At 40.7% G+C, this 72,089-nt stretch overlaps 2 protein-coding genes, 1 long non-coding RNA gene and 3 gene segments (V, D, J or C); 5 read left to right on the plus strand and 1 right to left on the minus strand.

The window, feature by feature from the left end:
* Positions 1 to 13,520: 13,520 nt before the first annotated feature.
* LOC137134005 (immunoglobulin kappa variable 6D-21-like) lies at positions 13,521 to 14,702 on the plus strand. The segment is given in 2 exon segments: positions 13,521 to 13,779; positions 13,996 to 14,702. Coding segments are annotated over 2 exon segments (357 nt in total).
* A 4,194-nt stretch (positions 14,703 to 18,896) lies between these two features.
* Positions 18,897 to 19,620, plus strand: LOC137133873 (immunoglobulin kappa variable 2-29-like). The segment is given in 2 exon segments: positions 18,897 to 18,984; positions 19,201 to 19,620. Coding segments are annotated over 2 exon segments (357 nt in total).
* A 736-nt stretch (positions 19,621 to 20,356) lies between these two features.
* Positions 20,357 to 25,013, minus strand: LOC137101400 (Ig kappa-b4 chain C region-like). The segment is given in 4 exon segments: positions 20,357 to 20,811; positions 21,866 to 22,047; positions 23,987 to 24,050; positions 24,989 to 25,013. Coding segments are annotated over 4 exon segments (600 nt in total).
* On the plus strand, positions 22,477 to 28,711 carry LOC137132969 (uncharacterized). Its single transcript, XM_067516049.1, has 2 exons — positions 22,477 to 22,852; positions 24,641 to 28,711. Exon 2 carries the CDS (start codon positions 27,266 to 27,268, stop codon positions 27,950 to 27,952), a length of 687 nt encoding a protein of 228 aa, XP_067372150.1. The 5' UTR covers positions 22,477 to 22,852; positions 24,641 to 27,265; the 3' UTR covers positions 27,953 to 28,711.
* A 5,081-nt stretch (positions 28,712 to 33,792) lies between these two features.
* Positions 33,793 to 45,525, plus strand: LOC137132266 (C-type lectin domain family 12 member B-like). Its single transcript, XM_067514623.1, has 8 exons — positions 33,793 to 34,083; positions 34,823 to 34,939; positions 40,431 to 40,529; positions 40,674 to 40,751; positions 40,855 to 40,917; positions 41,216 to 41,358; positions 42,814 to 42,917; positions 43,746 to 45,525. Exons 1-8 carry the CDS (start codon positions 33,939 to 33,941, stop codon positions 43,876 to 43,878), a joined length of 882 nt encoding a protein of 293 aa, XP_067370724.1. The 5' UTR covers positions 33,793 to 33,938; the 3' UTR covers positions 43,879 to 45,525.
* Positions 45,526 to 55,403: 9,878 nt separating this feature from the next.
* Positions 55,404 to 58,226, plus strand: LOC137134443 (uncharacterized). The gene is made up of 3 exons (XR_010915436.1): positions 55,404 to 55,511; positions 55,615 to 56,049; positions 58,048 to 58,226. It is a non-coding gene; the product is annotated as an uncharacterized lncRNA (long non-coding RNA).
* The last annotated feature ends 13,863 nt before the right edge of the window (positions 58,227 to 72,089 follow it).

Raw genomic sequence — 72,089 nt, forward strand, 5'->3', positions numbered from 1 at the left:
TATTATTAGTCCATTATTGAGAGTTATTGTTTTCTTTGTTAAACCAGGTATCCTAAACCCCATAATTCATTTTTAACTTTCGGACTAAGTTGACTTTAGTTGGACTGGAGCAAATGGATCTACTAACAAAAAAAGTCTATTTTGAATATAAAAGAAATACAAAAATACATTTACAGAAAATGTTTTTTATTGTATTTTAAAAACCAACAAATGCTATTAATGAAACCTGATAGACAAAAACAGAGCAGAGAGAAAGCAGTAGCAGAGCAAAACCCTGGCACAGATCAGGACTGGGAACACTGGTCTTTTGTCAGTGTCTCTGAGACCGGAGTCTGGGAGCCCTGGGTGGCCTCACAGGTGACAGCATGCACCTTCTCCCACTGGTCTGCAGGGAGAGTCAGGGTGCTGCTCCAGCTGTAGAAGCCGTCCTTCTCCAGCACTGCAAGGCTCCTGCTGTCCTCCCAGTTGACTCTGTTGCATCCATCCATCATCCAGGACAGAGTCCAGTCTGAGGGGAAGCCCTTGTTGGCCAGACAAATTACTGTGACATTCCCCTGCTGCAGACCCTTGCTGGAGGGGGGCAGCACTGTCAGGGTGGGAAAGACATCACCTGCAGTAGGAGAGACCAGTCAGCTTAGAGGACAGCAGCAGACAGTTGGACACCTTTACTGTGTGAGGGTGGATTTGTCCTTGAAGGAGTTTCTGTCAGATGGTTGTTCTGCTCCACCAGTCACTGACTCACACATTGTTTCACTTCCCTTTAAGACACCTCTCATGCAGATCAGGACAGAAAGAGTCCTCATATGACCTGAGACATGTCAAACTACTATAGCATATAAAGGACAAAATAAAATGATGTTTAAAATCAGTCAGGGCCAAAAATAACAGTGTCTGTGTAAAAACTCAGTGAGGTCCTTCATTTGAAATCACTTAGACACTGTTCTGGCTTAAAGGACAAAGAGACGTCTGAAATGTTTCACATCTGACAGCAATAAAAATAATATATTTCTTTAGAGTCACTGAATTATTTTAAAACAGATACAACTGCAAAGCTAAAGGTTTAAGAAAAAAACTGTATGATTGTTAAATATTCTGATGTTGACATTTAACAAATGAAGTGAAAGTTTCAATAAAAGGTCACTTTGAATGTCACATGTTTAAAGTTAAAAAATGAGCATAAAAACTGACATTTTAAAAATAATTTAGCTCAGCCCAATAAAACATTATCAAAAATGTTTAGACACAAGAACTGTAACCTTAAGTAATAAATTACATGTAATACTTAAACTTACGTCCAAATTCCAGTTTGGTTCCTCCACCAAACGTGAACCACAGTGATACAAAGTCATTGTGTCATCGTACAAAAACTGCTGTTCCAAAATCAGAGAGCCATGTCTCGCTACAGTCACACGGAAAAAGTCACATTGTGAAAAATATATAAACATTTAAATACGTGTCACAGAACACGACAAATTTGTTGCATATGTGAATTTTTTTCAAAATAAATCTATTTTAAAATAAAACACAGCAGCGCTGCAGATGGAAAATCAACATTTATTAAAAAGACCTATTGAATGATAAATCTACAAAGTTTGATCTATGACACATTTTCTAAAGGTTTTCTCCAAATTGACAAATCCCTGGAAAAACTGATTGATCCACTGATAATCAGCCTGATCAGAATGATCCAAGTCCCTGTTGGAGTCAGTGTGATCATTTCCATAGAGCCACTTTGCATCAGCAGCACCATGCTCCAGTGCTCTGGGAGAGTTTATAGTCCTGAGAGTTGAACACTGGATGACTGACAGCTGTCCTTCATGACAACAGAAGACACAGAAATCCTCCTCATCAAAAACATGACTCTGATCTCCGTCCTCATCTGGACTCTCCTCTGCTGCTGCTTCACAGGTAAAGTCCAGAGAATCCAACTCCTCTCCTCTATCAACATCCGTCCCTCTGAAATGAAGCCCACAAAACCATGATGCTGCTTTCTGTTTTTGTCTCTGTGTCCTCAGAGTCCAGAGGTCAGGTCACAGTGACTCAGCCTGGAGCAGTGAGCTCTGCTCTGGGAGGAACCACAACCATCAACTGTAAAACCAGTCAGAATGTTTATAATGGGAACAATTTAGCCTGGTACCAACAGAAAGATGGAGAACGTCCCAAACTGCTCTTTTATTATGTTAACAGCCGAGTGCCAGGGACTCCAAGTCGTTTTACAGATGGTGGATCAAACTCTGACTTCACTCTGACCATCAGTGGAGTCCACACTGAAGATGCAGCAGTTTACTACTGTCAGAGTTATCACTACATCAACAGTCAACGTGTGTTCACACAGTGAAAAAGCATCGTACAAAAACCTCCCTCAGTCAGACTGAACAGAAACTGAACTGATGCTGCAGCTGGAAGCTACTGCAGAGACTGATACAGTTCACTGAATGTACACAAACACCAGTTGATGGTTAAAATCGAGATCATTCACTGTATCTGTTATGCTGAACATCAGTGTGTAACATCTTTACAAAGGCAACAATTCCAATTTTTTATATTTGATACATAAATACACTTCCAAAAGTGAAAACAACAATAGGGTAAAAAAGATGCAAACAAATTTAAGCTGAAATCAGACCTCAGAGGGAAGACAAATGATATCAAATTATTCATATTTATTTAATAACACTTACTTTTACCATGAAGATTGACGTCACTTCCGTAGTTTCCAAATGGTGGTCTGTTAAAACTGTGTACCCTTTTTCACGCAGGAAACCATCAAACTTTTGGAAAACGAACTAAGCAAAAAAAAAAGAACTTATCTTGGGATTTTCCAACGTTGCCACCACACAAGCGAAGCACCTCGCAGCTCTTAATACCTCGAGCTACATGGAACAAACTGTTTCTATCCACCAGGCTGTTTGTTCAGTGACCCAGGACCCCGATGTCACGCTGCCGTGGTCTGGTCCTGTTGCTTCCGCTGGAAATGCGATGCCAACCCGCGGCCTTCTGGCCCTGTCGGACGACTAATGGCCTGTCCCGACACGGGCCTGCTCCTCCTGACAGAGGAGGCCTGGATCCCGGCTAAAAGGAGACATCGGACGACACCTGCTGCAGCTAATCTTGTCAACTAATCCATTTGACCACCTTCCCCGGTCCAGATGGAGAACCATTTCACTGTTCTTGAAGAGCCTCCTCGGCGCACCTCTCCACCGCACCGTCCTCCCGGTCCGACCATGCTAATTATTGGCGACTAGATTGTTGGCGATTAGAAAAGTCAGCTTAAAATCAGCTAAAACGTTTTGCTTTCCTGGAGCCACAGTCACTGACATAGCGGAGAAAATTCCAAACCTGATAGAAAAACCTCCTACAGCAACAAAAGTAGTGATACACGTTGGCACAAATGACACCAAACGCCAACAGTCTGAGTTGCTGAAACGTGACTTCATGTCATTTTTCAACTCACTTTCCACGACAGACGGTTCTTCATTTCCGGCCCAATTCCCACGCTGGGTCGCGGTGTTGGCTGGTTCTCCAGACTCCTCAGCCTGCACACATGGCTTCAACCACAAGTCTCCGCACACGGACTCTTTTACGTGGACAATCTTTTCTGGGATCGTCCTCAGTACTTCAAGCAAGATGGACTGCACCCGAACTTTCTGGGATCACGGATGTTGACTGAGAACATTGTCCACAGCGTCTCAGTCTCCGGAGACTGACCGACCATTGAAAACACCTGTGGCTCTGATGTGCTCACCTCTCCTGCATCATCCGCTCCAACCTCCAACAACATCCACAGGTATAAACAATCAGAGATATTTATAGAATCTGACGTTACCAACAGACAAAATGCAGCTCTTATGGATTCTAATTTTTCACACAGGGAATATTATTATTTTGTTGAATGTTATGATCTTAACCACACTGTTCTTTGCCCCATAGAGACTATGTCTGCTCCACGACCACCTAAACTTTTTAAACCAAAAATGAAAACAAGGGGAGTTAATCATAAAAATCTAATACAAGTTAAGACTACTGCTCATACTGAACCAAAACCCAAAACTATTAAATGTGGATTATTAAATATCAGATCTCTCTCTTCTAAATCTCTGTTAGTAAATTACTTGATAAATGATCATCAAATTGATTTATTTTCTCTCACTAAAACTTGGTTACAGCAGGAAGAATATGTCAGTTTAAATGAGTCATATTAATGATCATGTTCCTAGAAGCACAGGCCGAAGTGGAGGAGTTGCAGCAATCTTCCATTCTAGCTTATCAATAATTCCTAGACCTAAACATAGTTATAACTCATTTAAGAGTCTTACTCTTAACCTTTCACACGCAAACTGGAAAACTCAAAAACCACTATTATTTGTTATCGTGTACCGTCCTCCAGTCCCTTTTTCAGAATTTTCTGATTTTCTATCTGATTTAGTGCTTAGTACAGATAAAGTCATTATAGTGGGTGACTTTAACATTCATGTAGATGCTGACAGTAACTGTCTGAGCACTGTGTTTAATTCATTATTAGATTCAATTGGCTTTTCCCAAAATGTAAATAAACCCACTCACTGTTTTAGTCACACGTTAGACCTTGTCCTTACAAAATCTTATGTCAGACAGATTCCAACTTGTTCATGTTATTGATGACTCTTCTTTATGCACCAAAGTTAGTTATGTGGTTTCACAGGGCTCTGTGTTAGGACCAATACTTTTCAATCTGTATATGTCACCTTTAGGCAAAATTATTAGGAAACATTCCATAAACTTCCACTGCTATGCAGATGATACCCAGCTCTATTTATCTGTGAAACCAGAAGATACTAACCAATTAGTCAAACTTGAAGCATGTCTAAAAGACATGAAGACCTGAATGTCCTACAATTTCCTACTTCTAAATTCAGACAAAATTAAAATTATTCTCTTTGGGGCTAAATATGCTGTCTAACAATATAATTACTTTAGATGACATAACTTTGGCCTCCAGTACTGCGGTGAGGAACCTTGGAGTTATTTTTTAACCAGGATTTGACGTTTACATTACATATAAGACAAATTTCTAGAACAGCCCTTGTTGTTAGAAGCATCCTGTCTCAAAGTGATGCCGAAAAACTGGTCCATGCATTTGTTACTTCTAGTTTGGACTACTGTAATTCCCTACTTCTGGGGTGTCCTAATAACTCTCTAAAAAGCCTTCAATTAATCCAAAATGCTGCAGCAAGAGTGCTGACTGGAATTGGCAACAGAGATCATATTTCACCTTCACTAGCTTCTCTCCATTTGCTTCCCATAAAATCTAGAATAGAGTTCAAAACCTGCTTCTTACATACAAAGCTCTTAATGGTCAAGCTCCATCATATTTAAAAGATCTCATAGTTCTGTATCACCCGATTAGACCACTTCGATCCCAGAATACAGGCCTACTTGTAGTTCCCAGAGTTTGCAAAAGTAGAATGGGAGGCAGAGCCTTTAGCTATCAAGCTCTTCTCCTGTGGAACCAGCTTCCAATCCAAATTCGGGGGGCAGACACCCTCTCTACTTTTAAGACTTGGCTTAAAACCTTCCTTTTTGATAAAGCTTATAGTTAAAACTGCTCACTCAACCTGAACTAGCTCCTACTTAAGATGCTGTAGGTTTAGAGTGTTGGGGAACTCCTGCAAGTGCAATGAGCTCCCCTCCTCTTTTTCCCTATACATGTATTTGTCAGCACTGTATGCTATTAATTTTCTGTCCTACCAACCTGTATAATGTTTTGTTGTTGCTTTTTGTTGTTCTTTTCTTTTCTCGCTTCACTTTCCACTCACCCCAAACGGTCAAGGCAGATGGTCGCCCACCCTCCCGTTAAAGGGAGTTTTTCCTCTCCACTGTTGCCCTGGGCTTGCTCAAGGGGGAATTGTTGGGTTGCTTCCACATACTTGTGTAGTCCGGACTTTATTATGTAAAGTGCCTTGAGATGACTTTGTTGTAAATTGGCGCTATATAAATAAAGTTGAATTGAATTGAAATAACTTCACTGTTTAAGATAAAGTCATTGTGAATATGATTATAAATGTTTGTCTGTCTGTGTTGGCCCTGAAATAGACTGGAGACATATCCAGGGTGGACTTGCCTCTCACCCTGTGACAGCTGGGATAGGCTCCAAACCCCCAAGACTCTGAACACTGCTCAGAGTCCCTCGAAAAGCCTTTGGCAGGGTGCTAAGAAAAAAGTCTTGGACTGGTTGTCTGTCCTAGCCATTAAACAGTGGAACAACTCTTTACTTTTGAGAAGGGGGGCTATTGTGGGAGTATTGGGTACAGGAGCCATTATTACAGGCCATGCAGTCCTTGTATAACCGAACTGAGAAGTTTCCGTATTTTCAGTAAGAAGTGAAACTTGTTCCCATGTGGTTTTGCCCCTTGTCACTGATCCTGTGATTGTCATGGACACAACAACCTGTTATCTAGGTGTTCTACTGCTTATCGCCCCCAGGTTGGAGGTGTGTGTGATGCCATCACATTCATGCTGCAGCGGGGGCTCTCTCACCTGGACAAAGTGAGCAGCACTGTGAGGATCATGTTCTTTGATTTCTTCAGTGCCTTTAATAAAATCCAGCCTGTACTGCTGAGAGACAAGCTGCTGAAGATGCAGGTTGACCGCTCCATCACCTCATGGCTTGCTAACTACTTGACCGACAGACCACAGTTTGTGCGGCTGTGTGGTTGTGTGTGTGTGTCTGTGACAAAGAAAGGTACAAGAGGTCATTCCTGCAAACGGCCACAAGACTGTACGATGACTCTCTACAGCAGACATGCCCAAAGTCCAGCCCCCGGGCCAAATGCGGCCGCTTTTATATTTCCACTGGCCCGAAACCTCTGTCATAAAATCAATAATATATGTCCCGCCAGTAATGTTGTCCACAGTATAAAATCTTCGCGAAAAAAAGCTATTTTATATTTCACCACAAGATGGCAGTAAACTTGTGTCCGAACTCTCGCGACCCCGTTTTGCGCCTGATCTGTTATTTGCCCATTTCTAAAATGGCAACTGGAAGGAAGAAAAGGAAAGTTGACAGCGAGTGCCGCCGTTTCCAGGACAAGTGGAAATCGGAATATTTTTTTTTACTGATTTGCGAAACAACTGTCTTTGCCTAATTTGCCAAGAGACTGTGGCTGTGTTCAAGGAGTTAATATAAAGAGGCGCTACCAGAGAAACATGCTAATTACGACAAGCTAACTGGGAACAACGCGGTGAAAAATTGAAGCAACTTGAAGCTGGTTTAACGGCACAGCAGCTTTTTCACAAGAGCCATTGAGTCGAATGAAAATGCCACAAAGGCAACGCTGATTACCAAGAGCTGCAAACCTTTTACTGAGGGTGAATTTATTAAAGACTGTGATGAAATTGATAGAGAACATTTGTCCTGAGAAAAAGCAACAGTTCTCCAATGTTTTCCTGGCTCGTAGCACTGCGTCACGGAGGATTGAAGAAGTTTCATCTGATATTAAGAGACAGTTGGAGGCAAAAGGAGTGGAGTTTGAATTTTCTTCGTTAGCCTGCGACGAAAGCACTGATGCATCCGACACCGCTCAGTTACCGATTTTTTTGAGAGGAGTGGACAGTGAAATGAACGTGAGTGAAGAGCTACTTGACCTCCAGAGACTGAAGGACCAAACAAGAGGGACAGATTTATTTGATTCTGTTTGTTCCGCCGTAGATGACATAAAAGTACAGTGGAATAAAATCACGGGGATTATTACGGATGGATTATCAACTCTGGTGTCAGCGAAGAAGGAGGTAAAGCTATAAAACTCCATTGTATTATTCACCAACAAGTTCTATGTGGCAAACATCTGAAATATGATCACGTTATGAAACCGGTAATAAAAGCTATTAATTACATTCGCTCCAAAGCCCTGTGCCACCGCCAGTTTCAATAGTTTCTACTGGACATTTACGCTGAATACGGAGATGTTGTGTATCACACTGATGTAAAATGGCTCAGTCGGGGGTCTGCACTGCATCGTTTCTACACTCTTACAGAGGAAATTGGACAATTCTTTTAAAAAAAAGGGACAACCGATGCCAGAACTAACCGATCCTGTTTGGCTGACTGATTTTGGATTTTTAGTCGACATAACCCGACATCTGAACGCGCTGAACACGAACCTTCAGGGGCAAAATGCAGTGATAAGCCAACTGTAGTCACATATCAAAGCCTTTCGGACCAAGCTGCTACTTTTCCAAAGCCACTTGTCACAAACGCAGCCCAATAACACACATTTCCAATTTCTGCAAGAAATAATGAACCGTTTTCCAGCGAACAGTATGAATGCGTAAATGAGGAGGTAAATGAGGAGGTAAATGAGAGATTCAGGGATTTTGCAACTATTGAAGAGGAGATCACGCTTTTTTCCTCTCCTTTTTCCGTGGATCCCAGTGACGTTCCAGCCCACCTGCAGTTGGAGCTCAGTGAGCAACAGTCTGACACGTGTCGCAGCTGGCACCAACAAGTCCCTCTTGTCAACTTTTACCAGCAGCTGCATAAAGACAGGTTCCAAGAGATTCGAACATTTGTTAAGAAAATGTTGAGCTTATTTGGCTCTAGTGATGTGTCATGAGCAAAAGATGCGGCTCTGAGAACCGATGCTTTGTAGTGAATCAGAAGTGCCGGCTCGCATCGAGCGAGAGCCGGCTCCCATTTTTTTTCCTTTCGCTGCTTACCTCAGTGCTCAGCCTGAGCTCTGCTTAAGGCAGAACTTTGTTTTGATTGGTCAGCAATGGCATCGCAGCCAATCAGATGTGAGGATATGGGATCATACCATTATGTAAAAACAGAGAGTCGGGTGCCAGCTAGCACACCATCTACAGATCCTGGTGTGTCTCATCCCAAAAAAACAGCAAGTGCAGCAGCATCTACAGGCTTCCCCACACATGCAAGTATAACCTCTCCTACTGTAACTCAAAGCAAAATAAGCCAGTTTATACCCAAAGTGATGATCCCATCCAAACAGCACAGTATTGGTGAAGAGTTGGCTAAAATGATAGCTACTGATTTCCAACCCTTTTCCATTGTGGAGGACAGAGGTTTTAAAAGTTTTGTCAAAACTTTAAATCCCACATACAATCTATCCAGTAGAAGAACATTGTCCCAAACAACAATACCTAAACTATATGACACAGAACGTGCATTATGGCAAGAAAGGGTGAAAAATGCTTCATCAGTTTGCCTGACAACTGACTGCTGGACCTCCAGAACCACATGCCCTTTCATGGCTGTCACTTGCCATTTCATTCAAAATTACAAGATGACATCTTGCCTTCTGGACTGCTTTGAGTTCACAGACAGAGACTGCAGAAAACCTGGCAGAGGAGCTAGTAAGAGTGTCAAATAGAGGACAAAGTGGTGCTGTGTGAGAAACTGTGCTCTGTGGATTTATTTGCTGTTTTGTTGTTAATTTGTGCAATAAAATGTTTGATTAAAATATTAAACAAAAGAATTCTTTTGTAACAGAATAAATGCACAAAATTAGGCAATTATAAGGATTCTCATAAAAACACTGCACATGAAAAGGTTTTCACAAACAAACCACGAGTTTTTGCAAAGTTATGGTAAAATAAAGGCCTATAAAAATCCTAAATTAAGAGCCGTTCAGGAGTCGAAAGAGCCGGCTCTCTGAAAAGAGCCGAACTTCCCATCACTATTTGGCTCGACATACTTGTGCGAGAAGACATTCTTAGTTATGAACATGAATAAGAACCGTGTGAGAACAAGACTAAGCGACTCCCACCTCCCACCTGCTTTTTGCACCTTTAGCACACTTGACTGTACTGTTTAATCGAAGTCTACAATAGGTTTACTGGTCGGCACTGTCTTAGGTTTTGTGTCCTGTCCTGTGTTATCTTGTGTTTTCTGTCTGTACTGTTTTTCGTCTGCACTGTTTGCACTAGGTTGCACTCGATGCACTTTACATAGCTTGTGTTGTTTCGTAGCACGTTGGTTCTGGAGGAATGTTATCTTGTTTCCACTGTGTACAACTGTGTATAGTAGAAATGACAATAAAAGCCACTTGACTGGACTTGACAGTGGTTCTTGTGTCAATTAGCCATAATTATCCAGTGCTCAGATCCGTCCCACCAAGGTGTGAAAGGTTCTTCACACTGTACAGCAACGCAATTTTAAAAAATGTAAGACTCCCTCTGTCCTTAGCACATCCAGCAGAATTTTATTCTATTTGATTGTGTTGCGTTAACTTCAATCAAAAACAATAAGTAAAGGGGTTTGTTCACCCTGCACTTAATTCTAACTTGATGAAAACTAGTAAGAAGTGCATATTGTTGATAACTGAGTAAAATTGACTAAAAATGTAAAATAGAAGAATAGATGTTATAATAACTTGACACTGACAAGCTGAGAATTATCTTGATTCAAAATTGTGATGCAAAAAAAATCCTCATAGATTTAAAAAGGTGCATAACAGTTTGTGTAAATTTCTAAAACCACTAGTTTTTCCACCATTGTCACAATTTGTTAAGAGACACAACTTAAAATTTCCTTAAAACTTTTAACGATATTTCTCACCAAAACAAATGTATTAGTGTACTGATGCAGGTTTTTATTACAGGTTCAATTATTTATAGATTAATTTGTCGTGTCCAGAAGGACCCTAATAAAAATGTAATTATTGTTATAGTTATAGAGTTTACTAGACTCTAACATGAACTCCTATTTTATTTAGTACATAATTTCAAAGCCATCAAGTTGATTTCAAGTATGACTGAACATAATGGAACTATTAAGGTTGAAATATTATTTACAACAGCCATAAAAAGAACTAATTTAAATATGTTTCATTGAACTGAAACAATAAAAACATAAAATGTTATTATGTTGATAAATGCAATTTAATAGTAAAGGACAGATAAACACAGAGAGACAGCAAAGTGAAAGCAGTAGCAGAGTCCTAGTAAGTCAGGTCAGAACTGGAAACACTGGTCTCTCCTCAGTGTCTCTGACTTGTGAGGTCAGACAGGGCTCCCAGACTCTGGTTTCAGAGTCCACCTTCCCCCACTGGTCTGCAGGGAGCCTCAGGGTGCTGCTCCATCTGCAGAGGCCGTCCATCTCCAGCACCACTGTGCTCCTGCTCTCCTCCCAGCTGATGCTGCTCTTCACTGGCCCAGTCAGGGTGGGAAGGACTCGACCCACTGCACAGAAAGAGAACAAAGTGTAGAAACACTGCAGGTTTAGATGAAAATGGTCTGAAGATTTTCACTTCCTCTTTAACCTTAGTAACCATAGCAACAGATTGGCATCACTGATGAACCATGAAAACAGACGCTTTCAGGACTAAAGATAAAACGTCAAAACTGTCATTTTATTCCACAGATGTGTCACCATTTAATCCATCAAATTACTTATTGTTAGCTTTAAAAAAGAAGAAAAAACATCAAATCACTGGGTCTAACTAATGGATTGATGCAGCACAATGTGCGATAAATAAAAATCTATAGGAAAAATGAAGATATTAAAAAAACTAAATGTCACACACATTTGTTGGAGGGAACTTATTTTGGGAAACATACTTGATTTGTTGAAATTAAAATTTTAGTGTAACAAAAGCTTTAAGAAAATTGTAAAATGTTACAATGTTATAAATTAAACAATCACTGCAACAATAAATAATAAACAATATTAGCTTAAATGTTGCAGTAATGTACAATAATTAAATAAAATAAAATACAGTTTATGTAGAACTGACTCCAAAGTAAACTTAATGTATCAGTGAGAAAATGTCAGTCATGATTTTAAAACATCTGAATGTAGAGAGACATGACTGACTATGAATCAAATAAACAACAATCAACAACAAAAAAAGTGTAAAAGAAAAATCAGTTGCTGTAAAAGTGGCCATAAACATAATGTCACTAATTTCCTGAATGTTTATATTTTACCTTTAAAAATACAGTATATTAATTTCCAAACTAATTCCTGTTTATATATTTGAAGACAAAAGAAAAGATTTTGAAATGAATGTTTAGAAAAAAGTTACAAACAAACTGAACCACTGATAATCAGCCTGATCAGATTGATCCAAGTCCCTGTTGGAGTCAGTGTGATCATTTCCATAGAGCCACTTTGCATCAGCAGCACCATGCTCCAGTGCTCTGGGAGAGTTTATAGTCCTGAGAGTTGAACACTGGATGACTGACAGCTGTCCTTCATGACAACAGAAGACACAGAAATCCTCCTCATCAAAAACATGACTCTGATCTCCGTCCTCATCTGGACTCTGCTCTGCTGCTGCTTCACAGGTAAAGTCCAGAGAATCCAACTCCTCTCCTCTATCAACATCCGTCCCTCTGACATGAAGCCCACAAAACCATGATGCTGCTTTCTGTTTTTGTCTCTGTGTCCTCAGAGTCCAGAGGTCAGGTCACAGTGACTCAGCCTGGAGCAGTGAGCTCTGCTCTGGGAGGAACCGTCAACATCAACTGTAAAACCAGTCAGAATGTGTAGCCTGTAGGGCCTGTAGCCTGGTACCAACAGAAAGATGGAGAACGTCCTAAGCTCCTTATTTACTATGCCACCACTCGAGCATCAGGGATTCCAGATCGTTTTTCAGGCAGTGGATCAAACTCTGACTTCACTCTGACCATCAGTGGAGTCCAGACTGAAGATGCAGCAGTTTACTACTGTCAGAGTGCTCACTACATCAACAGTGAAGATGTGTTCACACAGTGAAAAAGCATCGTACAAAAACCTCCCTCAGTCAAACTGAACAGAAACTGAACTGATGCTGCAGCTGGAAGCTACTGCAGAGACTGATACAGTTCACTGAGGACAAACACACACACACACACACACAATTTTGCAAAACACTAAATAATTTCTCCATCTCAGCTTCTAATCCTCTATTCAAACAAACAAAAAAAAAATCTTAATTGTTCCATATTCTCAAAAAGCCAAAATGGCTGTTTAAGTGACTCAGCTTTAAACGTTTTCAGGTAAATATAACTGAACAAAACCATGAAGACAAAGATCAGCATCAGAACCCTTGATGAGTGAAGACAGTCCAAAGATAAACATCACATCCCTGAAATCCTACAAAACTTCATCTTTGTTAACATATGAACTAAATTCAGAATCAGTTTGAATCATAAAAAGTCAAAGATCAGTGACTTTATTTGTTAATATAAATAACTAAAAATCACCGTAACAAACTGTACAATCACACATTTTCTCTAATATTTGACTGGAAAACTAAAATATAAACAGATTCAAAGATCATTTGAAACAGCTGTAAACAAAACTATGTGTCCACATTGTCCATCTCCTTGTTGTGGAGTGTGACGTCCTCTGACCTCTGTGCTTTAACTTGTTTGCTCTTCTTTCACAGTTACATGTAACTGGTGGTGTTTGTCTCAAAGGCAAAGAAAGTAAAAGACACTGAAAACACACTTGAAGAATTTCTAGAGTGTGAAATAAGAGACGTGTGTAAGTCAGTTAAAAACTCCTAAAGGATCCACATTAAAGGCCTGGAGAGAGTCTTACAGAAAGGACTGAGGTGGAAACTTCTCTTTTGGTTGAAAGCACTGCTGCACTGATGGGAAACCCCCTGATCCACTGAGGACAGTTCCAGCTGAGTGACTGTGTGTGTTTGCATATGTGTCCTGCCTCTGTCTCCCAGCTGTTAAGAGACCAGTGTTGATCAGGGTCTGTCCAGGCCTTTCAGAGCCACTGACACGCCGGCAGCACAATGATGATGTCTCTGAGTCTACTGCTGTCCACCCTGGGGCTCCTTGTTCAGGGTGAGACTCTCTTGTGAAAACTTTGCTTCAGGATGAAACCAGGTTCAGCACAATGATGTTCTGCTCTGATGGAGAAACACTGAAACCAGCAGCATTGACCTTCTTCCATCTATTGTCCATGTTAAACAAATGATCCTCTTCTGTTTGGATGCTGATCATCTTTGTCCAAGCTGGATTTGTCTCAATAACCCTTCTCCTCTTTTTCATGGTTTCCAGGTTCATCAGGACAAATCACCCTGACTCAGTCTCCTGGATCTCAGTCTGTGTTTCCAGGACAGTCTGTGTCCATCACATGTAAATCCAGTCAGAGTATTAGTAACTACCTGCACTGGTACCTTCAGAAACCTGGAGAAGCTCCAAGACTTCTTGTGAGATATGCTACAACTCGTCACTCTGGAGTTTCTGATCGTTTCACTGGAAGTTATTCTGGAACTGACTTCACTCTGTCCATCAGTGGAGTTCAGACTGAAGATGCAGGAGTTTATTACTGTCAGCAGAGTTACAGCTCGTTCACACAGTGAAACAACGTCGTACAAAAACCTCCCTGAGCTGAAAAGGAACTGATCTGACAACAACTGTAATGAAACTAAAACACTAAAGGTTTGTACAGTAACACAGAACATAACAAGTCAAAGCACAAAATCACAGAAACACATAATTTATTAAAGTACTTCAAATAAAAACTGAGTTTTACCTGCTGTTAAACAGTCACTTGTACTGACTGTTTTCTGTAACAGTGATACGAAAAAATGTTGATTGAAATAATGACAGATCTGTTTTAATGTCTAATAAGTCAAATATCATAGTACATATTTAAATAAAAGTTCCTTTTAACTCCACGCATAACATTTTTTTTAAATAAAAGTTTTTTCCTTTGAGGTTTTGTTTATCATTTAGATTCAATGCACTTAAATGAACATATTAAAAAATAGAAATCATGATCTTGTTTAGTCTTTGTTCCCATCAACTGTGACCTTCTTCTCTATTTATACACATATATACAGCACAATACTAATAACTGAGCACTATATCCACACACACACACAGACACACACCGACACACACTGACACACACACACACATCTTCATGAAAAATTGTATTGGAATTGTCACATGTGTGTGTCAGACACAGGTTTATAGGTTTACAGTTACGTTTGCATCCCCCTACATCCCCCATGTAAGGAGACACAATCTGAACCTAAACCTACAGTAACATAGTAATAATGTACATTCAGCTGCTACTTTTTCCATCAGACGCAACAAAAATGGTCAAGAAGTTTATTTTAAAAAGTATTTTTTTAAATGACACTATGTCACTAAAAATGTCCATTCTTCATAAATTATTTAAAAATGAGCTTTAATTATTTCTGATTAAGGAACATTTGTACCAGCTGAATGTGCCGTAAATGAACTGCTGATGAAAAAAATGACTCGTTTTTCAATCTCACAATATTAAAATGCAAACTTTTGCATCCAACTGTAGGACTTATTAATTGTCACGCAGTTGTCATTTAATTAGCATCACTCAGTCGGTATCATCAGTACCATGTGTCCACGTGTTGATAAGAGTATTACAACTTGAAAAATGTCTCTTTACAGTAAAATCTGATTTAAAACATTTGTATTTAATTTTGTCTGATTAATTGCAATTTAAACATTTGAATCAACTGACATCTCTACTAACGACCAAAGCTCTCAACTTGAGAACCCAAATAAAAGTGGAAGAGTTACAATGTATGAACCTGTAAGGTCCATTGTTTATGTGGGTCTTACAGTTTTAACTGAGTGGAGTTTATCATAAGTGGATCTAATGAAACTATGAGCACAGAAACATGAGTTTATTTTCCATCAACACACATGAAAACTACAGACTGGATGAGCAGGTTTTTATTGGACTGAATCAATCAAAGTTACAACAAGCAACAAAACTAAGAGACAAAGACAGATACAGAGAGAGGGAGCAGAGTGACATCAGTAGCAGAGTCCCTGGAACACATGTCAGGACTGGGGACACTGGTCTCTCCTCAGTGTCTGTCTGACCGGAGTCTGGGAGCCCTGGGTGGCCTCACAGGTCACAGAGCCTGCATTCCTCCACTGGTCTGCAGGGATCCTCAGGGTGCTGCTCCAGCTGTAGCGTCCGTCCTTCTCCAGCACCCCGGGACTCCTGGTCTCCTCCCAGCTGCTGCCGCTGCTGCTGCCGTCCACCTTCCAGGACAGAGTCCAGTCTGAGGGGAAGCCCTTGTTGGCCAGACACATGAGTGAGACCTTATCCTTCTGCTGCTCCTCGCTGGACGGGGACAGCACCGTCAGGCTGGGACGGACATCACCAACAGTAGGAGACACCAGTCAGTTAGAGGACAGAGACCACACAGTTGGACACCTTTACTCTTTGAGAGTGGGTTTGGTCCTTGAAGGAGTTTCTGTCAGATGGTTGTTCTGCTCCACCAGTCACTGACTCACATTGTTTCACTTCCCTTTAAGAAACCTCTCATGCAGATCAGGACAGAGACAAACATCAGACAGTTTGACCTGAAATATGTCCCATAAATCTTAACTCTACATTAGTTTCAAATTTGTAGTGGAAACATGGAGACAGAAAAACACCATGTGACAACAATCAAATGTTCTTCATGTGGATTTCAATCCCAATCAAACACATCAAATGATTTCAAATCTACAGCAACAAATAACAAGAAATCCAATAAAGTCATTTTCAAACATCACTAGTTATCGTTACTCTGTTAGAATTTAGTGGAAACAAGTCACATGTAAAGATCAGAAAGCAGTTTTCAATGTGGTGGATTAAAGTAGTTGAACTTTGACCCTGACAGGAACATGGAAAGATACGTTTAGTAAAACTGCTCTGAGTTCACCTCCATGATGAAGGTGGGGAATAAAAACACAAATACTGAATCTGTTCCAAAGAAAACCAGATCATTTCACCTGCTGCAACTATTTAAAACACGACTTCACAAGATTTGATTTAGTATTTGATCAGAAACTTACTTCCAACATCCAGTCTGGTTCCTCCACCAAAAGTCCACCACAGTGATACAAAGTGACTGAGTCGTCGTACAAAAACCTCTGACTGTACAGAGACACGACTCTCTGACTTTGGAACAAACAAACTCAACAAAATGAGTCGTTGGTTATAAACAGCTGATATGGAAATTGAAAATAACCTCAAAATGTCTTTAATTTTACATTAATAATTAACAATTCAGGAAAATGGGAATAAATGTTTTACTAAATATGATTATTTAAAAAACCAAAATTTCATAGTGTTTGTAATTATTATAAATAAAAAAAATAAGTTTTTAGAAAACTGCCAAATAATAAAAAGATAATAAATAGCTAAAATAATTATAAATTCATCAATCCACTGATAATCAGCCTGATCAGATTGATCCAAGTCCCTGTTGGAGTCAGTGTGATCATTTCCATAGAGCCACTTTGCATCAGCAGCACCATGCTCCAGTGCTCTGGGAGAGTTTATAGTCCTGAGAGTTGAACACTGGATGACTGACAGCTGTCCTTCATGACAACAGAAGACACAGAAATCCTCCTCATCAAAAACATGACTCTGATCTCCGTCCTCATCTGGACTCTCCTCTGCTGCTGCTTCACAGGTAAAGTCCAGAGAATCCAACTCCTCTCCTCTATCAACATCCGTCCCTCTGAAATGAAGCCCACAAAACCATGATGCTGCTTTCTGTTTTTGTCTCTGTGTCCTCAGAGTCCAGAGGTCAGGTCACAGTGACTCAGCCTGGAGCAGTGAGCTCTGCTCTGGGAGGAACCACAACCATCAACTGTAAAACCAGTCAGGATGTTTATTATAGCACATATCACTATTTAGCCTGGTACCAACAGAAAGATGGAGAACGTCCTAAGCTTCTAATCTATTGGGCAACTTCTCGAGCATCAGGGATTTCAGATCGTTTTTCAGGCAGTGGATCAAACTCTGACTTCACTCTGACCATCAGTGGAGTCCAGACTGAAGATGCAGCAGTTTACTACTGTCAGAGTCTCCACTACATCAACAGTCAGTGGTTGTTCACACAGTGAAAAAGCATCGTACAAAAACCTCCCTCAGTCAGACTGAACAGAAACTGAACTGATGCTGCAGCTGGAAGCTACTGCAGAGACTGATACAGTTCACTGAGGACACACACACACAGACACACACACACACACACACACACACACACACACACACACACACACACAAACACACACACACACACACACAAACACAGAATTTTGCAAAACACTAAATAATTTCTCCATCTCAGCTTTTAATCATCTTTTGAAACAAAAAAATATTAATTGTTCCATATTCTCAAAAAGCCAAAAAAGCTGTTTAAGTGACTCAGCTTTGAACGTTTTCAGTTAAATATAATTGAACAAAACCATGAAGACAAAGATCAGCATCAGAACCCTTGATGAGTGAAGACAGTCCAACGATAAACATCACATCCCTGAAATCCTACAAAACTTCATCTTTGTTAACATATGAACTAAATTCAGAATCAGCTTGAATCATAAAAAGTCAAAGATCAGTGACTTCATTTGTTAATATAAATAACTAAAAATCACAATAACAAACTGTACAATCACACATTTTCTCTAATATTTGACTTGAAAACTAAAATATAAAAGGATTCAAAGATCATTTGGAAACAGCTGTAAACAAAACTATGTGTCCACATTGTCCATCTACTTGTTGTGGAGTGTGACGTCCTCTGACCTCTGTGCTTTAACTTGTTTGCTCTTCTTTCACAGTTTCTTGTAACTGGTGGTGTTTGTCTCAAAGGCAAAGAAAGTAAAATACACTGAAAACACACTTGAAGAATTTCTAGACAGAACATAAAGTGTGAAATAAGAGACGTGTGTAAGTCAGTTAAAAACTCCTAAAGGATCCACATTAACGGCCTGGAGAGAGTCTTACAGAAAGGACTGAGGTGGAAACTTTGCTTTTGGTTGAAAGCACTGCTGCACTGATGGGAAACCCCCTGATCCACTGAGGACAGTTCCAGCTGAGTGACTGTGTGTGTTTGCATATGTGTCCTGCCTCTGTCTCCCAGCTGTTAAGAGACCAGTGTTGATCAGGGTCTGTCCAGGCCTTTCAGAGCCACTGACACGCCGGCAGCACAATGATGATGTCTCTGAGTCTACTGCTGTCCACCCTGGGGCTCCTTGTTCAGGGTGAGACTCTCTTGTGAAAACTTTGCTTCAGGATGAAACCAGGTTCACGACAATGATGTTCTGCTCTGATGGAGAAACACTGAAATTAGCAGCATTGACCTTCTTCCATCTATTGTCCATGTTAAACAAATGATCCTCTTCTGTTCGGATGCTGATCATCTTTGTCCAAGCTGGATTTGTCTCAATAACCATTCTCCTCTTTTTCATGGTTTCCAGGTTCATCAGGACAAATCACCCTGACTCAGTCTCCTGGATCTCAGTCTGTTGCTCCAGGACAGTCTGTCACCATCACATGTAAATCCAGTCAGAGTATTAGTAACTACCTGCACTGGTACCTTCAGAAACCTGGAGAAGCTCCTAAACTCCTGATTTATGAAGCTACAAACCGTCACTCTGGAGTTTCTGATCGTTTCACTGGACGTGGATCTGATCCTGATTATACTCTGACCATCACTGCAGTTCAGACTGAAGATGCAGGAGTTTATTACTGTCAGCAGGGTTACAGCTCGTTCACACAGTGAAACAACTTCTTACAAAAACCTCCCTGAGCTAAAGAGGAACTGATCACAATGAACAGCTGCAACAAATAGAGACACGTTAAACAATAAAAGTTATTTTCAGTTCATTTAAAAATTACACGTTTTAAACACGATCAGTGAGTTTTATTTCAAACTTAAACTTTATTAGATGTTTTTTTGTTATTAAACTTTGCCATTTTTTTTTACGGTAAACAGTGAGAATGTTGACAGGAAAAATAAAAATATTAGAAACTTGTTATAAAGGCCTGCATCCAGACATAAACTACAGACATTATGTCTATGTTAATGTGCAGTGTTTTTATTGAGGAAATACTTATAAATGTCTGCAAACAGCAGACACTGATGAAATGTACTTTGTACTAATGTACTAATATCTTTGTTCATATTTCTGATGTAATAAATTCTTCTCAGATGCAGATTTATGCAGATACATGACAGCAGTTTGTCAAAAACTCACAGTTACAAATTCTACTGAAATGTTTCAACAATCACGTTTCTCACCAAATCAAAGATTAAAGAAGCAGTTTTCTAAGTAAAATTGTGGATTTTAAACACATTTAGTCATTTATCAAACTTTTACACATCGACTTCCAAGTGAGACCCACACACAGGAGTCTCATTCATGGATACATTAACAAGTGGACTGGAGGAGCTGGGATCAAACCACTGACCCTGCAGATGGTGGACAACCTGCTTTACCTCTTGATCTACAGCCACATGAACTCAAAGCATCTATTTGATTTAATTTCCAGTTCATCATGAGTGGATCTAATGAAACTATGAGCACAGAAACATGAGTTTATTTTCCATCAACACACATGAAAACTACAGACTGGATGAGCAGGTTTTTATTGGACTGAATCAATCAAAGTTACAACAAGCAACAAAACTAAGAGACAAAGACAGATACAGAGAGAGGGAGCAGAGTGACATCAGTAGCAGAGTCCCTGGAACACATGTCAGGACTGGGGACACTGGTCTCTCCTCAGTGTCTGTCTGACCGGAGTCTGGGAGCCCTGGGTGGCCTCACAGGTCACAGAGCCTGCATTCCTCCACTGGTCTGCAGGGATCCTCAGGGTGCTGCTCCAGCTGTAGCGTCCGTCCTTCTCCAGCACCCCGGGACTCCTGGTCTCCTCCCAGCTGCTGCCGCTGCTGCTGCCGTCCACCTTCCAGGACAGAGTCCAGTCTGAAGGGAAACCCTTGTTGGCCAGACACATGAGTGAGACCTTGTCCTTCTGCTGCTCCTCGCTGGTCGGGGAAAGCACGGTCAGGCTGGGACGGACATCACCTAGAGTAGGAGACACCAGTCAGTTAGAGGACAGAGAACACACAGTTGGACGCCTTTACTGTGTGAGAGTGGGTTTGGTCCTTGAAGGAGTTTCTGTCAGATGGTTGTTCTGCTCCACCAGTCACTGACTCACACATTGTTTCACTTCCCTTTAAGAAACCTCTCATGCAGATCAGGACAGAGACAAACATCAGACAGTTTGACCTGAAATATGTCCCATAAATCTAAACTCTACATTAGTTTCAAATTTGTAGTGGAAACATGGAGACAGAAAAACACCATGTGACAACAATCAAATGTTCTTCATGTGGATTTCAATCCCAATCAAACACATCAAATGATTTCAAATCTACAGCAACAAATAACAAGAAATTCAATAAAGTAATTTTCAAACATCACTAGTTATCGTTACACTGTTAGAATTTAGTGGAAACAAGTCACATTCAAAGATCACAAAGCAGTTTTCAATGTGGTGGATTAAAGTAGTTGAACTTTGACCCTGACAGGAACATGGAAAGATACGTTTAGTAAAACTGCTCTGAGTTCACCTCCAGGATGAAGGTGGGGAATAAAAACACAAATACTGAATCTGTTCCAAAAAAAAACAGATCATTTCACCTGCTGCAACTATTTAAAACACGACTTCACAAGATTTGATTTAGTATTTGATCAGAAACTTACTTCCAACATCCAGTCTGGTTCCTCCACCAAAAGTCCACCACAGTGATACAAAGTGACTGAGTCGTCGTACAAAAACCTCTGACTGTACAGAGACACAACTCTCTGACTTTGTCCAACTGAACTAAAGCTGCAACATCTCAACATGTAACTTTACCATTAAAATCAGATTTACTGGTTTATCTGCTGGATTAAAAATTGATATTTATCAAAACCAGTTTTTAAATTTCAGTTGCTAAAACAACGTTGTCTCTTAGTACAAAATATTTCCTTAACTACTGTGAAGTAACATGGAAACACAAATATTTGACCTGGAAAACTGAATAACAAGGAGAAAAGCTCGTGAAATATAAGAGTTTTTAAACCTTTGACTTACTTCCAACATCCAGTCTGGTTCCTCCACCGAACGTGTACCACAGTGATACAAAGTGACTGAGTCGTCGTACAAAAACCTCTGACTGTACAGAGACATGGCTCTCTGACTTTGGAACAAACAAACTCAACGAAATGAGTCGTTGATTGTAAACATGTCTCAGCTGATATGAAAATTGACAATAACTTCATTGTCTTTAATTTAAAATTAATAGTTTAATTACCATGAAAATGTTAATAAATATTTTACTATTTATGATCATATAAAAATTAGTTTGTAATTATTATATATAAGAAAAAAGACGTTTTCACAAACTCCCAGATAATAAATAGCCAAAATAATTATAAATTCATCAATCCACTGATAATCAGCCTGATCAGATTGATCCAAGTCCCTGTTGGAGTCAGTGTGATCATTTCCATAGAGCCACTTTGCATCAGCAGCACCATGCTCCAGTGCTCTGGGAGAGTTTATAGTCCTGAGAGTTGAACACTGGATGACTGACAGCTGTCCTTCATGACAACAGAAGACACAGAAATCCTTCTCATCAAAAACATGACTCTGATATCCGTCCTCATCTGGACTCTCCTCTGCTGCTGCTTCACAGGTAAAGTCCAGAGAATCCAACTCCTCTCCTCTATCAACATCCGTCCCTCTGAAATGAAGCCCACAAAACCATGATGCTGCTTTCTGTTTTTGTCTCTGTGTCCTCAGAGTCCAGAGGTCAGGTCACAGTGACTCAGCCTGGAGCAGTGAGCTCTGCTCTGGGAGGAACCACAACCATCAACTGTAAAACCAGTCAGAATGTTTATAATGGGAACTATTTAGCCTGGTACCAACAGAAAGATGGAGAACGTCCTAAGCTCCTTATTTATTCTGCCACCACTCGAGCATCAGGGATTCCAGATCGTTTTTCAGGCAGTGGATCAAACTCTGACTTCACTCTGACCATCAGTGGAGTCCAGACTGAAGATGCAGCAGTTTACTATTGTAAGAGTGCTCATACCATTAACGGTCAGTGGTTGTTCACACAGTAAAAAAGCATCATACAAAAACCTCCCTCAGTCAGACTGAACAGAAACTGAACTGATGCTGCAGCTGGAAGCTACTGCAGAGACTGATACAATTCACTGAATGTACACAAACACCAGTTGATGGTTAAAGATCAAAAGATCGAGATCATTCACTGTATCTGTTTTGCTGAACATCAGTGTGTGAGAACTCTACAAAGGCAACAATTCCATTTTTTTATATTTGATACATAAATACACTTCCAAAAGTGAAAACAACAATAGGGTAAAAAAGATGCAAACAAATTTAAGCTGAAATAGACCTCAGAGGGAAGACAAATGATATCAAATTATTCATATTTTATTAGGCCACAAAGTATTGCACCAAAAAAGTCTCTGCACCTAACAGGGGACACCAACTGTTCACCCAGCAGACAACACTTAACTTCACTGTTTAAGATAAAGTCAGTGTGAGTAAGAATCGTTGTCCGTCTGTGTATGTCTCTCTGTGTTGACTCTGAAATAGACAGGAGACATGTCCAGGGTGGACTCGCCTCTTATCTTGTGACAGCTGGGACAGGCTCAAACCCCCCATGACTCTGAACAGAATTACACTGCTCAGCATCCCTGGAAAAGCCTTTGGCAGGGTGCTAAGAACAAAAGTCTTCGACTGGTTGTCTGTCCCGGCAATTGAACAGTGGAACAAGTCTTTACTTTTGCTAAACTACTGGACATGGGTCATGGGACTATGTCCATCCAGTCAACACGTGTTTTGTGGAATTGGAGAAGGCTTATTACCATGTCTGTTGAGGGGGGGTTTGTGGGAGTATCGGGTACAGGACCCATTATTACAGGCCATGCAGTCCTTGTATAACCGGACTGAGAAGTTTCCGTATTCTCAGTAAGAAGTGAAACATGTTCCCATGTGGTTTTGCCCCTTGTCACTGATCCTGTGATTGTCATGGACACAACAACCTGTTATCTAGGTGTTCTGCTGCTTATCACCCCCAGGTTGGGCAGCGCTGTGAGGATCATGTTCTTTGACTTCTTCAGTGCCTTCAGTGCTCTGATGACTCTGCAGTGGTGGGGTTAAACATCATGGAGAACAGCTCACATCTTCTTCACAAGCCGCTGGTCGAACAGCGCAGCAGCTTCAGTAAGAGGCTTCTTCCAGTCCGCTGTGACAAAGAACGGTACAGGAGGTCATTCCTGCAAACGGCCACAAGTCTGTAGCACTTCATCACCACATAACTACAACTGTACATCACACTTTGCTGTTTCTACAAATACACACTAGTTCAAACAGTCCCAATGTCTCTGGCTTTTTAGGACTGTTCACCTCACTTATACTTACACTGACAGAACTAACAGGTGTAACGTGTGTCACTGTACATAACACTGTGGAGTTAAATACAATCATAAATGAATTTCAGAAAATCCTCTAGATTTTCAATTGAGACACGTAGTAGATATTACGAATCTTCACACAGAAGCACGACAGTTGCTATTCTTTCAAAAACAAACATGTCCATGAGTTGTTTGATAAATTGGTCTTTAGTAATGTGTCACTGAGTCTTTGGTGAACATCACATTTTAAATATGCTGGAAGAAAATCTCAGATCACAGTTTGGTTCATACAGGTTACTGTACTTTATGCCACTTTATGAAGTCCTGCTTTTACTTCTACTGTCACAGCACCCGCTCTCCCATCCTCCACTCTCCTCCTTCTCTCTCTCTCTGTCTGTTTTGTGTGTTTGTTTCCCCACAGTGCACCTGGACTGCGGCGGCGGCCACACCTGCATGCAATCATCCGCCCTAATGACAGCGGCTCATATACTGGTCTCCTTCACACCACAAGTCATTTCCCAGTGTGTCTGTACAACCACTACTGCATCCATCCTGAGTACACAAGGCTGGAGATCTCTTCCCGGTCATCAGGAATCATGTCACACTCAATTAAGTTTGGAAGTGGAAGCCTTATTTTGACATCTACTGACTCAATCATAAAGTTTGCAGCCCGTCTGCCTGCAGTTATCCCCGTGCAGGTTTTAAGCGTGTATGGGTCTGCTGCTGTTGAAAAGATGAAAAAACTGAGATTTGGCAAGTGACTTGTTACTCTGCTCATCCAGCACTGCATACATTTTTCTAGCTTTTTCTCTTTGTCCATTGGGATTTAGTATCACCGGGCTGATTTTGGAGCAGGAGTATTGCCTCTTTGCATTAGCACAAATCTCTGTACATTTAGATGTAACAAGGGTAGAAGACATTTCACTCACCTCCCCGCAATCATCTTTGTCCTCTTCTGGGTTGTCTTTCATTGGAGCAGGAGGACCAGGATGTAGTGCTGAGAAGTTTTTTTCACTGTCACATTACATATACTTAACTGCTACTCTGCAGTATTTTTCCACATGCTCTGTTGACCCACAACACCTGTAACAAATGTGTTTCTCTTTTAGGAATGACTTCCGTTCTTCAATAGGCTTAGCTCCAAAGCTCCTGCATTTCTTGAGAGGATGGGGCTTTTTATGTATAGGACACTGCTTATCAGGGCTTTCTATTGTCTTTTTAGTCACAATACTTTGCAGGATTGAAGGCTCTTTTTGAACATCTGTTTTGTGCACATTTATCGAGGTTCTGTTTCCACTTTTTGTGTATTTCTCATTTTTTGAGCTCTGGTTGGTGAGTGTTGTTAGAGCAAAACTGGGGTCATTTCTTACTTTTGCCTGTTTTCTTACAAAGCTTGAGAAGCAACTGAAAGGGGGAAATGCAACTCCATATTCTTCCTTATACTTGGATCCCACAACAATTCATTTGTCCTGCAAACTGTAGTGTAACTTCTCCACAATTGGATTTACTCCACAAGCTGTGTCCAAATATGACAAACCTGTCAGATATCCACCCACTTTTGCTCACTCTATTTCCTGAAGAATATCACCGAGCTCTCTGAGCTTGACATTATCTCTTTGCCTGTTCTGAGGATTCGACACCTCTTCTCCAGCTGAAAGCTTGAGGTCTTTAGTAACACTTTGAAATGATGCCTTCCATGACCAGTAACGTTCTGGCTTGTCCTCAAATGTCAGAAACCCTGCACTCAACATTTCTCATCGAATTAAATATTTTGTATTCAGAGTCCTTATTTGTTTGCTCATGTTTCACATTAGCTTTTCCTTTTTCTACCACTTGGATTTTGTTGTCATCAAGAATGACTGTTTCAACAGGTCTCTCTTGCTATTTTGTGGCATTGTTGTGTATCAATCTTGAATGGGTTTTTCTCAGAACATGCTTTAGAGAGCTGCCAAACATATTCAGAGCTGCGCTCATCTGTACTACTGTCTAATAAGTGTTGTCTAATTTCACTCTTATTAGATATCTCATCTCCTTCATAGGCAGCAGCTTCAGCTGTTGCAGCAGCAATGGCTCTGTGGCTTTGTAGAATGTGAAGACTGGCTTCCAGGTCGGCTTTTTGCTTTATAATATTGGCTTCTTGTTCCGCATATGCAAGTTGGGTGCGTGGAGCACAAGCACAAGCTTTTAATGCTGAGGAACTACCTGAGGAGACTCGACTTTACTGCCTTGAAGAACGGGAATGAACTGACCAAGCAATGATATCAGCACCTTTGCTAGGTTCTTGCTGCTTGTGAACTTTCTCGTCCTTCTGCTGAGGAGCTGGCTTATATTGCTTGCCTGACCGTAGACTCATTTTATGGCTTATTATCTTGTTAAGTTGTGTCTGCTGTGCATTTACATTCCCCCGAACAACAACATCAGCAGCAGGAACGATGCACTTACTGAACTGCACCAGTAAATCAGTGAGCAGCAGACACCCTGATGCTTTTCTCATCATAGCTTACAAAGCTTACAAAGCCCTTCCCCTCCCCCACCTCGGTGCCTCGGACCACATCACTGTCATGCTAATGCCTGCATACAGACCGCTCGTCAAAGTCGCCAAACCGGTTAAAAAGCAGATACAGGTGTGGCCGGAGGGGTCGTCAGAGGTTCTTCAGGACTGTTTTGACACCACTGACTGGAATATGTTTAAGCAGGCTGCCACAAACAATAACACCACAGACCTCCAAGAGTACTCAGAGACTGTCAGTGCCTACATCAACAAGTGTATTGATGATGTAACTGTCAAAAAGACCATCACTGTACGGGCCAACCAGAAGCCGTGGATGACAGGGGACGTCTACAGACTCCTGAAGACGCAGAATTCTGCCTTCAGAGCTGATGACAGGTGGGCCTGAGAACAGCCAGGGCCGACCTGTCCCATGGCACTAAAGAGGCTAAGAGACAGTACTCCAGGAGGATAGTCCATCAGTTCAGCAACAGCATTAGCAACATTAGTCTCATTAGCAACAATGATGAGACAAACTACAGGAGTGAGGTGAGACGCATGGCCAGGTGGTGCAGTGACAACAATCTCTCTCTGAATGTGGAGAAGACGAAAGAGACTGTTGTTGACTTCAGGAGAGCGCTCACCCAGCACACTCCTCTAACCATCAACGGTGCTAATGTGGAGAGGGTGAGCAGCACCAAGTTCCTGGGTGTGCACATCACAGAGGACCTCTCCAGGACCGTCAACACTGCAGCACTAGCCAAAAAATCACAGCAGCGTCTCTACTTCCTCCGCAAACTGAGAAGAGCCAGAGCCCCTCCCCCCATCATGTGCACCTTCTACAGAGGCACCATCGAGAGCATTCTAATGAGCTGCATCACTGTGTTGTATGGGTCCTGCAACGCCTCATGCCGGAAGACTCTACAACGCATAGTGAGATCAGCTGAGAAGATCATTGGTGTCTCTCTCCCCTCCCTCCAGGACATTTATGGAACCCGTCTCACCCGCAAAGCCCTCTGCATTGTGGGTGATCCCACTCACCCGTTACACAGCTTCTTCAGCCTGCTGCCATCAGGGAGGAGATTGCGGAGCCTACAGGCCAGGACCAGCAGGTTGAAGGACAGCTTCATCCATCAGGCTGTCAGGAAGCTGAACTCGCTCCCGAACTTGCCCCCCTTCCCTCTTCGGCCTCAGTACTGTACTGTACAGGCACAGAACTATAACCCTCTACTACCTCACATGTAAACCTAATTTAAAGAACTGTTCTTGAGCCCTCTGCACTCTGCCACTTTTACCAGGCTGAATAAGCCATTTTTGCACTAATTCTGTTACCTGCACTGATGTACACTTTACTGGTTTGCACTCCATCTGCCATGTGCTGCTTTTACTTTATTGTACTTTGTATTGTATTTTTATTAGTATACTCTCCAATGCCCTTACTGTATAGTTGAATTGTATAGTGTAGTTTATATTGTTATATTTATGTGATCTAGATCTTAGGCTCCACTGTTAGAACTACCTGTAGCACCATGGATCCGAGCTAAATGCAATTTCAGTTCCCTGTATGTATGTACTGTACATGTACATACAAGAACTGACAATAAAGCTTGACTTGACTTGATTTGTCCTTTTACTATACTGTCCACGCAAAGAGTGGAACTTGTTCTCACTCACTCACTGTAAAACTAAAGACAAATAACAATAGGAATGAAAATAACATAACATACATCTTACAGGTACAATTCAAGCTTTCAAATATTGTAATAAAAATATGCTGAGTCACAACAGCAATGATCACCACAATTTACTATAATTCTGAAATAACGATTTTAAAGCAAAATAATATTGCAGCAACCATAGTCTGTTTACAGCATCAAAAATGGTAATAAACAAAATACTTACGGACAAATAATGTTCAAGGCTACAACGTTCTAAAGAAGACTAGCATCAGGCGATCAGTCCCGCTCTGTCCTCTACCTGCTTCAGTGACTCTCAGGAGAATTCCGGGCTCTAAACCTGCTGCTGCTGCTGGCTGACCAGAAGGGGGCAATGCTGTACAAAACTCTATGCACAAAGCTATTTAAAGGTTTTTAGCAGCTGTAAATGTACTAAAACAGAGGACAGAACAGCAGTCACTGACTCACACATTGTTTCACTTCCCTTTAAAACACCTCTCATCCAGATCAGGACAGAAAGAGTCCTCATATGACCTGAGACATGTCAAACTACTAAAGTATAAAAAGGACAAAATAAAATGGAGTTTAAAATCAGTCAGGGCCAAAAATAACAGTGTCTGTGTAAAAACTCAGTGAGGTCCTTCATTTGAAATCACTTAGACACTGTTCTGGCTTTAAAGGACACAGAGACGTCTGAAATGTTTCACATCTGACAGCAATAAAAATAATATATTTCTTTAGTGTCACTGAATTGTTTTAAAACAGATACAACTGCAGAGCTAAAGGTTTAAGAAAAAAACTGTGTGATTATTTAATATTCTGATGTTGACATTTAACAAATGAAGTAGAAAGTGAAAGTTTCTATAAAGGTCACTTTGAATGTCACATGTTTAAAGTTAAAAAATGAGCATAAAAACTGACATTTTTAAAATAATTTAGCTCAGCGCAATAAAACATTATCAGAAATGTTTAGACACAAGAACCTTAAGTAATAAACTAATGTAATACTTAATACGTCCAAATTCCAGTTTGGTTCCTCCACCAAACGTGAACCACAGTGATACAAAATCATTGTGTCATCGTACAAAAACTGCTGTTCCAAAATCAGAGAGCCATGTCTCTCTACAGTCACACGGAAAAAGTCACATTGTGAAAAATATATAAACATTTAAATACGTGTCACAGAACATGACGAATTTGTTGCATATGTGCAATTTTTCAAAATAAATCTATTTTGAAATAAAACACAGCAGAGCTGCAAATGGAAAATCAACTTAAACCTTTAATAAAAAGACCTATTCAACGATAAATCTACAAAGCAGGATCTATGACACATTTTCAAAAGGTTTTCTCCAAATTAACAAATCCTTGGAAAAACTGATTGATCCACTGATAATCAGCCTGATCAGATTGATCCAAGTCCCTGTTGGAGTCAGTGTGATCATTTCCATAGAGCCACTTTGCATCAGCAGCACCATGCTCCAGTGCTCTGGGAGAGTTTATAGTCCTGAGAGTTGAACACTGGATGACTGACAGCTGTCCTTCATGACAACAGAAGACACAGAAATCCTCCTCATCAAAAACATGACTCTGATCTCCGTCCTCATCTGGACTCTCCTCTGCTGCTGCTTCACAGGTAAAGTCCAGAGAATCCAACTCCTCTCCTCTATCAACATCCGTCCCTCTGAAATGAAGCCCACAAAACCATGATGCTGCTTTCTGTTTTTGTCTCTGTGTCCTCAGAGTCCAGAGGTCAGGTCACAGTGACTCAGCCTGGAGCAGTGAGCTCTGCTCTGGGAGGAACCACAACCATCAGATGTAAAACCAGTCAGAATGTGTATAGTGGAAACTATTTGCACTGGTACTAACAGAAAGATGGAGAACGTCCTAAGCTACTTATTTATGATGCCACCACTCGAGCATCAGGGATTCCAGATCGTTTTTCAGGCAGTGGATCAAACTCTGACTTCACTCTGACCATCAGTAGAGTCCAGACTGAAGATGCAGCAGTTTACTACTGTCAGAGTCTCCACTACATCAACAGTCAGTGGTTGTTCACACAGTGAAAAAGCATCGTACAAAAACCTCCCTCAGTCAGACTGAACAGAAACTGAACTGATGCTGCAGCTGGAAGCTACTGCAGAGACTGATACAGTTCACTGAATGTACACAAACACCAGTTGATGGTTAAAGTCTATCGAGATCATTAAATCTTAACATTTAATCTTAAGATCATTAAATCTTAAAATGTAATGATCTAAAGATTAAGATGAATATAAAGCAACAAGAACAATTTTTTTGTTTTTGTTCCTCCACTGTATGAATTTTTATACAAGCTTCCAGAGAAACTTATCGCTCAACATCAAAGAATATTTTGAGGTGAACAAGAAAAGCTGGAAATCTGAATAGTTGTTTGGTGAAAACTTTTCTTAGTTAGAAATGTTTCGCTACTTATCGACGTAGCTACTTATAAATCAATCCAAACTGAAGAAGCTGTTTGGATAATTAGTGAAACATTGTTAACTAAGAAGAAAAAGTCCAGTTTACACCATTCAACCTTCAAATATCTGGTTAGAAATTAAAGCACATTTTCTCAATATTTCCTCCAGTTTGAATGTGCAGAAAATCATTGACATTGCTTGAATCCACATTTCACCTAATTGAGAAGCTGTTAAATAGATAAAGGTCAAACATTTCCTCAAGATGCAATAAGTAAAACATCAGTTGGAATATTTTTTTCTCCTGTTGAATTTCATGATAAAGTGAAGAGGACAGTTCCAGCTGAGTGACTGTGTGTGTTTGCATATGTGTCCTGCCTCTGTCTCCCAGCTGTTAAGAGACCAGTGTTGATCAGGGTCTGTCCAGGCCTTTCAGAGCCACTGACACGCCGGCAGCACAATGATGATGTCTCTGAGTCTACTGCTGTCCACCCTGGGGCTCCTTGTTCAGGGTGAGACTCTTGTGAAAACTGTTTGGATGCTGATCATCTTTGTCCAAGCTGGATTTGTCTCAATAGGGATTGTCCAGGATTTCAGAGTTTGGACAACATTCTCCTCTCAGCCACAGCATGCAGAGGGTCCAGCTTCTCCCCCAGAACCGAACCAGTCCACCTTATTAGTTTGTCCAGTCTGTTAATGTCTTCATGTTGCTGCCCCAGCAAACCACAGCATAGAAGATGCAGCTGGCTACCACGGACTCATAAGACGTTGCAGATGTTAAAGGACATTAGCCTCCTTAGAAAATACAGCCTGCACTGTGTTTTCCTGTAGATTGATGCTGCATTAATTGACCAGTTTATTGTCTGGGTGGACACCCTGGTATTTGTTCTCCGAAACCACATCTACCCCCTCTCCCTGGACAGGAGTCCCGGACGTCTTGAAGTTCACCACCAGTTCCTTTGTTTTACTGATGTTGACCTGGAGATGATTGTGCTCACACCAAACAAAACTGTCCACAACTGATCAATACTCCGTGATATCTCCACCCTGGATACCTCCAACAACTGCAGTGTCATCAGAAAACATCTGAAGGTGGCAGGACTCTGAGTTGTACCTGAAGTCAGAGTTTAACAGGGGAAGGGAAAGGGAGATAGAAGTGTCCCTTGGGGAGCACCTGTGCCTCAGATCACAGTGTCAGACACAGTTCTGCAGGTGGACGTACTGGGGACGGTCTGTGAGGTAGTCCGAGATCCAGGCAACCACAGGGTTGTCAGTGAGCGTTAAGTTTAATTTCTCCACCAGCAGGACAGGCTGGATTGTGTTAAAAGCACTTCAGAATTCAGCTCAGCAGGTGGATGAGGGCGTCCTCTACCCTAAGTGGAGGGTGATAAGCAAACTGGAAGGGGTCCAGAGATGGTTTAACCAGAGCATCAAGGAAGTCCAGGACCAGTCTCCAACACTTTTATGATGTGGGAGGTTAGAGCCACGGGTAGTTGCTGGGGACACTGGGGCGGGACACTTTCTGTCCTGGTACCAGGCATGATGTTTTCCATCCCACAGGCCCCCTCTCCAGCTGCAGGCTCAGGTTAAAGATGTGCTGCAGGATGCCACATAGCTGTGGGGCACAGGCTTCCAGTACCCTGGGGCTGACTCCATCAGGACCTGCAGCCTTTGTGGGGCACAGCCTGCATAGCTGTCTCCTCATCTGCTCTGCTGAGATGGTCATTACTGCAGAGACAGGAGTGGTGTCTGAATCCCACAGGGACGAGACGTGGTCACCAGTAGTGAAGCTCTTTGGGGGTTGGATATGAGGCACAAAATCAAATCTATTGAAAACAGACAACACAATGCAGTAAAACATCTCTGACATAAATTCTACTTTTACAGAAGCAGAATCAGAAAACTGTTTATTGCCAGTCACAGCTAAGAACACTTGACTGTACTAAGAATTTGTCTTGGTGTCAGGTGCACACACATGACTAGAATATAAAGTTAGAATGCAAAGGTTTGCACCAAGGTTATAATCCAAAAAAAGTAATAAAGTTTTTAATTTGAAACTGTCAGATGACAATTCTTGTTCAACTTGTTTATCATTAGGGTCATAGTTGGTGATGGAGTCATACTGGAGGGAATGTATAGTTACGAGGTGGTTCTAATGTTTTGGCCCCTTCATTCATCTGCTTCATTCTTCCTGTGTGATCTGATTTTCACACGTGAATGTTCCAAAATGAATTGATCACAAAACACAAATTAATTCTGAGCTATTTTAGTCATTAAATGTTTATTGCTTTAATAATTATACTGGACTTACTGTAGGGACATAGTTCAGCCACTATGGGGAGCAATGTCCCCCCTGCATCCTAATAGAGTCCAGACTGAAGATGCAGCAGTTTACTACTGTCAGAGTCTCCACAGCATCAACAGTCAGTGGTTGTTCACACAGTGAAAAAGCATCGTACAAAAACCTCCCTCAGTCAGGCGCTGATCTGTTCACATTAATCCTCCTCTGTTTCAGTTTGTGATCATTTTTGACCAGATATTTAAATTAACACACTCTGACCCCCCAAGACTCTGGGCCTGTGCCCACTATAGTCTCATGATCCATCAGTGACTTTATCTACTTTATCAATCAGAGTTTTTAGATTTTATGTGTCTGTTGTACTTTGACAAACTTTGTACTGATGCACTAATAGAAACATCGTCTGATCACAACCATTTTCATTGCAGCCTGCTCTGCATTAGTGACACTATGATGTTGTTAAGTCACTGACAGACTGATGGTCTGATACTTTGTATATTGTTAAATGTTTCTTTTTTCATTTTGTTCATCTGTAAGAAAGAAACACTTCCTGTTTTTTATTTCCTGTTAATCTGCTGTTGTATTTTTATACACCAGTCAAATAAATGAAAAGGTGTGAACACATTTGTTTTCTTGTTACTTCCTGAACCAGACAGAAGGTTGAACCCTGACAGCAGCATCAGTAAAGTAGATCATGTTACTGCATTTCTCTCTGCCACAGGTCGTAGTTTATACTACAGTAGAAGACTTTAAAGTTTTACTGCAGCACAGTAACAGTCAGTGAAGTTCAGCTACTGTCCGTCTGTCTCAGTCTCAAGATGTCTTCAGATATTTACACCAAGGTGAGATACAACAGAGAGGTGGAGGAAGATGGAGGAGAGTGGGAGGAAAGAGAGGTGGATATCTACGAGAGTACAGATGTTATCAGAGATGATGTCACTGATATTCAGTCACAGGAAGAAAGTAAGTGATTGGACACAGGTGTAAATCTGCTTTGTTGCTCTGTTCTGTCCACACAGCATCTACTGCACATCTGTTCATCTTGTTGCATCTTCCTGAACTTTCTTTTATTCTCTATTAAAGGTTTTTTAATGGAAAATATGACAAATCAATATTACAAATAACTTTGCTTTGTTTGAGTGGCTTTAGATCATGTTAGACTGATATGTGATGTTTTTCCTGCATTCAGAACCTGCAGCCCATCACTGTTCTCTCTGTATCTATATCCTACATGTACAGTTTGTAGGAAACAGCTGCAAAATGTGTGTTCAGTTAGTTGGATGCTCTTCTGCTGACTACATGTAAACTAACACAGGTTTCTGTAGAAAACTCATTTTCAGGGGTTTTGTTGCTGAATGTGTTCAGTTTTTGGCTTCAGTCCTACTGGTCACAGTTTAACATTTATTCAGTTGTCAGATCTGTAGAAGCATCAGCTCTGGTAAAGAGTTTTACCACAGACTGGAACAAACACACAACAGGAAGAAGTGGGATGTGTAAAGTGACTGTTCAGTTGGACACTTCTGGGGTCAACTGCAACACGAACATGATAATCTGTCAGATCACTGATCTCTAGTGTTGATGTGACATTTTGAACAGATGCCACCACAACCACAGACCTGAACCACGATGCTTGTGGGTAAACTGCCATGATTAAAGCTGATGATCAGTAACAACCAGCTTCCATGTTGTTTTGTCTCTGTAGGACCACAGACTCAGAATCATCCTCCAGTCCACACAAAGTCTTTCAGAGGAGCTGCTCTGTGTTTAGCAGTGCTGTGTCTTCTGATGGCAGCTGGGATCATCGTCCTGTCCACATATCGTAAGATAAACTGCTCTGATTGGTTGTTTCTAGATTTGTACTTTATTGATCCTGAAGGAAATTTAAAGCATCCACTAACTTACGCAGCTTAAAATGCTCAAATACACAAAATTAAATATAAATATAAATAGTAATGAAAAGTAATAGTCCACGTTTTTACTAAGCCAATAAACCTAAATTAGCTCAGTATAAAAGTGAACATGATGAGACTAATAAAGGTCAAGAGGGCAACAAAGCCAATGAAACACAGCACAATGACGGTGGACACTGCTGACTGTGTTGTTGTACACTGGACTTTGGTACCGAGCAGAATTAAACTGATGGCTTGGGGGACAAAAGGAACTGGACTGGGACAGCAGTCTACACAGCGTCATCACCAGGCATAGAAGCGTTTTCAGTGGCAAAGCGTGGTTAGTGTGATGGTCAAGAGTTTGAGGGTCCTTCTCTCAGCCAATGATGTAAGAGGCTCCTGTTCCGTTCCCAGCTCAGAGCCACTCACCAACCTGTCCAGCCGTGCAGCATCCCTCTTCCTAATGCTGCCTCTTCAGTGAACCACATCACGGAAGAGAACACTGGCTACCACAGTCTGGTAGAACATCGGAAGAAGATTTCAGATCTTGAAAGACACCAGGCTCCTTGGAAAGAAGAGTCTGTCCTTTCCTGTAGAGGGCATCAGTGTTTGCTCTCCAGTCCAGTCTGTCATCCAACTGGAATCCCAGGTAGTTGAAGGTTCTGACCAACTCCACACTGACCCCCTCAACGGAGATCAGTTGTAGGGGGTCCTGGGTCTCTGGAAATCCACAAGCATGTCCTTAGTCTTGAAGCTGTTCAGCTACAGATGGTTTGAGCTGCACCATAGCACAAAGTCTTTCACCAGGCTCCTGTACCCCCCCTCCTGATAAACTCTACAATGGCTGTGTCATTCACATGGGACATAACTTGGAGTTGTATCCAAAGTCTGATGTGTACAGGGTGAACAGGACAGAAAAGAGCACAGTCCCCTGTGGTGCCCCCTTTTTGCTGACCACAGTCCCACAGGTGAACTCCCTCAGTTTGACATACTGTGGTCTCCCTCCACTTAGCATCTGGAGTGTTGCTGGTTAACCACGTCTCTGTGAAGCAGCAGACTACAGTCCTTGTTAATCCTCTAGTTTTTCACTACAGCTGCCAGTTCATCAGTCTTCTTGCACAATGAATTAACATTCCACATAACCACAGATGGAATAAACATCTTATGCCTCTGGTTCTCCAGCTGCATAGCCCTGAGTTTAGTACCGGCCTCCTGCCCCAGTACTTGCACCTCAGCTCACTGTGGATCTTCTTTTTATCTAATTATCTTCATCTGTTTGGTGAGAAGTTCATTATGTTACATTGACAATAATGTCGTTTTTGTGATTAACTGTGAATCCGAAGCTGTTTAAAATACATTTCAAATTCCATAATGAAGCTTCATTTATGTCATTTCATGAAGCATCTTTGAAAAGCTCATTATACCCTACTGACATCGAGTGTGTAAATTATTTGCAGCAAACAGCACCAATTATGATGAAGGTAAAGCACCAGGTAATGTAAGTGTGTAGAAATGTATTTGATGTCAGATGTTACCCACCTTTAAATTTCCCCTTCAATTGGTAAAAAGAAGAAAAAAGTTTGAATACCTGGGATTCATAACCAGTACAATGGTACAATACCGTTGGCCTCCATGTTGGTCTCTTGGAACTGTTTGCAACAGTTTTTCAAACTCTCTGTCCCTGTGCCAGTGTGTGGCAGCGTCCGAAGCTCACGATGCAAACACCCACAAACACTAATGAACGTCTTTCTCTAAGCAGCAAGTGTCCAGAATCTCCCAGTGTCAGATGTAGTTACCGTCCTCACTCAGTAGCTTGGTGTAATACGTGTCTCCCACATTCACCATGCTAGCATGAAGGAGCTAAGCTAACTACAGTCCACAGCGTGGTGAAGGCCTTAGAGTCTATGAAGTGAATGTAGAGACAGCAAACAGCTCCTACTGCTCCCATACTTTATAAAATACAGATACAGAAACATTCAGGAGTTTAGTGAACCAACAACATTACTGGAACTTTACCAAACATGGATATTGTATTTTTGTCTCTTCCCTCAGTCAGGCTCCGTTTTCTGCTCCTTCCTCCTGTTCTCTTCCCTCCTGCTTCGTTGTTTGAGTTTCCCACTCACCTAAACATCACTAATTGTCCAACACAAATGACTGACACCTGTGTTGTCCACTAACAACACAGAGAAAGGGAGAAAGATGCGTTTAACAACCATTCTGAACATAGGATATTTCATTTACATAAGTGTCCAATTATAACAGTCCACATTCAACAAAAGCTGGAAACTCCCCTTCTGCTCCACACAAGCACTGAAACTTTGATATCACATGGAGCATCACTACTGTTCACCTGATCACATCCTAGCAAAGGAATCTGAACAGGTGCCATTGGGGCATCGAGGTGTTTCATTCACTCACATACAGATAGTTCACAGTGATCTGTCCTGTCATTCTTACAAACTATGAGATGGTTTAATAGTATGTGTGTGTGTGCAACAGCTCCAAACTAACTGAGTGGGATAAATAAAGCTGTATTTTATTGTATTGATCAGAGTAGGTCCAGTTCTCTCCTTCATGACCTTTGTGAGCCGTTGCACCACTTGCTCTGTCCATGTTTTAAGCTGTAATTTTTACATTTATTTAAAACTTAGATTTGTGGACTTTGAACAGAATAATAAGTTGAAACTGCAGCAACAGCTCACACATCACATTTCCTGTCAGAAACACTTCTTGTTTATATTTAGTTTGATCTGAGACAGGAAGTCAGCTTTTTACACCTATAATTATATACTAATGATATGCAGACAAACACAGTTCTGCTAATGAAGCTTATATCTTAGTACGATGACCAGGAAACATTTAAAAATATGAGAATGAGCTGTGTTTCTCAATATTTTTACAAGTTTTCCAGATAACATTCAGAAATAGTCAATTATATTTACAACACAAAAATAAAGATTTATATCAAACACAAATGTATTTAAAGTGTCAGTGGTTGTGGTTTGTCCTGCTGCTACTTCCTTGATGCTCTCTGTTCAAAGCTGCCTGACTCAGACGGAAACAGACAGTGAAGACTGGTCACAAAGAAGTTCACTTAGTTTTTAGCTCTTTAGTTCATCAACACGTCGACAGAAATTCAAACTGAGTCTGATCTGAGGGTGAAATATATTAGAGGAGAGAGAGAGAACATGGAGGTGGAGATGATGGAGGATGGAGATCAGTGTGATGATGTTGGATCACAACAAGCTGGTGAGTTTGAATAATTATGTTCACTATTGTGACAACAGAGTGGACGTTGAAAACAAGAGGGGACAAAATTTACCAAAATAATCACAACTAAGGCTCAGGGACTAGTTAGACTAGGAAATGAAAGAACAAACAAAGGCTACTAAATAAATAAGGCACAGATCAACGTTAAACTACTAAAGCAGGTAAACACAAGGGGAAGACTAAGGAGAATAACAGGAATATAACAGGACACAAACTACTGAACAAAGGATCACATGTAATAATGATTAAAGTAAAGCGGAGCACAACTTAAAAAACACACTTGAAGGGAAAGATACCAAAGTAACACAGTTGGGGGAGCACGTAAACACAAGAACTAAGGGGAGGCAGACACGAACAAACTAAGCATAAAGCACTGGCAAACTGAAGAACACACAAGCAAACCTAAACACGAAAAAACCAGGATCAAAACAAGCGGACAAAACTAGAGACTAGACCAAAACACTGAATTAAACAAAAGGCAAACCTCAGACCAAAACCACACAGAAAACACGGAGTCCAGGATACTAGAGTCCAGATTTCCCAAAAGTTCAAGAAACATAAGTTTAGGCTTTACCAAAAGTCCAGAGTCTACTGTGGGGTTGGTGAGGACAATAACGACGACAATGAAGAAAGTAACAACGATAGAAGTGACCATGTGAACAACGACGAGGATCTGGCAGGGAGTGAGGGGAAGACTGAACTAAAATAGAGGAGGGAACAGGTGCAAACCATCAGGGACAAATGAAGCTGGGGAAAAGAAACCAAGGCACAGGAAGTAGGGGGGAGGGGCCACAAAATAAAGGTCCAGGAACAGGAAGTGCACTGACATCCTGACAGAGCTGTTAGAACTTGGTTACTATGCGTCTCCATCAATGTGCTGCAGGGCTCAGATCTTGGTCCTTTTTCCATCTATACTACATCCCTGGGTTCTGTCATCCACTCACATGGTTTTTCCTATCATTGCTATGCTGATGACACACAGCTCTTCCTGTCCTTTCCACTGAGGACTCCACTGTCTCATATTACATTTCTGCCTGTCTCTCTGACATCTTTGCTTTAATAAGAGAAAGACATCTTCAGCTCAACATCACCAAGACAGAAGTTCTAGTCTTCACAGCCAGACCTTCAAACAACATCAGCATCAACATTGGGTCTTCAATGATTGTCCCCACTAAGTCTGCCAGAAATCTGAGGATCATCATAAACAACAGACTGACTTTTACTGACATCTCCTCTGTCTCTAGGGCAGCAGATTTGTCCTCTACAAGATCTGAAAGATCAGATCCGACCTTTCTGAATATACAACCCAACTCACTGTGCAGGCTCTGCTCATATCATCCAGGTCTACAATCCCTCCCACCTACTACGCTCTGCTGAAGAACATTTCCACTTTAAAAAAGGAAAAACACTTTTCCAATCAACACTTCATCTCATTGCACTTAACGTTTTCACCTTGACTTTTCTGCTGCTTTGTTCCTCACTTGTAAGTCACTTTGGATAAAAGTCTGCTAAATAAAATATGTAAATGTGAATATACTTTGTTCCAAAAGTGAGACACTAGAGGGCAGTTTCCACATCATATGAATGAAGGTGCAGCAGGAACCTTCATGGGACACAAAGTGTTTTCAGAGTTATTAGGAAAAAACAATAAAAATTCACAATTCAACAAAGCAAAAGTAAATATTGACATTTTGTCCCATAATTTAAAGTGCTACATGTTTTCTAATAATTTCATGTGCTCATGTAGTTAATTAGTGAATTTGGCAGGTTGGAAATAGGTTGATACTGAATTTCTCAGTAAAATGTTCACAACACAACAACATGTTCACAGAACAACATCTACTTTGTGACAACAGCAGAAATAAAGTGATTTCTGCTTCTGTTCAAAGTCACAGCACTTGGTGAAGTTGAAATCCTTTAAAAACAAGTATTTAACGTTACAGACATTTGTGTTGGTTCTTTGTTGGCTCTAGTCACGACTCCCTGAGTGAATTTATCACAGCAGGTGAAAGAACTGTGGCTTCAACAAGTTACTAGTGTTATTAAGTGTGACAGTGACACTTTAACGTGCTCAGGAAACTTCAATATGCTGTATTTAAAACACAATGATTTCATGGTTTTGATCTGTTTGGATTTGGTTTTTCCCTCCAGATAATTTAGTGACTTTGGAGAAAAATGATCTGGAGAAGAAACTCAACAACGTGAGTCACAGTTCCAATCAGTCACAGCATCTCATCAAGCAGCTCCAGGGTAAAACTTCAGGATCCAACTTCACAATGTTTCCATGTTCTCATAGTGTTTTTCTACTGTTCTAATACAAAGACAGCAGTCAACAAACTCAGTTACAGAGACTCATTGTTTCTTTGGTTTTGTGTTTCTCATCATTTCATTCAGTCACCAAAGAAAAAGAGCTTCAATCCAGGATTGACAACCTGACCAAAAGCTACAATGAGCTCCAGGACAAAATGTCACGTAAGATTTTGAAATAATTACCAAATATCATTATACACAAGATTCACCTTCATGTTACGTTGAGACATGACAGGATTTATATTGTTGTAATGTTGTTTTTAAGACACGTCAGTCACCAACAGTCAGTTACAGGATGAAATAAAGCAGCTGAAAGACAAAATTCAAGGTGAGAAAATTTTAAAAACTAAAACCAAAAAGCAGGATTAAAGTAATTTCCATGATATGACTTAAATGTGCCTTTATGTTCAGTTAGAGTTGTTTCATTTTGTTGAACATTTTTCTATGTGGATATTTCTGTTGCAGATCATCACTTAAAAATCTGAGTTTTAACTTCTTTCTAAACTGAAGCTGAAAGAGAAAAGCAGCAGATTAAGATCTTATTTTACACAGTGACACTACAGATCATCATCATTCTGATACTGAATGACATGAAATCTGTCTTTAAACATTTGTTTGACATTAAGGGAAGTTGTGTCCTGAAGGATGGAAGAGATTTGGATCCAGTTGTTACTTTAAATCCACTGAGAAGAAAATTTGGCTTGAGAGCAGAAAAGACTGTGTGAAGAGAGAATCAGATCTGGTGATTATCAACAGCAAAGAGGAACAAGTGAGTGTGTGTGTGTGTGTGTGTGTGTGTGTGTGTGTTAATGTTTGTGTGTTTGTGCGTTAATGTGTGTGTGTGTGTGTGTGTGTGTTAATGTATGTGTGTGTTCGTGTGTGTGTGTGTGTGTGTGTTAATGTGTATGTGTGTGTGTGTGTTATTGTGTGTGTGTTAATGTGTGTGTGTTAATGTGTGTGTGTGTGTGTATGTGTGTGTGTGTTAATGTGTGTGTTAATGTGTGTGTGTGTGTGTTAATGTGTGTGTTAATGTGTGTGTGTGTGTGTGTGTGTTAATGTGTGTGTTAATGTGTGTGTGTGTGTGTGTTTGTGTGTGTGTGTGTGTGTGTTAATGTGTGTGTGTGTGTAAATGTTTGTGTGTGTGTGTAAGTGTGTGTGTGTGTTAGTGTATGTGTGTGTTAATGTGTTAATGTGTGCGTGAGTGTGTGTGTGTTAGTGTGTGTGTGTTAATGAGTGTGTGTGTGTGTGTGTGTTAATATGTGTGTGCGTAAATGTATGTGTGTGAGTGTGTGTGTGTTAATGTGTGTGTGTGTGTGAGTGTGTGTGTGTTAATGTGTGTGTGTGTTAATGTGTGTGTGTGTGAGTGTGTGTGTGTTAATGTGTGTGTGTGTTAATGTGTGTGTGTGTGTGTGTGTGTATGTGTGTGTGTGTTAATGTGTGTGTGTGTGTGTGTGTGTCTGTGTGTGTGTGTGTGCGTGTGTGTCTGTGTGTGTATATATATATATGTGTGTGTGTGTGTGTCTGTATGTGTGTGTGTCTGTGTGTGTGTGTGTCTGTATGTGTGTGTGTGTTTGTGTGTGTATATATATGTGTGTGTGTGTGTGTGTGTGTGTATAATTGTATGTGTGTGTGTGTGTATAATTGTATGTGTGTGTGTGTGTGTGTATAATTGTATGTGTGTGTGTGTGTGTGTGTATAATTGTATGTGTGTGTGTGTGTGTGTGTGTAATTGTATGTGTGTGTGTGTGTGTGTGTGTGTATAATTGTATGTGTGTGTGTGTGTGTGTGTGTATAATTGTATGTGTGTGTGTGTGTGTGTGTGTGTGTGTGTGTGTGTGTGTGTGTGTGTGTGTGTGTGTGTGTGTGTGTGTGTGTATTTGTTTCTGACCTGCTGTCAGTTTTTATAGACAATGAAAAGTCACATGAATATGGGAGAATTTTGATGAACTATAACCAGGAGCTTTGATTTCAGTTAAATGAACAAAAGAAAAAGATGTTTATGATTCAAAAAGCTTCTGCATGAACAATGAAATGTAAAATAAAAAGTTACATTTTATTGAAACACAACAAATACATTCTGCTAAAATATGAACTTTAGTTCCATTCAAACAATGTTTGTTACAACTTTTCTTTTCCTCCAAGTTGGAACAGATTCACATGATGATGTTACTAGAACAGAAAAACTGAATGATGAAAGAAGAAATGATTATTGACTTTCTGTTAGGACTTTGTCACAAAGCTGAATCCGCATGAAGATTCCTGGATTGGTCTAAAGACACAATATCAATGGGAATGGAAATGGGTGGATGGATCACAGCTGACAGAAACGTGAGACACATTTTCTTTCTAATACAGTGACATCAGAGTCATTTTTAGGAGCTAATAGGATCATGTGTTAAAATGTAGGACAGTGACAAAATGATCCAAATCTCTTTGGAAAAATCTTTCTATGAACTCTCTTCATCTCCAGTCTGTGATGAGCTGCAGTAACAATGAGTCAGGATTGAAACATGGTTCAAAGCTCTGGTCACAGTTCAGAGGATTGAATGTGTGTGCTGCTCTCTGTATCCTCACACAGAACAAACATGGTGGAAGAAAAACTAGCTTCAACATTTAGAGTCAAACTTTCTTGAACTTGATCTCAGCATGAAGGAGCAGCTGCCTCTTCTCTGCTCTTTAGAAAGTGAAGAACAGATGAAGGAAAAAGCTGAATATGATCATTAGTCCCAGGGATGGATTCTGCTGCTGTCTTTTCCTCAGAGACAAAGCTGAAAGTGATGTGAGGAAACCTGTTGACAAAGTGAAAAGTCTAACAGACAGTGACTGGGCTCAGAGAGAGAAACACTACTGAACATGTGCAGTGGCTTTAAAAAGCAGGAATCAGAGCAGGAAGACACTAAATGCTGCTGGAGTCTGAGCAGAGTCACTAACTTTGATTGGAATGAATGGAGGAGATCTCAGAGTCCTGGCTCCAGGTTTCAGTTCACATCTGGGATCAGACTTATCCCCATGATCCTTGTGGTGTCAGCAAATCCCCTACATAGTTACTAACATGACACTATTTCAAATCATTAAAATGAGATTTAAGTTTATTTGAAAGTGAAAATAATCATGAATTTATCAAAGTCAAAAACAAGGTTTTATTTTTTTTGACAGCTTCTGGGCGACAGGAGAGAAACATCCCACTGGGTTTTATGCATCATGCTGTGATAAACAAGGAAGATGGAAAAGTGAACGATATTATGATAAAAACTGGATTTGTGAAAAGAAGATTTGCTGCTTCCTCTGATGACAGAAACGTGTGTAGTGTTGGGATGAAGCTGTTTGTCAAACTCTGAAATGTTCTTCCTGATCCTCAGAGTCATCTCACATTTGTTGACTTGTTCATTCTGTGTCACATGTTCAATCCTCTTTATTCCATAGATATTGTCCCTCTGTGCTCTATGGTGCAGACAGAGTAGTGGGGTTGGAAGTCGTCCACACAACAACTACATGTGGACTTACTAACTCTGTAGTCCCACTAAACTGCTGCAGTCACAGGAAACTGCAGCTTCACTTTGTCTGAACTTTGTTTATTGATGAGTTTGTTGCTTCTTTATTTTCTGACACACCTGGAGTCAACAGCTGATTATTTTGAGAGGTTTAGTTTGGAAAATAAATCTTTTCTTGATTGTTCTGACAAATGAATATGTTTTAATCCACATTTCTATTGTTAATTTTTAACATGTATGGGGGAGAAAAAAAATAAACTCGAGAAATATTACACAAAGAAATGTTGTCGACTTTGATGTGAATTAGTTTCCACAGAATCAAACTGATATTTACGACCAAATACAGTCTAATAATTAGTCCCTCTTGATTTCAATGTGCAGTCAGTAAAAACAAACTGGCTCCAGGAATAAGAAAATGAAAATACATCAACCATCCATCCTCCACCATGTTTGACTGTGGGGACTATGTTCTTTTCTTTGAAAGCCTCATTTCTTTTTCTGTAAACAGTGTCTTGATGTCCTTTACCAACAAGCTCTACTTTTGTCTCATCTGTCCACATTCTCCCAGAAGGATTGTGGTTTCGTAACATAAGTTCTGTCAAACTCCAGTCTTGCTTTTTTATGTCTTTGTGTCAGCAGTGGATTCCTCCTCTGTCTCCTACCATAGTGTCCCTTTTCATTCAGACGGTGACGGATAGTGCGAGGTGACACGTCCAGGTAGGTTAGCTACAGAGCCATGAGCTGTAAACCTCTTGATGATATTGCACACGATCTCTGGAGATGGACTTTTAGCCTTGAGATTGTCCATGTTTTTCCACCTCTTTCCACTTCTTTCTTTTCTCAATGCTCGGTGTGACACACAACACAAAGGTTGAGTCAACTTTCCTCCATTTTAACTGGATTGTTGTGGATTACTGTGTTGTCCACACCTGTTACTTGCCACAGGTGTGTCTACATACAAATTCTGACAAAATTGCCAGGGTGCTGATATTTTTGGCCATGACTTTAGATGAAAATGGTTTTCAGTGCTTTACTTCCTCTTTAAATGTAGTAGCCATGGCGACAGTCAGGCATCACTGATGAAGCATGAAAACAGATGGTTTCAGGACTAAAGATAAAAAGTAAAACTAGTTCCAGAGTATTAAGTTGGACAGAACATTTTTGGAAACCTAATATCTATAAATTGCTGAAATTAAAATGTTAGTTTAACAATAGTTGGAACTTAAAAATTTAAATGTCTGAAGAAAGTGTGATGAAATAAACAGTTTCTGTAATGGTATTAACAACTAAATCAGCTAAAAAGATGCAGTAATGTCTACAATTATTATATAAAATAGAAAACAGTATAAGTAGAACTCCAGAGCTTAAGGAGACAAAAGTACAGTTGACAGCAGTCTGCATGTTTCCAGCATTGAACGTTGGATTATAACCTCAGACTATAGAGAGACATGACTCTTTGATGCTGAAACAGTTCTGGAAAGTCATTGTCACATTTTGTCAGCTGATGTAAAAGTGACCATGAACATAATGTCACATATTTCCTGAAGGTTTAGATTTTATATTTGAAAATAATCTATGCTGTCTTTAATTCTTTATTAGAATTATGTTAATTTGAATGAAAAAGATAAGAAGCTAATCAATAAATCAGAAATATATATTTTTTTAAGATTAAAAGGAAAAAAAAAAAACTAAAAGTCAAAACATCATCTATGACACATTTTTAAGAGGTTTTCTCACCATCAACAAAACCCTAAAAACTCATCAATCCACAGATAATCAGCCTGATCCAAGTCCCTGTTGGAGTCAGTGTGATCATTTCCATAGAGCCACTTTGCATCAGCAGCACCATGCTCCAGTGCTCTGGGAGAGTTTATAGTCCTGAGAGTTGAACACTGGATGACTGACAGCTGTCCTTCATGACAACAGAAGACACAGAAATCCTCCTCATCAAAAACATGACTCTGATCTCCGTCCTCATCTGGACTCTCCTCTGCTGCTGCTTCACAGGTAAAGTCCAGAGAATCCAACTCCTCTCCTCTATCAACATCCGTCCCTCTGAAATGAAGCCCACAAAACCATGATGCTGCTTTCTGTTTTTGTCTCTGTGTCCTCAGAGTCCAGAGGTCAGGTCACAGTGACTCAGCCTGGAGCAGTGAGCTCTGCTCTGGGAGGAACCACAACCATCAACTGTAAAACCAGTCAGGATGTGTATGCTGGGAGCTATTTAGCCTGGTACCAACAGAAAGATGGAGAACGTCCTAAGCTCCTTATTTATTATGCCACCACTCGAGCATCAGGGATTCCAGATCGTTTTTCAGGCAGTGGATCAAACTCTGACTTCACTCTGACCATCAGTGGAGTCCAGACTGAAGATGCAGCAGTTTACTTCTGTCAGAGTGTTCACAACATCAACAGTCAGTATGTGTTCACACAGTGAAAAAGCATCGTACAAAAACCTCCCTCAGTCAGACTGAACAGAAACTGAACTGATGCTGCAGCTGGAAGCTACTGCAGAGACTGATACAGTTCACTGAATGTACACAAACAACAGCTGATGGTTAAAATCGAGATCATTCACTGTATCTGTTATGCTGAACATCAGTGTGTAACATCTTTACAAACACTCATTTATTACCTTGTTACTCGATAATATTTTATAATATTCTATAATTATTAAATCTTGATGACTCCACCCTGTAGGGACTGATGCAATTCACTAAAGACACGCACACGCACACACACGTTAAAAACATTTCTTTACAATATGTTTGAAATCCTGATTATCTTCACAGGAAAGTCTGTTTCACTTCATTCTCACTCATTCATATCACATGTCCATATAAAATCATGTGGTAAGTAGAGGAGCTATTTTAAGATTATGATGATGTTCATAGTTTAAAACATGATTTCTAAATACTCCCTCGATTTTGAATGTTTAGGATTTATTTTCCATCTCAGTCACCAAAGAACCCAACATACATCTCTTTGGTTGAAGCTGGAGTATCCAGACGAAACCCACGCAAGCACAGGGAGAAGATACAAACTCCACAGAGAAAGGTCGCAGCCAGCTGGGAGGAGATCAGGAAGTATCTTATCTCAGCACATAAGATCTGCAAGAAGTGAACTGAAACTCTCTGTGCCTTCATGTTCTGAAATCGAATTTTGGCTCCTATTTAACATCAATGAGGCTGAAGCCAGTGATCAAGCAGCTCAGAGTAATGCAGTTCCCTCCTTTACCAGGTGAGGGCGCTGATCTGTTCACATTAATCCTCCTCTGTTTCAGTTTGTGATCATTTTTGACCAGATATTTAAATGAACACACACTGACCCCCAGGACTCTGGGCCTGTGCCGACTATAGTCTCATGATCCATCAGTGAATTCATCTACTTTATCTTATATCAATCAGAGTTTTTAGATTTTATGTGTCTGTTGTACTTTTACACACTTTGTACTGATGGTTGTACCAATAGAAACAGAGTCTGACCACAACCATTTTCATTGCAGCCTGCTCTGCATTAGTGACACTATGATGTTGTTAAGTCACTGACGGACTGATGGTCTGACACTTTGTATATTGTTAAATGTTTCTTTCATTAAAATGATTTTGTTCATCTGTAAGAAAGAAACACGTCCTGTTTTTCATTTCCTGTTAATCTGCTGTCGTATTTTCATCCACCAGTCAAATGAATGAAAATGTGTGAACACATTTGTTTTCTTGTTACTTCCTGAACCAGACAGAAGGTTGAACTCTGACAGCAGCATCAGTAAAGTAGATCATGTTACTGCATTTCTCTCTGCCACAGGTCGTAGTTTATACTACAGTAGAAGTCTTTAAAGTTTTACTGCAGCACAGTAACAGTCAGTGAAGTTCAGCTACTGTCCGTCTGTCTCAGTCTCAAGATGTCTTCAGATATTTACGCCAAACCAGATATTTCCAAGAAGGTGAGATACAACAGAAAGGTGGAGGAAGATGGAGGAGAGTGGGAGGAAAGAGAGGTGGATATCTACGAGAACACAGATGATATCAGAGATGATGTCACTGATATTCAGTCAAAGGAAGAAAGTAAGTGATTGGACACAGGTGTAAATCTGCTTTGTTGCTCTGTTCTGTCCACACAGCATCTACTGCACATCTGTTCATCTTGTTGCTCTTCCTGAACTTTCTTTCTTTTATTCTCTATTAAAGGTTTTTAATGGAAAATATGACAAATCAATATTACAAATAACTTTGCTTTGTTTGAGTGGCTTTAGATCATGTTAGACTGATATGTGATGTTTTTCCTCCATTCAGAACCTGCAGCCCATCACTGTTCTCTTTGTATCTATATCCTACATGTACAGTTTGTAGGAAACAGCTGCAAAATGTGTGTTCAGTTAGTTGGATGCTCTTTTGCTGACTACATGTAAACTAACACAGGTTTCTGTAGAAAAGTCATTTTCAGGGGTTTTGTCGCTGAATGTGTTCAGTCTTTGGCTTCAGTCCTACTGGTCACAGTTTAACATTTATTCAGTTGTCAGATCTGTAGAAGCATCAGCTCTGGTAAAGAGTTTTACCCCAGACTGGAACAAACACACAACAGGAAGAAGTGGGAGGTGTAAAGTGACTGTTCAGTTGGACACTTCTGTGGTCAACTGCAACACAAACATGATAATCTGTCAGATTACTGAACTCTAGTGTTGATGTGACATTTTGAACAGATGCCACCACAACCACAGACCTGAACCACGATGCTTGTGGGTAAACTGCCATGATTAAAGCTGATGATCAGTAACAACCAGCTTCCATGTTGTTTTGTCTCTGTAGGACCACAGACTCAGAATCATCCTCCAGTCCACAGAAAGTCTTTCAGAGGAGCTGCTCTGTGTCTAGCAGTGCTGTGTCTTCTGATGGCAGCTGGGATCATCGTCTTGTCCACATATCGTAAGATAAACTGCTCTGATTGGTTGTTCTAGATTTGTACTTTATTGATCCTGAGGGAAATTTAAAGCGTCAACTAACTTACGCAGCTTAAAATGCTGAAATACACAAAATAAAATATGAATATAAATATTAATGAACAGTAACAGTCCAAGTTTTTACTAAGCCAATAAACCTAAGTTAGCTCAGTATAAAAGTGAACATGATGAGACTAATAAAGGTCAAGAGGGCAACAACGCCAATGAAACACAACACAGTGACGGTGGACACTGACTGTGTTGTTGCACCCTGGACTTTGGTACTGAGCAGAATTAAACTGATGGCTTGGGGGACAAAAGGACTAAAAGTCTTGAAGCTGTTCAGCTACAGATGGTTTGAGCTGCACCATAGCACAAAGTCTTTCACCAGGCTCCTGTACCCCCCCTCCTGATAAACTCTACAATGGCTGTGTCATTCACATGGGACATAACTTGGAGTTGTAGCCAAAGTCTGATGTGTACAGGGTGAACAGGACAGGAAAGAGCACAGTCCCCTGTGGTGCCCCCTTTTTGCTGACCACAGTCCCAGAGGTGAACTCCCTCAGTTTGACATACTGTGGTCTCCCTCCACTTAGCATCTGGAGTGTTGCTGGTTAACCACGTCTCTGTGAAGCAGCAGACTACAGTCCTTGTTAATCCTCTAGTTTTTCACTACAGCTGCCAGTTCATCAGTCTTCTTCCACAATGAATTAACATTCCACATAACCACAGATGGAACAGACATCTTATGCCTCTGGTTCTCCAGCTTCATAGCCCTGAGTTTAGTACCGGCCTCCTGCCCCAGTACTTGCACCTCAGCTCACTGTGGATCTTCTTTTTATCTAATTATCTTCATCTGTTTGGTGAGAAGTTCATCATGTTACAGTAAGCGGGAATGACAATAATGTCATTTTTGTGATTAACTGTGAAGCTGAAGCTGTTTAAAATCAATTTCAAATTCCATAATGAAGCTTCATTTATGTCATTTCATGAAGCATCTTTGAAAAGCTCATTATACCCTACTGACATCAAGTGTGTAAATTATTTGCAGCAAACAGCACCAATTATGATGAAGGTAAAGCACCAGGTAATGTAAGTGTGTAGAAATGTATTTGATGTCAGATGTTACCCACCTTTAAATTTCCCCTTCAATTGGTAAAAAGAAGAAAAAAGTTTGAATACCTGGGATTCATAACCAGTACAATGGTACAATACCGTTGGCCTCCATGTTGGTCTCTTGGAACTGTTTGCAACAGTTTTTCAAACTCTCTGTCCCGCCGTGTCCAAGCGGTGCAGTGGAGAGACATGTCCTGAGGCTGTCCACGTGTATGGACATTTAGCAGACTCCTAGAGCAGCGGCAGGTCCTGATCACTTCATTGCAGCAGTGTGTGGCAGCGATGCAAACACCCACAAACACTAATGAACGTCTTTCTCTAAGCAGCAAGTGTCCAGAATCTCTCAGTGTCAGATGTAGTTACCTTCCTCACTCAGTAGCTTGGTGTAATACGTGTCTCCCACATTCACCATGCTATTCAATTCAATTCAATTCAACTTTATTTATATAGCGCCAATTCACAACAAAGTCATCTCAGGGCACTTTACAGAATAAAGTCAAGATTATAAAGATATATAAAGAGAACCCAACAATTCCCCCTGGAGCAAGCCATAGGCAACAGTGGAGAGGAAAAACTCCCTTTGCTAGCATGAAGGAGCTAAGCTAACTACAGTCCACAGTGTGGTGAAGGCCTTAGAGTCTATGAAGTGAATGTAGAGACAGCAAACAGCTCCTACTGCTCCCATACTTTATAAAATACAGATACAGAAACATTCAGGAGTTTAGTGAACCAACAACATTACTGGAACTTTACCAAACATGTATATTGTATTTTTGTCTCTTCTCTCAGTCAGGCTCCGTTTTCTGCTCCTTCCTCCTGTTCTCTTCCCTCCTGCTTCGTTCTTTGAGTTTCCCACTCACCTAAACATCACTAATTGTCCAACACAAATGACTGACACCTGTGTTGTCCACTAACAACACAGAGAAAGGGAGAAAGATGCGTTTAACAACCATTCTGAACATAGGATATTTCATTTACATAAGTGTCCAATTATAACAGTCCACATTCAACAAAAGCTGGAAACTCCCCTTCTGCTCCACACAAGCACTGAAACTTTGATATCACATGGAGCATCACTACTGTTCACCTGATCACATCCTAGCAAAGGAATCTGAACAGGTGCCATTGGGGCATCGAGGTGTTTCATTCACTCACATACACATAGTTCACAGTGATCTGTCCTGTCATTCTTACAAACTATGAGATGGTTTAATAGTATGTGTGTGTGTGCAACAGCTCCAAACTAACTGAGTGGGATAAATAAAGCTGTATTTTATTGTATTGGTCAGAGTAGGTCAAGTTCTCTCCTTCATGACCTTTGTGAGCCGTTGCACCACTTGCTCTGTCCATGTTTTAAACTGTAATTTTTACATTTAAAACTTAGATTTGTGGACTTTGAACAGAATAATAAGTTCAAACTGCAGCAACAGCTCACACATCACATTTCCTGTCAGAAACACTTCTTGTTTATATTTAGTTTGATCTGACACAGGAAGTCAGCTTTTTACACCTATAATTATATACTAATGATATGCAGACAAACACAGTTCTGCTAATGAACCTTATATCTTAGTACGATGACCAGGAAACATTTACAAATATGAGCATGAGCTGTGTTTCTCAATATTTTTACAAGTTTTCCAGATAACATTCAGAAATAGTCAATTATATTTACAACACAAAAATAAAGATATCAAACACTAATGTATTTAAAGTGTCAGTGGTTGTGGTTTGTCCTGCTGCTACTTCCTTGATGCTCTCTGTTCAAAGCTGCCTGACTCAGACACAAACAGACAGTGAAGACTGGTCACAAAGTTGTTCACTTAGTTTTTAGCTCATCAACATGTCGACAGAAATTCAAACTGAGTCTGATCTGAGGGTGAAATATATCAGAGGAGAGAGAGAGAACATGGAGGTGGAGGTGATGGAGGATGGAGATCAGTGTGATGATGTTGGATCACAAGAAGCCCGTGAGTTTGAGTAATTATGTTCACTATTATTGTGGGAACTCAAATAACTTTTACAGCTTCAGTCTCACTGTTAAAGAACAAAGTTCCTGTAACAGTTGGTGATGTCATTATCTTGTCATCAGGAGCCATTTAATACAGCAGGAGTTTAAAAATCTTTGTTCACCAAACAGTTGGAGTTAATTAAAGTAAAAACCCTCCATACTGTAGTTTATTAAAGTCCCTTAAGAAAGTTGAATAAAACATATCCTCTGTGTATTTTGTGTCTGTAGAACCACACAGTGAGAAGAAGCTTCCAGCTATGAGAAACAGCAGTTTCAGAGTTTTTACAGTGTCTCTGCAAGTTCTGTATCTTCTGATTCTGGCTGGGATCATCACACGCTGTGAGGACTTTTATTCCATAATGTTGAAGGTTTTATTTTCTTCGTAGCAACTTTGTCTCCTAGAAATGATGTTAGAAACATGTTTCTTACAAATGAATGTTGTTGAACTTGTTAATCATTTAGTCCTGATCAGCTCTGGGCTCATCACACACAGTGTCCTAAACCATAGGATGATTAAACACTGTCCACAGCTGCTGGGCTGCTCTCCAAGCACCAACCATTTGTCAGCTTGTGAGGACAATTCAAATCCAGTGGATTCCATCTTCTTAGTGGCTGTTCCATCAGTAAACAGGCTTTGAAAAACCCACAGACAACCAGTCATTTCAAAGAAACACAGGATATAGTCGTGACCACCTAAAGCTCGAGCTTGTCACGATTTTGGTTAAGGGAGGACCCAAGTGAAGAGACTGTGAGAGGGATTGCAATAAGGGGCTTTTATTGACAGAGATTTAGATGGTGAACAGAAGTCGCTCCTAACAGGAGGATACTAGAAAATGGATTCCGAACAGGACCAGCACACGAAAGGAGTTAACTTAATAGAATCTAAGGTGACAACAGAGTGGACGTTGAAAACAAGAGGGGACAGAATTACCAAAATAAACACAACTAAGGCTCAGGGACGAGTTAGACTAAGAAATGAAAGAACAAACAAAGGCTACTAAATAAATAAGGCACAGATAAACGTTAAACTACTAAAGCAGGTAAACACAAGGGGAAGACTAAGGAGACTAACGGGAATATAAAAGGACACAAACCACTGAACAAAGGATCACATGTAATAATGATTAAAGTAAAGCGGAGCACAACTTAAAACACACTGGAAGAGAAAGATACCAAAGTAACACAGTTGGGGGAGCACGTAAACACAAGGACTAAGGGGAGGCAGACACGAACAAACTAAGCATAAAGCACTGGCAAACTGAAGAACACACAAGCAAACCTAAACACGAAAAAACCAGGATCAAAACAAGCGGAGAAAACTAGAGACTAGACCAAAACACTGAATTAAACAAAAGGCAAACCTCAGACCAAAACCACACAGGAAAGACGGAGTCCAGGATACTAGAGTCCAGATTTCCCAAGAGTTCAAGAAACATAAGTTTAGGCTTTACCAAAAGTCCAGAGTCTACTGTGGGGTTGGTGAGCACAATAACGACGACAATGAAGACAGTAACAACGATAGAAGTGACCATGTGAACAACGACGAGGATCTGGCAGAGAGTGAGGGGAAGACTGAACTAAAATAGAGGAGGGAACAGGTGCAAACCATCAGGGACAAATGAAGGCAAAGCTGGGGAAAAGAACCAAGGCACCGGAAGTAGGGGGGAGGAGCCACAAAATAAAGGTCCAGGAACAGGAAGTGCACTGAGATCCTGACAGAGCTGTTAGAACTTGGTTACTATGCGTCTCCATCAATGTGCTGCAGGGCTCAGATCTTGGTCCTTTTTCCATCTATACTACATCCCTGGGTTCTATCATCCACTCACATGGTTTTTCCTATCATTGCTATGCTGATGACACACAGCTCTTCCTGTCCTTTCCACTGAGGACACTGATCCACTGATCACATTTCTCCCTGTCTCTCTGACATCTCTGCTTGAATAAGAGAAAGACATCTTCAGCTCAACATCACCAAGACAGAAGTTCTAGTCTTCCAAGCCGGACCTTCAAACAACATTAGCATCAACATTGGGTCTTCAATGATTGTCCCCACTAAGTCTGCCAGAAATCTGAGGGTCATCATAAACAACAGACTGACTTTTACTGACATCTCCTCTGTCTCTAGGGCAGCAGATTTGTCCTCTACAACATCCGAAAGATCAGATCCTACCTTCTGAATATACAACCCAACTCACTGCTCTGCTCATATCATCCAGGTCTACAATCCCTCCCACCTACTACGCTCTGCTGAAGAACATTTCCACTTTAAAAAAGGAAAAACACTTTTCCAATCAACACTTCATCTCATTGCACTTAACGTTTTCTCCTTGACTTTTCTGCTGCTTTGTTCCTCACTTGTAAGTCACTTTGGATAAAAGTCTGCTAAATAAAATATGTAAATGTGAATATACTTAGTCCCAAAAGTGAGACACTAGAGGGCAGTTTCCACATCATATGAATGAAGGTGCTGCAGGAACCTACATGGGACACAAAGTGTTTTCAGAGTTATTAGGAAAAAACAATAATAATTCACAATTCAACAAAGCAAAAGTAAATATTGACATTTTGTCCCATAATTTAAAGTGCTACATGTTTTCTAATAATGTCATGTGCTCATGTAGTTAATTAGTGGATTTGGCAGGTTGGAAATATGTTGATACTGAATTTCTCAGTAAAATGTTCACAACACAACAACATGTTCACAGAACAACATCTACTTTGTGACAACAGCAGAAATAAAGTGATTTCTGCTTCTGTTCAAAGTCACAGCACTTGGTGAAGTTGAAATCCTTTAAAAACAAGTATTTAACGTTACAGACATTTGTGTTGGTTCTTTGTTGGCTCTAGTCACGACTCCCTGAGTGAGTTTATCACAGCAGGTTAAAGAACAGTGGCTTCAACAAGTTACTAGTGTTATTAAGTGTGACAGTGACACTTTAACGTGCTCAGGAAACTTCAATATGCTGTATTTAAAACACAATGATTTCATGGTTTTGATCTGTTTGGATTTGGTTTTTCCCTCCAGATATTTTAGTGACTTTGGAGAAAAATGATCTGGAGAAGAAACTCAACAACGTGAGTCACAGATACAATGAGTCACAGCATCTCATCAAGCAGCTCCAGGGTAAAACTTCAGGATCCAACTTCACAATGTTTCCATGTTCTCATAGTGTTTTTCTACTGTTCTAATACAAAGACAGCAGTCAACAATACTCAGTTACAGAGACTCATTGTTTCTTTGGTTTTGTGTTTCTCATCATTTCATTCAGTCACCAAAGAAAAAGAGCTTCAATCCAGGATTGACAACCTCATCAAGAACTACAGTCAGTCCCAGAATGAAGTCAAACAGCTCCAGGATAAAATTTCACGTAAGGTTTTGAAATCGTTACCAACTATCATTATACACAAGATTCAGATTCATGTTATGTTGAGACATGACAGGATTCATATTGTTGTAATGTTGTTTTTAAGGCACGTCAGTCACCAACAGTCAGTTACAGGATTAAAGTAATTTCCATGATATGACTTAAATGTGCCTTTATGTTCAGTTAGAGTTGTTTCATTTTGTTGAACATTTTTCTATGTGGATATTTCTGTTGCAGGTCATCACTTAAAAATCTGAGTTTTAACTTCTTTCTAAACTGAAGCTGAAAGAGAAAAGCAGCAGATTAAGATCTTATTTTACACAGTGACACTACAGATCATCATCATTCTGATACTGAATGACATGAAATCTGTCTTTAAACATTTGTTTGACATTAAGGGAAGTTGTGTCCTGAAGGATGGAAGACATTTGGATCCAGTTGTTACTTTAAATCCACTGAGAAGAAAAGTTGGTCTGAGAGCAGAAAAGACTGTGTGAAGAGAGAATCAGATCTGGTGATTATCAACAGCAAAGAGGAACAAGTAAGTTTGTGTGTGTGTGTGTGTGTGTGTGTGTGTGTGTGTGTGTGTGTGTTAATGTATGTGTGTGTTCGTGTGTGTGTGTGTGTGTGTGTTAATGTGTATGTGTGTGTGTGTGTGTTATTGTGTGTGTGTTAATGTGTGTGTGTGTGTTAATGTGTGTGTGTGTGTTAATGTGTGTGTGTGTGTGTGTGTGTGTATGTGTGTGTGTGTATTAATGTGTGTGTGTGTGTGTGTTAATGTGTGTGTGTGTGTGTTAATGTGTGTGTGTGTATGTGTGTGTGTGTTAATGTGTGTGTGTGTCTGTGTGTGTGTGTGTGTGTGTCTGTGTGTGTATATATATATATATATATATATGTGTGTGTGTGTGTGTTAATGTGTGTGTGTGTGTGTGTGTGTGTGTGTGTGTGTGTGTGTGTGTTACTGTGTGTCTGTGTTAACGTGTGTGTGTTAATGTATTTGTGTGCGTGTTAATGAGTGTGTGTGTGTGTTAATATGTGTGTGTGTTAATGTATGTGTGTGTGTGTCTGTGAATGTGTGTGTGTGTGTGAGTGTGTGTGTGTGAATGTGTGTGTTTTAAAGTGTGTGTGTGTGTTAGTGTGCGTGTTAATGTGTGTGTGTGTATGTGTTAATGTGTGTGTGTGTGAATGTGTTAGTGTGTGTGTGTTAATGTGTGTGTGTGTGTGTGTCTTAATGTTAATGTGTGTGTGTGTGTGTGTGTCTTAATGTGTGTGTGAGTGTGTGTGTGTGTGTCTTAATGTGTGTGTGAGTGTGTGTGTGTGTGTGTCTTAATGTGTGTGTGTCCTAATGTGTGTGTGTGAGTGTGTGAGTGTGTGTGTGAGTGTGTGTGTGTGTTTTAAAGTGTGTGTGTGTGTGTTATTGTGCTTGTGTTAATGTGTTAGTGTGTGTGTGTTAATGTGTGTATGTTAATGTGTTAATGTGTGTGTGTGTGTGTCTTAATGTTAATGTGTGTGTGTGTGTCTTAATGTGTGTGTGTGAGTGTGTGTGTGTGTGTGTGTTAATGTGTGTATGTTAATGTGTTAATGTGTGTGTCTGTGTGTTAATGTGTGTGTGTGTCTTAATGTTAATGTGTGTGTGTGTCTTAATGTGTGTGTGTGAGTGTGAGTGTGTGTGTGTGTGAATGTGTGTATGTTAATGTGTTAATGTGTGTGTCTATGTGTTAATGTGTGTGTGTGTCTTAATGTGTGTGTGTGTGTGTGTTATTGTGTGTGTGTGTTAGTATGCGTGTTATCGTGTGTGTGTGTGTGTTAGTGTGCGTGTTAGTGTGTGTGTGTGTGTGTTAATGTGTGTGTGTGTGTGTTAGTGTGTGTGTGTTAATGTGTGTGTGTGTCTGTGTTAATGTGTGTGTCTGTCTGTGTTAATGTGTGTGTCTGTGTGTGTGTGTGTTTGTGTGTGTGTGTGTGTGTGTGTGTGTATTAATGTGTGTGTGTGTGTATTAATGTCTGTGTGTGTGTATTAATGTGTGTGTGTTAATGTGTGTGTCTGTTAATATGTTTGTGTGTTAATGTGTGTGTGTGTTAATGTGTGTGTGTGTTTGTGTGTTAATGTGTGTGTTAATGTGTGCGAGTGTGTTAATGTGTGCGAGTGTGTTAATGTGTGCGAGTGTGTGTGTGTGTGTGTGTTTCTAACCTGCTGTCAGTTTTTATAGACAATGAAAAGTCACATGAATATGGGAGAATTTTGATGAACTATAACCAGGAGCTTTGATTTCAGTTAAATGAACAAAAGAAAAAGATGTGAATGATTCAAAAAGCTTCTGCATGAACAATGAAATGTAAAATAAACAGTTAAATGTTATTGAAACACAACAAATACATTCTGCTCATAGAAAATATGAACTTTAGTTCCATTCAAACAACTTTTCTTTTCCTATAAGTTGGAACAGATTCAAATGTTCCTTCAAACAGAGTCACATGATGATGTTACTAGAACAGAAAAACTGAATGATGAAAGAAGAACTGATTATTGACTTTCTGTTAGGACTTTGTCACCAAGCTGAATCAGCATGAAGAGTCCTGGATGGGGCTAAGGACACAACGGTCACAGGCACAGCAAGAATATCAATGGGAATGGGTGGATGGATCACAACCGACGTGAGACAGATTTTCTTTCTAATACAGTGACATCAGAGTCATTTTTAGGAGCTAATAGGATCATGTGTTAAAATGTAGGACAGTGACAAAATGATCCAAATCTCTCTTGAAAAATCTTTCTATGAACTCTCTTCATCTCCAGTCTGTGATGAGCTGCAGTAACAATGAGTCAGGATTGAAACATGGTTCAAAGCTCTGGTCACAGTTCAGAGGATTGAATGTGTGTGCTGCTCTCTGTATCCTCACACAGAACAAACATGGTGGAAGAAAAACTAGCTTCAACATTTAGAGTCAAACTTTCTTGAACTTGATCTCAGCATGAAGGAGCAGCTGCCTCTTCTCTGCTCTTTAGAAAGTGAAGAACAGATGAAGGAAAAAGCTGAATATGATCATTAGTCCCAGGGATGGATTCTGCTGCTGTCTTTTCCTCAGAGACAAAGCTGAAAGTGATGTGAGGAAACCTGTTGACAAAGTGAAAAGTCTAACAGACAGTGACTGGGCTCAGAGAGAGAAACACTACTGAACATGTGCAGTGGCTTTAAAAAGCAGGAATCAGAGCAGGAAGACACTAAATGCTGCTGGAGTCTGAGCAGAGTCACTAACTTTGATTGGAATGAATGGAGGAGATCTCAGAGTCCTGGATCCAGGTTTCAGTTCACATCTGGGATCAGACTTATCCCCATGATCCTTGTGGTGTCAGCAAATCCCCTACATAGTTACTATGGCCAGCAGGAGCTACTTCTGCTCTTCAAGACTGTTTTGAGTGCACTGACTGGGACATGTTTAGGGAGGCCGCAACCAACGGCGATTCCATCAACTTGGAGGAATACACGTCAACAGTAACCAGCTACATCAGCAAGTGCGTTGACGATGTGACCATCTCCAAGACCATCACTACACGCTCCAACAGGAAGCCGTGGATAAATGCCAATGTGTGTGCGCTGCTGAAACAAAGAGACGCTGCCTTCAGAACAGGGGACAAGACGGCCTTGAGAACAGCAAGGGCCAAACTGTCCCGTGCCATTAGAGAGGCAAAGCGCGCACACTCAAAGAAAATCCACGACCACTTCGAAGACAGCGGAGACACCCGGCGCATGTGGCAGGGCATCCAGGCGATCACGAACTACAAGACAACTTCACCTGATTGTGACCGCGACGCCTCCCTCCCAGATGCGCTGAACCACTTCTACGCCCGGTTTGAGGCACAGAACAACGTGGAGGCGAGGAAGTCCACTCCTCCTCCCAGTGACCAGGTGCTCTGTCTAACCACAGCTGAAGTGAGGAAAACTCTATGCAGAGTTAACCCACGGAAGTCTGCTGGACCAGACAACATTCCTGGCAGAGTGCTCAGGGAGTGCGCAGAACAGCTAGCGGATGTCTTCACAGACATCTTCAACATCTCCCTGAGCAGCAACGTTGTTCCTACGTGCCTCAAGGCAACGACCATCGTGCCTGTGCCTAAGAAGTCTACTGTCTCCTGCCTCAATGACTACCGTCCCGTCGCACTCACACCCATCGTGATGAAGTGCTTCGAGAGGCTCGTCATGAGGCACATTAAGACCCAACTCCCAACCTCCCTGGACCCCATGCAGTTTGCGTATCGTCCAAATCGTTCCACGGACGATGCCATCTCCACGACCCTCCATCTGGCCCTCACCCACCTGGACAGTAAGGACTCATACGTACGAATGCTGTTCATTGACTTCAGCTCAGCATTCAACACAATCATCCCTCAGCACCTGACCGAGAAATTGAGCATACTGGGCCTGAACACCTCCCTCTGCAACTGGATTCTGGACTTCCTGACTGGGAGACCCCAGTCAGTCCGGATCGGGAACAACATCTCCAGCACCACCACACTGAGCACTGGAGCCCCTCAGGGCTGTGTGCTCAGCCCTCTGCTGTTCACAAGTTTGCTGATGACACGACCGTGGTGGGTCTAATCAGCAAGAACGACGAGTCAGCCTACAGAGAGGAGGTGCAACGATTAACAGCCTGGTGTGGAGCAAACAACCTGTCTCTGAACGTTGACAAAACTAAAGAGATGGTTGTGGACTTCAGGAGAGCACAGGGTGACCATTCTCCATTGATCATCGATGGATCCTCAGTGGAGATGGTCAAGAGCACCACATTCCTTGGTGTTCATCTGGCGGAATACCTCACCTGGTCAGTCAACACCAGCTCCATCACCAAGAAGGCCCAGCAGCGTCTCTACTTCCTGAGAAGGCTGAGGAAAGCCCATCTCCCTCCCCCCATCCTGACCATGTTCTACAGAGGGACCATTGAGAGCATCCTGAGCAGCTGCATCACTGCCTGGTTTGGGAACTGCACCGTCACGGATCGCAAGACCCTACAGAGGATAGTGAGGACAGCTGAGAAGATCATCGGAGTCTCTCTGCCCTCTATCATGCACATTTACACCACACGCTGCATCCGCAAAGCCAACAGCATTGTGGACGACCCCACACACCCATCACACACACTCTTCACACTCCTGCCATCAGGAAAGAGGTTCCGAAGCATTCGGGCCGCTACATCCAGACTGTGCAACAGTTTTTTCACGCAAGCCATCAGGCTCCTTAACACACAGAACTGAAATAGAACTTAAACACACTGCAAACCGAACTCAGCACATTCTCATCACTCACTACTCATCTCATTCCACCACCACTTATTTATTATTTATTTACTTTTATCATTCTACATTTACTGCACTACACTGTTTACCTGCTGTTTTTTTTGCACATTCCAATGCAATTGCACTTTTTTTACATGCTGGACATTTAAATGCACTATACCGTTTACATGCTGCTCTTTTTTTAACACCCCTAGCACACTTAACTGTACTGTACTGTACTGTACTGTAAAATAGTATACAGTAGGTTTACTGGTCGGCACTGTCTTGGGTCTTGTGACTTGTCCTGTGTTACTTGTGTTGTCTGTCTACACTGTCCGTCTGTACTGTTTTTTCGTCTGCACTGTTTGCACTTGGTTGCACTCGATGCACTTTACTATAGCTTGTGTTGTTTGTAGCACCTTGGTTCTTGGAGGAACGTTATCTCGTTTCTACTGTGTACTGTGTACCACTGTGTATAGTAGAAATGACAATAAAAGCCACTTGACTTGACTTGACTTAAAATGACACTATTTCAAATCAACAAAATGAGATTTAGGTTTATTTGAAAGTGAAAATAATCACTAATTTATCAAAGTCAAAAACAAGGTTTGATTTTTTTTCCCACAGCTTCTTGGCGACAGAAGAGAAACAGCCCACTGGGTATTTATATGCAGCATGTTGTGATCGACACGGAAGATGGAGAAGTGGATATTATTATTATTATAAAAACTGGATCTGTGAGAAGAAGATTTCCTGGTTCCTCTGATGACAGAGACGTGTGTAGTGTTGGGATGAAGCTGTTTGTCAAACTCTGAAATGTTCTTCCTGATCCTCAGAATCATCTCACATTTGTTGACTTGTTCATTCTGTGTCACATGTTCAATCCTCTTTATTCCATAGATATTGTCCCTCTGTGCTCTATGGTGCAGACAGAGTAGTGGGGTTGGAAGTCGTCCACACAACAACTACATGTGGACTTACTAACTCTGTAGTCCCACTAAACTGCTGCAGTCACAGAAACTCTTTATGTTCATCTTCCAGTGAAAACCTTCATCAGGACACTGAGAGGTTTAGTTACGAAAACAATTTTTCTCCATTGTTCTGATAAACAAATAAATATGTTTTAATCAACTTTTCTAATAATTTTTAACATGTATGGGGGAGAAACATAATCAACTTGAGAAATATTACACAAAGAAATGTTGTAGACTTTGATGTGAATTAGTTTCCACAGAATCAAACAGATGGTTTCAGGACTAAAGATAAAAAGTAAAGCTAGTTCCAGAGTATTAAGTTGGACAGAACACTTTTGGAAACCTAATATCTAAATCTAAATTGCTGAAATTAAAATGTCAGTGTAACAATAGTTGGAACTTAAAAATGTAAATTTCTGAAGAAAGTGTGATGAAATAAACAGTTTCTGTAACGGTATTAACAACTAAATCAGCTAAAAAGATGCAGTAATGTCTATAGAGAACTGTGTTTTGCAGAAAGTGGGTTTTAAATGAGGGTAAAGCAGAGAATGTGCTTATAGATGAAAATACCAGGTCAATAGATGACATCTACATGAGTTAGTGCTTTTAATAAATGGGTCACTTTGTCCTAACAACTGCAAAACCTGCAGCTGCAGAGACCAACAGTTTGAATGTCATAGTAAACATAGTAGAGTTCAAGCCCTCACCCTCTCCTGCATCTGGCCATAAGTTCTCATCAACATCACATTTTATTTTCCTCTCCTTTGTCCTCCACACATCCTCCTTCTTTCTGTCGCTCTTCTTTTCAGTTTTACTTGATCCATGTTTCCACACAAAGTTATTCTAAAGCTTTTTATTAACAATGTTAATGAGAGCAAACACAGGACACTTGGACAGTCTTTCAGCTGAAGTTTGGACAATTATTTTTTTTTATGTTAAATATTTTGTGATTTTCTGTTTTTTCCATATTATTAATGTAGAAACAAACAAAATGTTTTAAATCAGTTTTTAATGGGTTTTTTAACACATCAGCTTTTGTTGTGGAGTGTCTCTCTGTCCTCTGTGGTCTGTTTGCTCCTCACTTGCAGGTACCTTTTTCGGCTCCTATTTAACATCAATGAGGCTGAAGCCAGTGATCAAGCAGCTCAGAGTAATGCAGTTCCCTCCTTTACCAGGTGAGGGCGCTGATCTGTTCACATTAATCCTCCTCTGTTTCAGTTTGTGATCATTTTTGACCAGATATTTAAATTAACATACACTGACCCCCCAGGACTCTGGGCCTGTGCCCACTATAGTCTCATGATCCATCAGTGAGTTCATCTACTTTATCTTATATCAATCAGAGTTTTTAGATTTTATGTGTCTGTTGTACTTTTACACACTTTGTACTGATGGTTGCACCAATAGAAACATCGTCTGACCACAACCATTTTCATTGCAGCCTGCTCTGCATTAGTGACACTATGATGTTGTTAAGTCACTGACAGACTGATGGTCTGATACTTTGTTCCAGAGCAAAGACAACAGTTTATCATTTATATATTGTTAAATGTTTCTTTCATTAAAATGATTCTGTTCATCTGTAAGAAAGAAACATTTCCTGTTTTTCATTTCCTTTTAATCTGCAGTTGTATTTTCATCCACCAGTCAAATGAATAAAAAGGTGTGAACACATTTGTTTTCTTGTTACTTCCTGAACCAGACAGAAGGTTGAACCCTGACAGCAGCATCAGTAAAGTAGATCACGTTACTGCATTTCTCTCTGCCACAGGTAGTAGTTTATACTACAGTAGAAGACTTTAAAGTTTTACTGCAGCACAGTAACAGTCAGTGAAGTTCAGCTACTGTCCGTCAGTCTCAGTCTCAAGATGTCTTCAGATATTTACACCAAATTAGATTTGTCCAAGAAGGTGAGATACAACAGAAAGGTGGAGGAAGATGGAGGAGAGTGGGAGGAAAGAGAGGTGGATATCTACGAGAGTACAGATGATATCAGAGATGATGTCACTGATATTCAGTCACAGGAAGAAGGTAAGTGTTTGGACACAGGTGTAAATCTGCTTTGTTCCTCTGTTCTGTCCAGACAGCATCTACTGCACATCTGTTCATCTTGTTGCTCTTCCTGAACTTTTTTCATTCTCTATTAAAGGTTTTTATATATATAACTTTGCTTTGTTTGAGTGGCTTTAGATCATGTTAGACTGACATGTGATGTTTTTCCTCCTGTTACGGTCCTGGCCGTATGTGTTGTTTTTATTTTGTTGTTCTTATAGGTGCCCTGCCTGATTGGCCGGATTGGGGGGCAGTACCGGAAGATGATTGGTCCATCCTACACTTCCTGGAGTTTTAACACTACGGTTCCCAACAGCCAGCGGGGTTTTTGTTTTCTGGCAGCAGCACCTGTTCGCTGTTCTTGGCTTCCAAACCTTATTTAGCATTTTTGAATTGTTAGGTTTTGTGTCGTGGTTTTGTTTATAAATTGTATATTTTGTAAATAGTATTAAATCTGTAGGGGTGAACTGCCATTTTCTTTGGACTGTTTTCACATTAGGGAGTTAGGGTTAGCAACTGTCTTTTGGTTTGTTTATTTCTATCAGGCTAGCTGGTACTTTCTGTGGGAAATAGCTTATTTTATTTATTATGTTGGCCTTGGTTCACCCTGAGTTGTAGTGTCATGTTTTGTTTGACACTTTCTTTCGTTTAAAATAAATATCATTCTGTTGGAACATGTCGATCCTGGATTTTGGTTTGGGGACCGGAGAGGGAACATGCTAATTTATCTTTGTATGTTGCACCCCTACCCCCTATACAGCGGGGGCTCGTCCGGGATATTTTCCTTTTCTTCTCATCGTCTCTCAGCGTTTTGTTTGGTAATATATTTTGTCTTTACTTTTGGTTGGCAGTTTTTTTGTATGTGTGGGGTTATAGTATGGAGTTTAACATGGATGAGTTTACAATAAACCCAACCATTGAGAAGTTGCAGTGATGCACCAAGGCAGGTTTGTTTTTAATTGCCAATTTTTTTGATGTCCCTGTACCTTTAAATGCAAGGAAGGCAGAGGTTAGGGCTATTTTGTCAGAGAACTTAGTTGAGGAGGGGGTGGTCACTATGCCCAAGCCTCAACAGAAGGTCATGACACCTGAAAGGTTGCAAGCGGGTATGGGAGCGATGGCTGCCATAACCCAGTCAGCCTTCAGTAATCCGGTGGGTGGGGAAGCAAAGGCTCCCACACGTTCTCCTGCTGTGTGTGTCGACCCCTTAAGCTTGTTGCGGGCTGGTGTGGATAAAGAGGAGCTAAAGCTTGCTCTGCGCCTTAAAGAGGTGGACTTGGAGACCAAAACCCGTGAGGTGGAGCTCATGCACCTCAGAATAAGGGCTTTGGAGCTAGAGAAGGCCACTGAGGCCTCTACTCCCAGTAGAGTGCGTCCCCCTCTACAACAACTTCTGATCAGTTAGATGTTAGTAGACACATTGCCTTAGTTCCTCCCTTTAGAGAGACAGAAGTAGATTGTTACTTCAATGCTTTTGAGTGCGGCAACTTTAAAGTGGCCAAAAGATGTTTGGATTTTGCTATTACAGTGCAAATTGGTGGGAAAAGCCCAGGAAGTGTGTGCAAGTCTGTCTGTTGAAGACATCTTGAACTATGATGTTGTTAAGACCTGTGCCTATTGTTATGCCCCGGTCTAGGGGAACCTAGACATAACACGATGTGTGCCACCACTGGTTTCATTCCCAATCAAAACCAGACCAAGTGTTGTAATACGTAGCTATTTTGTTCACTTCGGACGTGCCCAAAACAACAAACAAAAACTCTAACACCATCCCTGTCTTACTTAAACAACCAAATAAATACAAACCAAATGACAGGGTGCCTACCCTGAACTCCTAGCCCAAAACAGGAGAAAAGGTAGTAACAAAAAGGGCTTCTCACTCCTACCGTGGCTACTTGGTGCTCAATAATTTACAGTAAGTTATATTTACAATTTTTACAGAAATATCCAAATTCACAAAACAAAGTGCGAAGCTCCCTGTAAGTCCAGTAGTCGCATACAGAATGCTGGGTTGGTTGGGAGTGGCAGAGGTCAGGCGCTGGGCTGCTGTCATCGGTTATAAATGGAGAAGGACGCTCCATCCTGTCCAATCAGGTGGCGACATTGAGTTTGAATGAACCCATGCACTACCTGTGGCTCAACCCCACCCCCTCAGACACACCCACATAAAAACACACCCACACAAAACACAGGAGGAGGAGAAAAAGACAACATAACAATAACACACATAATGACTTGGGTCATAACAGATGTGAATTAGTTTCCACATAAACAAAGTGATATTTACGACCAAATACAGTCTAATAATTAGTCCCTCTTGATTCCAATCTGCAGTCAGTAAAAACAAACATTGGCTACAGGAATAAGAAGATGAAAATACATCAACATGAGGAATTTAAGACGTTTTAAAAGATCACATCTATATATAGATATAAATATGAGTTAGCATGTAAGAACATGAATCCACAGCACAAACAGAAACACAATGAGATGTGTTCAACCAAATGATGGTGGAAACCAGGCTGGTTTCTATGCAGAGGAGCTGATGAGGGAAGTGGGAACAGGTGTGTAGGAAGGAGGGGACACAGGTGGATCTGGGAGGAGAGTCAGGTGACTGAAGGGATGGAAGTCTGAGGACATCTGGTGGACAGATGTAGAATAGCAGGAGACAGACAAATGTCCGAACAAACAGAGCTTCACTGGATCCTGACTATGTCTGTCCTGGATGAGCAGTATCAAAGCTGGTTATCAGCTGGTTCTGTGAAGCCTGGGTTTCCAGAGTGTGTTCATGTGAAAAAAGCAGAGTTGCTCAGTAGAAGTGACACTAACAGAACCATGAATGAAGTATCTAATGTGATATAAGATTAAAGGGAGATACCTGCACAAATGTGCTTAGAACATGAGCAAAACCATTTCTGCCAGGTGAACTGTAAATGATATGATCACATGTTATTACCAGAATAAGAGACTCAGCAAAGTAACAGTTTTTTATGGGATTCAGATCTGGACTCATTGCTCGCCATGTCAGAACTCTCCAGCACCATTGGAACCATTTCTGGGGGCTTTCTGAAGTGTGTTTCAGGTCATTGTCCTGCTGGAAGACCCATGACCTCTGGTGGAGATGCAGCTTCTGACACTGGCCCCAAAATTCTTTGGTGATCATCAGATTTCATGATACTATTCACACAGTCAAGGCAGCAAAGCAACTAAACATCTTTGAACCTCCACCATGTTTGACTGTGGGGACTGTGTTCTTTTCTTTGAAGGCCTCATTTCTTTTTCTGTAAACAGTGTCTTGATGTCCTTTACTAAAAAGCTCTACTTTTGTCTCATCTGTCCACATTCTCCCAGAAGGATTGTGGTTTCGTAACATAAGTTCTGTCAAACTCCAGTCTTGCTTTTTTATGTCTTTGTGTCAGCAGTGGATTCCTCCTCCGTCTCCTACCATAGTGTCCCTTTTCATTCAGATGGTGACGGATAGTGCGAGGTGACACGTCCAGGGAGGTTAGCTACAGAGCCATGAGCTATAAACCTCTTGATGATATTACACACAATCTCTGGAGATCGACTTTTAGCCTTGAGATTGTCCATGTTTTTCCACCTCTTTCCACTTCTTTCTTTTCTTAATGCTCAGTGTGACACACAACACAAAGGTTGAGTCAACTTTCCTCCATTTTAACTGGATTGTTGTGGATTACTGTGTTGTCCACACCTGTTACTTGCCACAGGTGTGTCTACATACAAATTCTGACAGAATTGCCAGGGTGCTGATATTTTTGACCATGACTGTAGATGAAAATGGTTATTAGTGCTTTACTTCCTCTTCAAATGTAGTAGCCATGGCGACAGTCAGGCATCACTGATGAAGCATGAAAACAGATGGTTTCAGGACTAAATAAAAAAAGTAAAACTAGTTCCAGAGTATTAAGTTGGACAGAACATTTTTGGAAACCTAATATCTATAAATTACTGAAATTAAAATGTCAGTGTAACAATAGTTGGAACTTAAAAATGTAAATTTCTGAAGAAAGTGTGATGAAATAAACAGTTTCTGTAATAGTATTAACAACTAAATCAGCTAAAAACATGCAATAATGTCTGCAATTATTATATAAAATAGAAAACAGTATAAGTAGAACTCCAGAGCTTAAGGAGACAAAAGTACAGTTGACAGCAGTCTGCATGTTTCCAGCATTGAACGTTGGATTAAAACCTCAGACTATAGAGAGACATGACTCTTTGATGCTGAAACAGTTCTGGAAAGTCATTGTCACATTTTGTCAGCTGATGTAAAAGTGACCATGAACATAATGTCACATATTTCCTGAAGGTTTAGATTTTATATTTGACAATAATCTATGCTGTCTTAAAATCTCTATTAAAATTATGTTAATTTGAATGAAAAAGATAAGAAACTAATCAATAAATCAGAAAAATATATATTTTTTAGATTAAAAGGCAAAAAAAAAACTAAAAGTCAAAACATCATCTATGACACATTTTTAAGAGGTTTTCTCACCATCAACAAAACCCTAAAAACTCATCAATCCACTGATAATCAGTTTATTAAAGTCCCTGTTGGAGTCAGTGTGATCATTTCCATAGAGCCACTTTGCATCATCAGCACCATGCTCCAGTGCTCTGGGAGAGTTTATAGTCCTGAGAGTTGAACACTGGATGACTGACAGCTGTCCTTCATGACAACAGAAGACACAGAAATCCTCCTCATCAAAAACATGACTCTGATCTCCGTCCTCATCTGGACTCTCCTCTGCTGCTGCTTCACAGGTAAAGTCCAGAGAATCCAACTCCTCTCCTCTATCAACATCCGTCCCTCTGAAATGAAGCCCACAAAACCATGATGCTGCTTTCTGTTTGTGTCTCTGTGTCCTCAGAGTCCAGAGGTCAGGTCACAGTGACTCAGCCTGGAGCAGTGAGCTCTGCTCTGAGAGGAACCACAACCATCAACTGTAAAACCAGTCAGAATGTTGATGTTTGGAACAACTATCAGCTTTTAGCCTGGTACCAACAGAAAGATGGAGAACGTCCTAAGCTCCTTATTTATGCTGCCACCACTCGAGCATCAGAGATTCCAGATCGTTTTTCAGGCAGTGGATCAAACTCTGACTTCACTCTGACCATCAGTGGAGTCCAGACTGAAGATGCAGCAGTTTACTACTGTCAGAGTTATCACAGCATCAACAGTCAGTGGTTGTTCACACAGTGAAAAAGCATCGCACAAAAACCTCCCTCAGTCAGACTGAACAGAAACTGAACTGATGCTGCAGCTGGAAGCTACTGCAGAGACTGATACAGTTCACTGAGGACACACACACACACACACACACACACACACACACACACACACACACACAAAAATCAGTTGATGATTAAAGTCTATTGTGATAAACATGAATATAAAGCAACAAAAACATCTTTACAAACATTTCCTTCTCTATTAATAGTAGCTTAATAATTACATTTATATGAGAATATAAAATCATTCACAGCATTAAGTTAAATAATTTTGTCTAAATAATTTTAACTACTTCATTAAAACCCAGTCTAAAGATAAGCATCACTTCCCTCAAATCCCAAAAAACTATATCTTTGTTAGCTCCTGACATTAAACAAAATTAAATATTCAGTAAAGATCAGTGATTTCATTTGTTCACATACATGTAAATATAACCATCATAACACAGTTTCACTGATGCTACTTGAAAGCTAAACTGCAACGAGATTAAAAGAAACAGCAGTTGTCCACATTGTCCATCTACTTTTTGTTGTGGAGTGTGATGTCCTCTGACCTCTGACCTTTAGCTTGTTGGCTCTCCTCTCACAGGTACATGTAACTGGTGGCAAATAAAGAGAGAGACGCCAGAAACACATTCAAATAACTGATTTCTTTACTAACATGACTTTCAGATGAGATGTGGAAGTTGGTGAATGTTGCTGTGAAAACTAAATAAAGGCCTGGAGAGAGTCTTACAAATAGGACTGAGGTGAAATTTTTTATAGTGGTTCAGAGAATTGGACCCAGGTTTTTGAGTTCATGGCCCCGTCCTGTACCTGTACCTGTAGCAGGAGGCCAAAGGTCGTGACAGGAGCCTTTATAGTGTTAATCGGCAGATGGAGTCGACCAGTTGTCATTGAACTTTTCAGAGTCTCAGGCCTCTCAGCAGTTTATGATACGATAAACTTTATTGTCTGTCCCAACCGGAGACAGAAATTTCTCTTTGACAAAGCTCCACACTTCACACGTACTACGTACAATACAAATACAATTAACACAGTTCAAAACAACAACCAGATAAAATGTCTACTTTTTGCTTTTCAGAATAGTTATTGTTCTGGTGATGAAAGATTTTTTCCAGTGGGACTTTATAACACCTGACCAATGGCAGCAGCGGGAAAGAACTGTGTAGGGGATGAGAAGGGTCTTCAGTAATCCGAGTTGCTTTCCTCACCACCGATCGGCTGTAAAGCTCAGAAAGAGGAGTTTGTGGTGATCCGGTTCTCTTGCTGCCCTGATTAATTAAAAGTTTGGTTTTGTGTTGAAAGGTGAAATTATAATAGGTTGTGATGTTGAACATGAGGATGGATTCAAAGAGTGATGTGATCTGTAGATGCAGTTTATTAGAGGAGGGGGACCAATGTCAACAAACAGTGGCACAGAAATTCAGTGAAGAGCTTTGATTAAAGCAGTTTCTAAGTAAGACCACCACGTTAAGACTGTCAGCGTGAAAATGGATCACGAGTCTTTCAAAATCTCCCATTTTCCTCTGTTTAACTTATCCCAAGACGTCTGTATTTATCAGTCAATGCAGTTATAATACTACTGTGTATTATTTGGAGACAACAATGTCTCTGGATTAACAGGACTGCTGGGTAAACTAAAGAAATGTCTTTAACCCAGCTTCTTTGTGAGTATTTGTAATTATGGGATCACTGAGATCTGCTGCACTTTGAATTCCCACCTTCTGTCACTTATGAAGTGTATCATACATAAGTATTTAGACCCTTTGCAACAACACTTGAAATGTAGCTCAGGTGCCTCCAATTTCTCTTGATCCTTGCTGAGATGTTTCTACACCTTGACTGGAGTCCACCTGTGGTCAATCAAATTGATTGGACATGATCCACCTACGGAACATTGCCAAAATTAGGAGCATACTGTCTCAAAGTGATGCCGAAAAACTGGTCCATGCATTTGTTACCTCTAGGTTGGACTACTGTAATTCCCTACTTTCAGGATGCCCCAGTAACTCCCTAAAGAGCCTGCAATTAATCCAAAATGCTGCAGCAAGAGTGCTGACTGGAACTAGCAAGAGAGATCATATTTCACCTTCACTAGCTTCTCTCCATTGGCTTCCCATTAAATTTAGAATAGAATTTAAAACCCTGCTTCTTACATATAAAGCTCTGAATGGTCAGGCTCCATCATATATAGAAGATCTCATAGCACCATATCATCCCAGTAGACCACTTCGCTCTCAGAATGCAGGCCTACTTGTGGTTCCCAGAATTTCCAAAAGTAGAATGGGAGGTAGAGCCTTTAGCTATCAAGCTCCTCTCTTGTGGAACCAGCTCCCAGTTCAGATTCGGGAAGCAGACACCCTCTCTACTTTTAAGTCTAGGCTTAAAACCTTCCTCTTTAATAAAGCATATAGTTAGTTATAGTTATGCTGCCATAGGCTTAGACTGCTGGGGGACCCACCCCCCAATGCACTGAGCTCCTTTCCTCCTCTTGACCATCTCTCCTCTCCTCTCACCCCGCAATTGTCACCACTGTATGTCATTAACTCTGTGTGTTCTCTCCCGTAGTTGTCTTTGTCCTCCTCTGTCCCCCTCTCTCTGTCCCTTTCTGCAGGTGTCTCCCGGCTTTGAAGCTGTGTGTCTTCCAGCGTGCAGCTACTGGTCCTACCAATCTGCCCGATGTTTTGTTGTTGCTTTTTGTTGCTCTGTTCTTTTCTCTCTCCCCTTTCCACTCACCCCAACCGGTCGAGGCAGATGGCCGTCCACCCTGAGCCTGGTTCTGCTGGAGGTTTCTTCCGTTAAAGGGAGTTTTTCCTCTCCACTGTTGCCTATGGCTTGCTCCAGGGGGAATTGTTGGGTTCTCTTTATATATCTTTATAATCTTGACTTTATTCTGTAAAGTGCCCTGAGATGACTTTGTTGTGAATTGGCGCTATATAAATAAAGTTGAATTGAATTGAAAATTGAATTGATGTGGAAAGGCGCACACCTCTGTATAGAAGCCCTCACAGCTGACGATGCAGACTG

Source organism: Channa argus, chromosome 1, assembly GCF_033026475.1.
Source record: "Channa argus isolate prfri chromosome 1, Channa argus male v1.0, whole genome shotgun sequence".
NCBI classification, from domain to species: Eukaryota; Metazoa; Chordata; class Actinopteri; order Anabantiformes; family Channidae; genus Channa; species Channa argus.

Coding starts and splice junctions, on each gene's coding strand:
- LOC137132266 (XM_067514623.1), top strand. CDS start 33,939: ATGTCTTCAGATATTTACACCAAGGTGAGATACAACAGAGAGGTGGAG. Junction 40,752..40,854: donor GCTCCAGGACAAAATGTCAC/GTAAGATTTTGA, acceptor GTTGTTTTTAAG/ACACGTCAGTCACCAACAGT. Junction 40,918..41,215: donor GCTGAAAGACAAAATTCAAG/GTGAGAAAATTT, acceptor TTTGACATTAAG/GGAAGTTGTGTCCTGAAGGA.
- LOC137132969 (XM_067516049.1), top strand. CDS start 27,266: ATGGCCAGGTGGTGCAGTGACAACAATCTCTCTCTGAATGTGGAGAAG.